The sequence below is a fragment of the Lotus japonicus genome, chromosome 2 (assembly GCF_012489685.1).
Source record: "Lotus japonicus ecotype B-129 chromosome 2, LjGifu_v1.2".
Taxonomy (NCBI): Eukaryota; Viridiplantae; Streptophyta; class Magnoliopsida; order Fabales; family Fabaceae; genus Lotus; species Lotus japonicus.
The window spans coordinates 16913106-16985194 of NC_080042.1; the positions used below are offsets into that span (position 1 = coordinate 16913106).

Below are 72089 nucleotides of genomic sequence, written 5' to 3' on the forward strand. Positions count from 1 at the left end.
CGATCACTGCAAAAAGTAGTTTTCGGGATAAACCGACTTACACCGACTTATGCCGATTTTGGATCTTTTGGTTTAACTCCAAGAATCCTTTTCTGAGTTCTGGAATTCTGTCGCCAGAACCTATCTTAGAATGCGCAGAGGAACGCGCAGGAAAAATCCGAATCGCAAAAAAATCATTTTTCCGCATTTTCCAAAATCTATAAATAGCTCAAAAATTAGATTTTTGCCAAAAAATCACCCATTCCCTCCCCCAAAAACCGTGAGCAGCTAGAGAGAAAGAGAGGATCCGGATTTTCGCGAATCTTTGCCCGTTTTCTTCACCGATCGTTGCTAATCGAAGACCTTGAGGTAGGTAAACTATATCTCACTTCTGATCGTCAGATCTGTCGACTTTTTCCATGTTTTTCTGAGCTCAAAGTTTGGAGCTTTTTGTAAAATTGTCCAAATAGCTTGATTTCAGTGTCTAAACTTCTTCCCTGCATGCTCCTGAGCGTGTTCTGCGGATTAGATTTTGTCAAATGTCGACGAAATGCCGCCGGGATCAATTTCTACCTTAAATACCCATTTTTCGGTAAAGTCGCAACCTTTAAGCTCTAATCTATCGACTTGGCTTAGTGCTAGTAGGATTTGTCGTCATAAACGTCGTTGTGGACGTCTCCATCCAATCTGTTTTTCAAAAATCCAATTTTGAAATTTTGAGCTAAAAATAATGACCAAACTACCCCTATATCAGTTTTCGATCCGAAAATTTTTCCGAGCTTAGAACCGTCTTAGTTACGGCGTATGTTAACCTAGGAACCAAGTTTGATCGAAGAAAAATCGACCCTCCCAATTAAGGAAAGTGGCCGAGAGCTATACCAAGGGGGGAGGAAATCCGACTTTTTCGAAAACTTGTCTTAACGCGTTAGATTGTCGTACCACAGAGTTTGTAATGTACCGTGTAACCCTAGGACTTATTGCTTGCTGAGTTTCTGACTCAATGTGTTGATTTCTGTGATTTTATCTTAAGGTTCTTTTGAAGAGTTTCCTGGAGATCAAGGCGAGGAACGTGAAGGAGGTTGTGAGGAAAACGCTGGAGGAGTTACAGGTGAGGGCTACTCTCTGAATTACTAGATAATGCTTTAGGTGTCGATGAAATTCGACTTGATTTATGTGTTATGCACCTAATTGCTAAATGTCTGAAATGATTTCTGAGGCTTCGGCCGCACTTGTTGAGTACTTGATGCCATGATATTGTGTGCTAAATGATTCACATGCTATGTGCTACATGGTTAACTTAGGATGTGTTGGAATATGCTGTTTATGCTTTTGACTGAGCTGTTTTATTTATGCTATTCCATTTGTACCTGAGATTCTGAAGAGTGAGGTTTACGGGCAGGTCATGCCAAATTTTTATGAGATTTTGAGAGAGTTTTAAAAGGACGAACGGAGTTCGGACCTTGTTATGTTTTAATGGATCGAGACCTTCTCAGGGAATTATTTGAGATTATGGGATCTCTGAAAACTCTTAGGAAGTGTTATAAGATTAAAATGAAAACTATTTTATCACGGAAAACTCATAAGACATTAATCAATTTCTAAATCCTTTGTACAATAATAATACCCTTAGATAAGAGCTTAGAGCCTGAATATTAGTTTGGGAAATATGAGAAGTGTCGTCGAGTCCACGTTATGAGGAAATATACAAGTCTTCGAGAATGTTGAAACTCTTTTGCTCGATGAGCAGTTTAATGTTTGGCTATCTAAAGTTTAGCCGGAGACTATAAGTTTCCAAGTACTTCGGTACCTTTTCGCTCGATGAGCAGTTTATTGATTGGCTATCTAAAGTTTAGCCGGGAACCATGAGTTCCCAAGTACATTCTTCTTCTTTTGGTTAATTCATTTTGTCGCAGAATCGACATTTGCCTTAGGGTAGGCTTTTTAGAGACAATAAGTTAGCTAGAACACGTGACGACGTGTCGAGTGAGGTCGGAGACGTTGTTTGGCTAATCACTTGCATTCATGCACTCATTTTGAGGTTAATACACGGCGGATTACCGGACCTCGGTGGATTCCAAAATGGTCATAAGACCCGGATTTCCATATTTAGGACACTACGGTGGTCCTTAGTAGCAGACGGAATGGCAGACCTACGGGTTCACTGCTGATCTGACTACTTTTGTGTGGTGTAAGAGGCGCCCGAGCGGAATGGTCCCACTTTGGCCGGTGTTAGGGCTGACTCGATGGTGTCCATCCTTCTTCCGGAATGCATTTTGTTACCCAGCATTGCATTTCATGCAACATACATGCTGACTTAGTTGCTGAGTGTGATTGGTACCTGTTTATCCTACTTGAGGCATGCTAATTGTTATTATGATCTTTATATTCATTGTGATATATGCAACCCTAGGATGTTATCCCTAAACTCTAAGCTTGAGAGGCTAATAATTATTACCCTATATATCTGGTTTTATTATTTATATAATTCTTTGGAGTTGACCCTCGCGTCTTCTGTGTGTGTTTGGGCGGACTACGCCATTGTCAGTTGAGTATGGCGGACCGGTTCACGATGGTTCACCCTTCAGGGGAAACTAGGTTGAAGAAGCTTGATCAGGAGGACTACGGTTCAGGGGTGGTCGACCCCGCTGGCCACCGAGCGACTTACTCGAGATGGGATTAGTGTAGGAGTAGTGTCGATGCTCTGACCGTCATGCTTCAGTTTTGGGGGCAGGGTGGTTTCCTACCGGTAGCTTTTTGTGTGGTTTCCTTTGGAGATCACAGAGAGCTGGTTGGATTTAGGGGGTCTTTTCTTAGGCCGCTGGGCCAACTTGTTCTCAGATTTTGAGGTTTAGTGTTGCGGACACAGTATTTTTACCTTGGTTTGTACTTTTGCCTACGGGCGTTACTCTCTTTTACTTTCCGTCACTGGAGGTTTACTCGTGACGTGGTTTACAACTTACAGTGGGGGCTGTAATCATATTGTATATTAGTTGTGTTATCTTCGTTTTAGAGTTTCATCTCTTTCTGTCTTTACTTACATTATCGAAAAAATAATTCACGTTTTTCCGCTTAAGTTATTTCTTTGGTTACTAAAGTGACGCCACCGAAATCGGGGTGTTACATTGTGGTATCAGAGCTTGTCGAGTCTTTCGGGAGTCTTTGGGGAATAGGTCTTCTGTGCTAGGTTGTGTGACTCTGCAAAGAGTAAAAATTGATTGTCTGCCAAGCGATTTGTCGCTTAGAATTGATTGAAGTTATTGCTTAATCATATTGTATAGTATGTTAGATGCTATCCGATGATGAGTACTAACTGTTTGTTTGACTAAGCATAGGATGGTAAGCCCTGACCGTATGGCGAAGGCAATAGCTACCATGATTGAGGCAATGATGAATCAGGCTACTGAGGATTCTTACAGACGCGCTGAGGAGGCGGCACGTGAGCAACCTCAACCGCTAATCGAGGCGTCCCAGTACCAGCAAAGTAGGTTGGACCGAGCTGGAACTGGAGGACCAGTGAGGTCTGGTTCTCAGGAGTACCGTCAGTTGGGGCCGTATCAGCATCCGAAGGAGAGGGGTTTTACCCCAAGCTCTTTTAAGCCTTCGACTACTGCCACTCCAGGGGCAGGAAGCCAATCGGCACATCCTGAGGTGACATGTTTCAGGTGTGGAAAGAATGGACACTATGCTAATGCATGTCTGGACCAAGGGCCTCGATGTTTTAATTGCAACCAGATAGGGCACTTGGCCGTGAACTGTAGAACGTTCCAAGCGGGACCGTCTGACAACAAGATGAAGGGTAAACTTCCTGCCAAATCTAAAGGGGCGAGGAAGCAAGTAACGTGTTACAGGTGCAAGAAGGTGGGGCACCACTCTAACAAGTGTCCAGACGGGAGACCTCTATGTTTTAACTGCAATCGCCCGGGGCATCAAGCCAAGGATTGCAATGTAACCAGGGTTGAGCCATCTGTGCCTACGGTAAGAGGAAGACATCCTGCTGCACGGGGAGGAGTCTATGTCTCGTGCGGCGAGGGAGCTGACGGATTAGTCAGAGGAGAGCGCACAAACGATGGTAACCTTCTAACTATTCCTTCTCATTCTAGTATAATACGCTCCATTACTCTCGTAGCACATGCCACGCACCAATTTTACTTAAATTGTTTAAGCATTGACTTTATAGTTATTACGCCTAATAATACTTTATTTGACCGTTGCTCGTGTTTAAACTATAGAAGTTACACGAGGTTCAGAATAACACGTTAAGCCTAGAAAGTAGTCTTGCACCGATGCGTTTAACAAGAAGCTAGAAGCTGAAGGATGAATCTCAGGGAGATTCCGTATGGATAGTATATGTATGGTGTCGAGAGTGTGTAGTTCCGTAGCGGCATCATTGAGGATTTAATATCAAGATCTTTGTGGCTACTGGATGTTAGGAACTCATCGACTGTTCCAGTGGGTTTTTCTAAATCTTCACCTTCGATGTATTAGGCCTGATCAACTTAATATTGAGGGGGTGATATTCGGAATCAGAACTGGCAATGGACTTTGATAGATGGATTGGTAAGATTAATTTGATTGGATCGAGGATTAGTGGAGTCGGGAAGTAAAGTTTTTGTTAAGTAATTGATTTCCTTTGGGGAGGAGTTATAGTTTAAGAAATGGATATTCATTTAAGAAGTATTGAAGAATTAAAGGACATTTGAGGTCCAAACGTGGTGAAAGTTTAGGTTTTAAGTCTATGAATTCTTGTCTTAAGTGCGTAGGACTCAAGGTTTGTCAGGTTTTGATCGAGAGACTAAGTATCGGATTGATGGGAGGACGATCTAGTTACGGAAATAAAGAGTTAGTATTAAGATTAATACTTGAGGTTGTTATATGTGGACAAATTTCTTAGAGTCTAAGAGTGAATGGAACTTTGTTATGGATTCCGATATTGCATGCTGGGGTTAGCAAGTGAATTTCACTAAGTTAAGTGAGGATTTAAGGGTTAAGATTGACCTTGGGAGGTGAAAATCATGTTCGAATCAGAGATTTAGTGGTGTTGGCATTAATGATTGTAGTTAAACCTCCGAATGTTGAGGGATCGGATGATAAAATGACTAGTTAAGTTTCCTGAGGTACAGCTATGGTTTGATCTTCTAGGGAATAAGTTCGGATTTGGGGGAAGTGTTAAGGATTTTAGGTAATTGTAAAGTGGGTTGTGAATAAGTGAAGGTTGGTTTTATGGTTCAAGTAAGGGAAGTCTCGAAAAAGGGGAGATGACAATAATGGATTGTAAGAGATTAAGATGGTGATTAGCTTATAAGTTGCTGATGAATGGATGTTAAAAGGGATTGGGTCTAGCGATGCACAAGGTATTAAGACTCACGTCGAGTTTTACTTTGAGTGATGACTAAGTAGAAGATTGATTTCATGGTGCGAATGAGGATAGTTACGAAGTTGGAATCGACGTTAATGGACTAGTAGATTCCAAGGGAATAGTTCGTCTATGAGTTATAGAGCGATTGAGTTAAGTTTTGAATCATGAGTGGAGATCACGAGGACAGGTTGAACATTCACTCTGGAATGCCAGAGGTGTACTGAGTTTAAGCAGAATTTTTGGACGAACAAAAGTAAAGGATCAAGTGGTTAAGGTTGTGCAATTGCACGTAGCGTCAACCAATGTTATTTCCAACATAGAACCGACACGAGTGGTCGAGCAGGACGACATAGAGCTTAAAGTACTTGTTTGACCAGAAGGAGTTGAACATGAGACAACGACGCTGGATGGAATTTCTCAAGGATTACGATTTTACCTTACAATACCATCCTGGAAAGGCTAATGTCGTTACTGATGCATTGAGCAGGAAGATGCATATCTCATCAATGATGGTTAAGGAGCTGCAACTGCTGGAACAATTTTGAGATTTGAGCTTAGATGTGAGAGCATCTGAGGGAGAACTGAAGTTTGGGAGGATCAAGATCACCAATGGATTGATGGAAGAAATCCGAGACCAACAGTTACAAGATGAATTTTTACTCGGAAAATAAGAATTTAGTAATTCAGGGTAAGGACCCGGAATTCAAGGTAGGGAGTGACAATATCCTGCGATGCAAGGATAGAGTGTGCGTACCTAACAACCCTGACTTAAGGAGGTTGATTATGGACGAAGGTCACAAAAGCAAGTTGAGCATTCACCCTGGAAGGAAAAAGATGTATCAGGACTTGAAGGTGAATTTTTGGTGGCCAGGGATGAAGAGACAAGTGGCAGGATATGTAGCTGCATGTTTAATCTGTCAGAAGGCGAAGGTGGAACATCAGAAATCTTCAGGTATGCTACAGAGCTTGGATGTACCTCAATGGAAATGGGATAGCATATCGATGGATTTTGTCGTAGCGTTGCCAAGAACTCAAAAAGGATATGATTCGATTTGGGTAGTCGTGGATCGATTGACTAAGTTGGCTCATTTCATACTTGTGAGAACTACGTACAACGTGGATAAGCTATCAGAGATTTATATAGCTGAGATTGTGCGACTTCATGGAGTGCCAACAAGTATCGTTTCCGATAGAGACCCGAAGTTTACTTCACATTTGTGGGGAGCTATTCATAATGCTTTGGGAACGAGGCTGAGATTAAGTTCTGCTTATCATCCACAGACTGATGGGCAAACTGAGAGAGAACTATCCAATCATTGGAGGGTTTGCTACGAGCTTGCGTGTTAGACAACAAGGGCAGTTGGGATACCCTATTGCCACTGATTGAATTCACATATAACAACAGTTTTCATACGACCATAGGTATGGCACCGTATGAGGCTTTGTATGGCCGCAAGTGTAGAACACCTTTATGTTGGTATCAAGATGGAGAGAATTTGTTAGTAGGACCGGAACTTCTGCAACAGATGACTGAGAAGATTAAACAGATCAGAGAGAAGATGAAGGCTTCTCAGAGTAGACAGAAGAGCTATGCAGATCAAAGGCGCAGAACCCTGGAATTTGAAGAGGGAGATCATGTGTTTCTGCGAGTTACTCAGACTACAGGAGTTGGTCGAGCAATCAAATCAAGAAAGCTTACGCCAAAGTTCATTGGACCTTATCAGATTACTCGTCGTGTAGGACCGGTAGCTTATCAGATCGCACTACCGCCTTTTCTATCAAACATTCACGATGTATTCCATGTGTCACAACTGAGGAAGTATATTGCTGATCCGACACATGTTATCGAGCTGGATGACATTGAGTTGAAGGATAACTTGTCTTTCGAGACACCGCCAATCAGCATTGGTGACACAAGGATAAAGCAGTTGAGGGGAAAAGAGATCGAGTTAGTGAAGGTTATTTGGAACAAGGACACCGGCGATGCGACGTGGGAGCTGAAGGAAAAGATCAAGGAACAGTACCCAGAACTTTTTACTGAACCATAAGTTTCGAGGTCGAAACTTTCTTTTTGGAGGGTAGTAATGTAAGGCCCAAGTTTTAACGCTTTGGATAAGTGAATAAAATAAAAGAGTTTATTTGATTAAGATAAATTTGTGAAGGAAAAAGGTTCAGGAAAAGTCCAAGAATTTATCGAAAAACCGAAAGAGTTATAGCACGACTAACATACGCTTAATCCTAGGTCAAAGGTATTATTGAATAGTTAATTTACGCTTTAGGACATGATGGAAACTAATTCCAAAAATCCTCAGAGAAATGTTAGAACTTCTCTTTTCCGTCCTTAAACAATTATTTCGATGCGAAATCCTGGAAAGTACGAACGTCAAATTCCAATTCTCAGAAGTTTGCCGAAACGGAATCCCTGATAGTTCGAGAAACCTAAGATCGACAGACGATGAAGATTTTTTCTATTCGGAGCTGCAAATGAAGATTCCACCCGCGTTCTCCTATTTCTCTCGTCATTCCCAATCTTTCTTCAGAAGGAAGTTTTCTCATCCGACGATCACTGCAAAAAGTAGTTTTCGGGATAAACCGACTTACACCGACTTATGCCGATTTTGGATCTTTTGGTTTAACTCCAAGAATCCTTTTCTGAGTTCTGGAATTCTGTCGCCAGAACCTATCTTAGAATGCGCAGAGGAACGCGCAGGAAAAATCCGAATCGCAAAAAAATCATTTTTCCGCATTTTCCAAAATCTATAAATAGCTCAAAAATTAGATTTTTGCCAAAAAATCACCCATTCCCTCCCCCAAAAACCGTGAGCAGCTAGAGAGAAAGAGAGGATCCGGATTTTCGCGAATCTTTGCCCGTTTTCTTCACCGATCGTTGCTAATCGAAGACCTTGAGGTAGGTAAACTATATCTCACTTCTGATCGTCAGATCTGTCGACTTTTTCCATGTTTTTCTGAGCTCAAAGTTTGGAGCTTTTTGTAAAATTGTCCAAATAGCTTGATTTCAGTGTCTAAACTTCTTCCCTGCATGCTCCTGAGCGTGTTCTGCGGATTAGATTTTGTCAAATGTCGACGAAATGCCGCCGGGATCAATTTCTACCTTAAATACCCATTTTTCGGTAAAGTCGCAACCTTTAAGCTCTAATCTATCGACTTGGCTTAGTGCTAGTAGGATTTGTCGTCATAAACGTCGTTGTGGACGTCTCCATCCAATCTGTTTTTCAAAAATCCAATTTTGAAATTTTGAGCTAAAAATAATGACCAAACTACCCCTATATCAGTTTTCGATCCGAAAATTTTTCCGAGCTTAGAACCGTCTTAGTTACGGCGTATGTTAACCTAGGAACCAAGTTTGATCGAAGAAAAATCGACCCTCCCAATTAAGGAAAGTGGCCGAGAGCTATACCAAGGGGGGAGGAAATCCGACTTTTTCGAAAACTTGTCTTAACGCGTTAGATTGTCGTACCACAGAGTTTGTAATGTACCGTGTAACCCTAGGACTTATTGCTTGCTGAGTTTCTGACTCAATGTGTTGATTTCTGTGATTTTGGCTTAAGGTTCTTTTGAAGAGTTTCTTGGAGATCAAGGCGAGGAACGTGAAGGAGGTTGTGAGGAAAACGCTGGAGGAGTTACAGGTGAGGGCTACTCTCTGAATTACTAGATAATGCTTTAGGTGTCGATGAAATTCGACTTGATTTATGTGTTATGCACCTAATTGCTAAATGTCTGAAATGATTTCTGAGGCTTCGGCCGCACTTGTTGAGTACTTGATGCCATGATATTGTGTGCTAAATGATTCACATGCTATGTGCTACATGGTTAACTTAGGATGTGTTGGAATATGTTGTTTATGCTTTTGACTGAGCTGTTTTATTTATGCTATTCCATTTGTACCTGAGATTCTGAAGAGTGAGGTTTACGGGCAGGTCATGCCAAATTTTTATGAGATTTTGAGAGAGTTTTAAAAGGACGAACGGAGTTCGGACCTTGTTATGTTTTAATGGATCGAGACCTTCTCAGGGAATTATTTGAGATTATGGGATCTCTGAAAACTCTTAGGAAGTGTTATAAGATTAAAATGAAAACTATTTTATCACGGAAAACTCATAAGACATTAATCAATTTCTAAATCCTTTGTACAATAATAATACCCTTAGATAAGAGCTTAGAGCCTGAATATTAGTTTGGGAAATATGAGAAGTGTCGTCGAGTCCACGTTATGAGGAAATATACAAGTCTTCGAGTATGTTGAAACTCTTTTGCTCGATGAGCAGTTTAATGTTTGGCTATCTAAAGTTTAGCCGGAGACTATAAGTTTCCAAGTACTTCGGTACCTTTTCGCTCGATGAGCAGTTTATTGATTGGCTATCTAAAGTTTAGCCGGGAACCATGAGTTCCCAAGTACATTCTTCTTCTTTTGGTTAATTCATTTTGTCGCAGAATCGACATTTGCCTTAGGGTAGGCTTTTTAGAGACAATAAGTTAGCTAGAACACGTGACGACGTGTCGAGTGAGGTCGGAGACGTTGTTTGGCTAATCACTTGCATTCATGCACTCATTTTGAGGTTAATACACGGCGGATTACCGGACCTCGGTGGATTCCAAAATGGTCATAAGACCCGGATTTCCATATTTAGGACACTACGGTGGTCCTTAGTAGCAGACGGAATGGCAGACCTACGGGTTCACTGCTGATCTGACTACTTTTGTGTGGTGTAAGAGGCGCCCGAGCGGAATGGTCCCACTTTGGCCGGTGTTAGGGCTGACTCGATGGTGTCCATCCTTCTTCCGGAATGCATTTTGTTACCCAGCATTGCATTTCATGCAACATACATGCTGACTTAGTTGCTGAGTGTGATTGGTACCTGTTTATCCTACTTGAGGCATGCTAATTGTTATTATGATCTTTATATTCATTGTGATATATGCAACCCTAGGATGTTATCCCTAAACTCTAAGCTTGAGAGGCTAATAATTATTACCCTATATATCTGGTTTTATTATTTATATAATTCTTTGGAGTTGACCCTCGCGTCTTCTGTGTGTGTTTGGGCGGACTACGCCATTGTCAGTTGAGTATGGCGGACCGGTTCACGATGGTTCACCCTTCAGGGGAAACTAGGTTGAAGAAGCTTGATCAGGAGGACTACGGTTCAGGGGTGGTCGACCCCGCTGGCCACCGAGCGACTTACTCGAGATGGGATTAGTGTAGGAGTAGTGTCGATGCTCTGACCGTCATGCTTCAGTTTTGGGGACAAGGTGGTTTCCTACCGGTAGCTTTTTGTGTGGTTTCCTATGGAGATCACAGAGAGCTGGTTGGATTTAGGGGGTCTTTTCTTAGGCCGCTGGGCCAACTTGTTCTCAGATTTTGAGGTTTAGTGTTGCGGACACAGTATTTTTACCTTGGTTTGTACTTTTGCCTACGGGCGTTACTCTCTTTTACTTTCCGTCACTGGAGGTTTACTCGTGACGTGGTTTACAACTTACAGTGGGGGCTGTAATCATATTGTATATTAGTTCTGTTATCTTCGTTTTAGAGTTTCATCTCTTTCTGTCTTTACTTACATTATCGAAAAAATAATTCACGTTTTTCCGCTTAAGTTATTTCTTTGGTTACTAAAGTGACGCCACCGAAATCGGGGTGTTACAATTACTATTTGAATATGTTCTACCTTTGGTTAATGCATTATGAATTTCATTTATGAAGTCAAGTTTCGTTTCTCTTTTGTTCCAAAACTCTAAAAGTAAAAGGATCCCACTAAACCCAAGTAATTCCCCGGGAAGGTCTCGATCCTAAAATAACTATGGCTTAGACCTCCGGTCAAAGCCTGCCTAACATTTCCCAAACCTCGTCATTAGCATGGCATAACATCACGTTTTCGCCACACTCCGAAATCATATAATCAAGTACTATCTAAAATCAGTACAATTCAATAGAGCATATGCAAAACATCATAAACTCAGCAGAAATAATGGCATCTAGCTCAGTTCAATAACAATATCAATATAACAATAATTCAGTGCGGAAATCATAAGACGGTAACCAGTAAACGGCCGAAGCCTCTCAGAAAACGGAGACACACGTCTCATATAAGTTCACTCGGCCGAAGCCTCCAGAAAACATTTTCCAGTTCAAAACGATAAACAACATTCAATGCAATCTTCAATATCAAGCAGTATTCAAGTCGAAGTTATCGACGCCTACAATACAAATAGCTAGTAAGTAAGTTGCCCTAACCTCGAGTTGTTCCAGTCTCGCGGTGCAGGTCTCGCTCACAAGCTTGTTCAGTCAACCCCAAAGTTTCCACAATTGAACCTTTGAGCAAACAAAGACATAATGAATCAAAACAAGTCGATACAGTCGAAACAATCCTAACTAATGTTCGACAAAGCTCAAGAAGCTTCAGAGTACAACATTTATGCACGAATGGAAGGCTTTCCCCGAATGGATGAGTTTTGACTCGATTCAAGTTTTGTACAAAAACACTTCATTCGCTAAAACGTGCATAACTCGAGCTACCGAACTCAGAATGACACGAAACCAAAGCCAAAAATTCGGCGACTCGAAGGGCTACAGTAAGCATAAGGCCAACCTTGCCCAGATTTGAGTTTCCTCACTGTCCTAACACATATAGGTCTCGGCCACTCTCCAATTTAGCATTTCGGCGCTTTTTCTTCGATCTAATTTAATTCCTAGGTAGTTTTAGGGTAAAACTAGGGTAAAGAAACTGTCGGAAAAATTTTAGAACGAGCGGGTCGATATACGACTAGTTAGGGGCACTTTGGTCCAAAATTAAAGCTCAAAAACTCAAAGTTGAAACTTTGGAAAACAAATTTGATGGGGTCGTTCACAACGACATTTGTAGCAACTAATCCTAAAGGCACTAAGTCGGATTGTGGCTTTTCGAAGATAAAGTTTCAATATGTGCGTAAATGGGTTTTTTACACAGTTTTTCAGATCTTTGGCGACTCAATCGAAATCGGCGCGTAACGGCGAGAGATTCAGCTTGTTGGGTAATTATAGAAGGTAGTACAAAAGAAAAATCGGGAAAATCGAACAATTTTACGAAAAGCTCGAAACTTTGAGCTCAGAAAGAGATAAAGAAACGCCATAAAAAGAATGATCAGAGGTAAGAATAAGCAAGAGTACCTCGATGTCGCGAAGTAGCAACGAACAGCACGAAGATCGGTCAAGAAACGACGAAGTTCTCTCCTCTCCTTCCTCTCCTCAAGCTCGCGGCCTCAAATGGTGGGAATGGGAGATATTTTGTGTTTTTCTTCTATTTATAGGAGAGTGAAATCGCGGGAAAATGAATATTTCGCGATTCCGATTTTTGAAGTACGTTCATCTGTGAATTCTAAGCGAGATTCAGGCGACAAAATTCCAGAACTCAAAACAAGTCTCTTGAATTTGAAGAAAACGATCCAAAAGTATTGTAAGTTAAATTGCCCCGAAAAACTACTTTTTGCTGTGAAAGTCGGAAGACAAAACTTCCTTCTGAAGAAAGGTTGGAAACGTCGAAAGAAATCTGGCAGGGCGGATGGAAACTTCGTTAGAAGCTCCGAATAGAAAAAGTCTTCATTTAGTGTTGGAATTTAAAGTCTTGAGAGAATAGAATTTAGCGTCGGCGGACTTCCGAGAAGTGAAACCTATCGTGCGTGCAGTCCAGAGTTCTGAAATGAAACGCTGGTCGAGGGTAAAATAAAGAGAACTTCTTATTTTTCCAAGGATTTTGAATTTCGATTAAACAGTGCTTTAAGAGCGGAAATAGCCTTTTCGGACACTCTTGACCTTAGTCGGGTGTGGAAATGGCTCGTTCTAACTCTTATACTGAACACAGTACTATCCTCAAGCAATTTCCTGAATGATATTCTTCATCAAGTCGTCCAAAACAACATTATCCTTTACAAGGTCATTTTGCGGTTAAACCGGTTCTAGTCTTGGGTTGGAAAATAATTAAAATAATTATTTAAATCCAAGTCTGAAATTTGGGTCTTACACAGAGCTTCAAGTGAACTGAATCCATATCAGAGCTTTACTATCTTCAGATCTTCTGAAGCTTAATCTACTGTTCAGATTGAACATAGTAAGTGCGAAAGCGTTGCGGAGGTTACTCTTTGAGCATAGTGCTTCTGAATTATGTGAAATAAGACCAGAGTCATAGCCTGTCATTAGAACACTCAGAAAACGTTAGAGTACCATAATTGTTCATACACAATAGTTAACATGTAATTATCAAAACATAAAGTTGTACTACTAGATCAAAACTTGATCTTACATTATGAACATATGATGCATGATGAAGTATGCCTTGATATTTATCGAATAATATGCGACGTATGGTCGATGTGGATCAAACGAGATCGAAAGTGGAACCTAAGATGGTTGGGCTACCGTGGCAACGGATTGCTGGCGACACCTATGAGTTGGTGATCCCGACCACTCATGTCGAGGTGTGGTGAAGTCGTTATCGAACGATAAAAGACTATAACTACGTTGTATGACTAATCATGAAGCATAACATTGCATTGACCGAGGGTACCGCTTGAAAATGGGTACACCGAGGTGTTGACTAATGACTGCATGGGAAGGGTCATTAGATAAGTGGCAAGTGACTGCATGGGAAAGGTCTTTGTCCCGCCTACCTGGTATGGAGATGGCATTTATCCGGATCATGTTGACTGCATGGGAAGGGTCATTAGATATGTGGCAAGTGACTGCATGGGTCTTTGTCCCGCCAGCCTGGTATGGAGTTGGCGTTTATCCGGATCATTTGTGCATTGAGCATCAAGTATATTGCATACGCTAACAATATAGAGACACATAGGTTCCCTTGAACGTCGTTGACGTTAGAACATTGGTTGTTGCCTTGTGACTTGTGTTTGACGATTGAATGTCCTATAAGGGGCGATGTGTGGTTGTGGGCCTTGTGCTTTGCTTGTTGAAGTGTTTTTCCTTATCCTAAGTTACATCTAGAATTCCTTAGGGATGTATTAGTATGTCATTTGGTAAGAATCTTGCTAGGTGTTTATATAAGTGAATATGCATGCTTCTACCTACTTGTATGTGTGCACGTCCTAATTATGGCATTGTGGTTTAAGAAATTGACCCTTGCACATTTTCTCTCTTATGAATTTTTGACGATGCCACTCTAAAGGATGAGCAAGAGCTAGTTAGATGGAGGAGAGGAGACGTTGCCGAGAGATGGTGTGCGACGAGCTAATGATTCAGAGATTAGTCGTGTGGAGACTACGGGGAGCTCGATGGGCATAGGAGGCTTTCATTTTATATTCCTTTTGAAGTCTATATTGTGATTATATTCGTTGATGTAAAGGTATTTATATTGTTGGGTATTATGTATGCATTTGATAGAGCATGATTTGGAAATTATTAAAAGGTATTATGTTTCAAAAGAAAAAAAATATACACCTGCACTTTTATGATTTCGAAAGTTCATTACCATGATTAATTTACTTTTGGATCACTAAGTAACCCTTGAAAATCGGGGCGTTACAGAGGGCGAGCTGTCGTTGAGTATAGTGGTGTGATGACCGGGATTTAGTATTGTTTTTATTGTACATCCCTCACTTTAACCTACTTAGAAAATATGCACGACAAGTGCGTACTTAGGTAATTGACGAGCGGACAAGCCAAACCAATAGTTATAGGACTCGGTATCAATGAAGTACCTTGTTCCTTGATCGCTTAAATTGATCTTAAGTGATCCAATATCCTCTCCAACTATCTCATCGACCTTAAAATAATCCCTACTACGATATGGTATCCTCATAGCAATTTTGGTGTCGATCGAGCGAGCGAAATTCTATATCGTCGAAACTAGCGTCTATAAAGACTTTTACCTTGACTTCTCACTTAGTGCAGCCCATGCACGAAATTCTCTCTCCATAATTCACTATTATAGACTCATTCTACCTTATAACCTAATGGAGAACACATAAGGCCAAAAATGTTACTACTTTAGTGATAACCCATCACTTTCACCATTTTTCAATAGCATAATTATTCAAACTTCCTCAATGCATGTTTCCAGCTATTTAATTACCATTTTGACATGCAAACAAGGTCAAAAGACCATGACATCACCATTCAACCTCATTTGTACACTCTTGGAACTTAGTATCACATGTGTATACTTTAATACCCCAAAATACTCATTCAAGCCTTTTCCAAATTCTTTATACACGTTCAGCCCCTCTTCACCATAAAAATCTGACCAAGCATTTAGTCCCCAACATCATTACTTTCACAAACAAACAAAAGACAATCATTTCCACAAAGTTCCATGCATGATGATGCATAGCACATGTGCATGACCATGCTCATGAAAACCATTGCATCATTCCTTCTGAAACTTGATGCCACGCATACCACCTCTCCACCATCTGAATTCATCATTCCAAGCATTTAATGCTAATCACCTTACATGAAACTCCATTGGTGAGACAACATGCTTAAGGAGATAATCTTGATTTCCTTGCTAATCACTTCCAGCTCTATAAATGCGTGAGTTCTGAAGCTACTGAGGTTCAAGGACCCTAGTATTAGGTTCAGAAACGAGAGAGACAGAGGGAGTAGCTCTCAGCCCTCTCTAGCTCAAGATTGAACCTCCAAACTTCAAATCTTCGAATCTACCTTTCCTCTCATCCAAATCACTTCAAATCTGTTCCATTCTGTTTCTGGAAGATCATAGAGTAATTATGGGCAAAATTAGAGAAGTTTTGGTCAACAAATCGTGAAGAAGAAGAAGTCTGAACTTCTCCGGCGAAGCTGCCCAGTTTCCGGCGAGGAAAACCGACCTGTAACGGCTCTTTTCTCCCTCCTGCAATCGACCCACTGCACGAAACCACAACCATTCTCTTCCTTATCACGAGAAGAACCTGCCCATGCTCCCAGATTCCTCAAAATCTGAGAAAGACGCAGCTCCGGTCATCTTCTCCGGCGAGCTCTCTCGCCGGAAAAATCGTGAAATTCATTTCTGGTTCGTTATAGCCTTTCTGAATGTATTATTAAGCTCTGTTTTAGCATTTAAGACATGAAAAGCATTGTTTTAGTCACTGGGTAAGCCAATTTCGAATCAGATTAAGTAAAATTCAAATCTGCAAATTTTGACAAATCAGAGGCATTAGGACGGCATAAGCTTAGTTATGAATTGTTATAATCCTTACTGGGAAACATTTAAAGCTTTCTGGGCACATAGATGAAGGAAAAGCTCACTGAAATGGAAAACTCAATTTTTCCTCTTCTTCACCTTCACGGTGGTGAACGTGGAGCTGATTATCATCATGGGTAGTTGGCTTAAACTCACCAGGAATCTGTTACACGTAGTTTAAGAGTGGTACAGGTCTGGATATAGGAACAAACAAGCTAGGTATAAGTGTTTTCATGAAACTTCCATTCTTAAGTCATAAGAAACACTAATTATGGTAGATTCATGAAGAAAATAGGTTAGTTAGTGAGTCAAAGTAATCTTGATAATGCTAAGGTCGTGATCAGATTGAGAATAAGAGAGAAAAGCACTAATTGTTTCTAATCATAACTTGTTAGGGTTGATATGGCTAATTAGTGACTAAATAGACTTAATTAAGTTAATGGTAGTGATTAGTGATAGAACATGATCAAGTGAGGCTAAACTAGATTAATGTAAGGTAATTAGATGATGATAACATTCAGTAGAAAAATAATTAAGTAGAGATTAGCAGTATGCTTAATTAGGATCATTTGATGATTAATTAAGGAAAATGACTAATGTTAAGTGTAGCTAATCTTGATTAATTAGGACTAATATAGCTAATTAGTGGTTGATTAGACTTAATTAGGTTAATGATGCTAATTAGTGGATGACCATAATCAAGTAAGGTTAAATCAGATTAGTATTAAATAATTAGATGATAGTAGAAAAAAAATTAAGAAAAGAATTAGATAAGGTGATTAAGTAAGGTGAATGACTAATGTTAGTGTGAGATTAATAAGCTAAGTGTTAATGAAGTTGGATAATGATGTAAGTAAGAAAGTAATTAGGAAAATTGTAACTTAAGTAGACCATAATCAGTAATGGAAATAAAATAGTTTAGTACAAGACAAAAGAACTAGGATATAATAACTAGTTTAATGATAATGTTAACCTAAGTGTAGTTAACTATGCTAATTGAAAGTTTACTACAGTCTCTAAGAACATAATTCAACCTAGATGACTTAGAATAATGGGAGAACTTGAATAAGGTGTCTATATGAAGTAGTAAAGGAGCCATAGGATAGTCAACTAAAGTAGATGATTAATGAGAAGTCACTTAATAAGTGCATATGCATGTAGAACAAGTAAGAGCAATAGTTAAGGACATTAAGATATGTGACACTCTAGGAGTAGCGCTATAACATCATAAATCGTTGCAGAATGAATGATTGTGCAAAGAGATCGTCACTAGGCATCATGAAGGAAATGACGCCAAGACGAGGAATCTCCGAACTTATGTTAAATTGCATTGGATATCCAGGTCAGCGGAGGACTGAGTTTACCTTCATTATAAGGGCTTGAGTGTGGTTTTAGTACTTGCTTTGGTTATGTGTTTGGTTGGATTATATGCTGATTGAATTGATTGTCTGATATACGCATTACTTGAATGAATGATTGTTATGATAACATGCTTATTGAATGATATGTCATATGATAGTTGCCTGAAAGTAATGCTGATTGTGATAAGCATGAATAAATGGATGTCTGACTTGTTTGAACTGGATGTGCATGACTGTAATGCTGCACTTATTAGAAGGGGATTATAAGTACACTGTGGGATATAGTGGTGTAAGATCAAGATTTGGTCATGTGGTACAACTCTATGTTTTGATGATAACAGGTATTTATTTGTGGATGAACAATTATGGTACTCTAACGTTTGTCTTAAGTGTTTTGACAAACAGGTTCTGATTCTGACACCAGAAGATATACTCATCAAAAGATCTGAGGATCAGAAGTTCTGAGGATCAGAAGATCTGAGGATCAGAAGATCTGAAGATCTGAGGATCAGAAGATCTGAAGATCAGAAGATCAGAGGATCAGAAGATCAGAGGATTAGAAGTTCTGAAGATCAGAAGATCTGAAGATCAGAAGATCAGAGGATCTGAGGATCAGAAGTTCTGAAGATCAGAAGATCTGACGATCAGAAGATCTGAAGACCAGAAGCTCTGAAGGTCCAGAAGCTCTAAAGGTCCAGAAGCAGAAGTTACGAAGGTTAGAGGATCCAAGCTTCCCTCTGACTCTGATCACCAAGCTTCACAAGTTCCAACATGAAGCGTAGTCAGATCAGAAGTCAATGGTTAAAGGCAAATGTTACTATCAAGAAATACAAGAGCAGTGTACTATTCTGACAAGCCTACCTACCAAAGTTCAGCCACAGCAGGTTCTGGAAGTTCTAGAAATGCCCTCCAACGGTCACATTCTCTCAACAGAAATATATCTTGCACCTTGGACTATTTAAGGCTGAAGAAGAGAAGAAAGACTAAGGATAGAGAAACCAAGAGCTGCAATACAAGAAAAGATTCAAGCCTCTACTCTCTTCATCTGTTCTTATTTAGTTTACACTCAGCTTATTCATCAGCAAACCTTTGTAAACACCAACCTCAAACAGTTGTTTGATTTTCCTTAAGGGACCGGGTAGGTCAGTATCCTTAAGAAGACTAGGATCTGTGTATCTTAGTGGTGATTCCTTTAGGAGATCAAGGTTGATCGGATCCTAGAGAAGACTAAGAGAGTGAATCTTAGTGTGAGCTAAGTCAGTGTATTGTTAGTCACTTGTAGGTTTCAAGTGCAGTTGTAACAATTATCTAATTAGTGGATTGCCTTCATTCTAAGAAGGAAGAAATCACCTTAACGGGTGGACTGGATTAGCTTGAGGGATTTATCAAGTGAACCAGGATAAAATACTTGTGTGCTTCTCTCTTCTCTCTATCTTTATCCGCTGCACCATCTATCTCAGATAAACCGAAAAGATTTACTTTAAATCTTAAGGGAAAGTTTTTATATTCAAAACTTTATTCAACCCCCCTTCTAGTCGTTTTTCACACCTTCAAGTGGTACTTTAGGTGATAAAGCCTTTGACTTTGACCTTGGAAGAGTGTGGCATAGTGATAACCTGAGCCGAGGGAATTATTATAGTTTGAGCTCACAAGGCTGGACGCCTATGCAATCCTAAAAGATTTCCTTTGAAATGATAGTTATAGTCTTCAGGAGATTCTCATTTGGAAATTTAGGTAGATTTAATAAAACCCTGAAGAATAGGTTTACTCCTTTTGGTTATCGTTTGGTTTGAAAAAGATTTCAATAAAGGTAAGAGTGGATGCATAGACGGGCCCCCGAGGATAGTGCTCAATTTATCGCGTACTAGGGACTAGTTGTCGGCGTGAGTGGGACATGATGTGGAATGGGACGCATCATGAGCCAAAATAAAGTCGGGGACTAGCACCAAAAGGTGTGCCTTGTGGAATTCATCTTAGTTATGAATATCCCTGAATGATAAAGAAGAAATAAGGGGACGAATGTATGGCATATGAAAACACAAGAAGCAATAAGGAGTAGGAAGGTGTTGTCACTACCACTAGAGAGAGTGGGAATACAGACGCCAATGGTGGCCTTGTTCAGAGATGAATAGGTCCGGGACTTACACGGCGGTACACCTCTGTTGTCGGCTACGACGTGGATCCCTGAGGTCGGGCTGGCAAGAAGTTTAAGGCAAAGAGTTGAGTCGTGTATTTCTGTCGGAAAAGCTACTGAGCGATCATTGTCCGATAAAGAGTAGACTGTAAGGAGTGTCCATGTTCCCGAGACGACCTTCTGAAGAGTGTGAAGCTAAAAGCTTCGGGCCCTAAAGACCACATATGCAACCTAAATAATTTAAAAAGGTCAGGCGAGGGACCCTCTTAACCCATGACGCAATGGGGGAGAAGTCTGACTGAAGGAAATGAGGGACAAGGTGGTAAACAATCACGCTGCATCATATTGTATGTGTTTGGTGATATGCTATCATGATATTATGATATAATATTATTGATATATCTAGAATATGAATTGTGTTTGGCCGACCGGCATGTGACTCGAGTCGGTGCTACTGACGCATTCATGTTCTTATATTGTTGGTAGCTCACTCCCTCCAGTGGTTAACATTTTAAGGTGAAAGATTGAGATGGGCTTAGATCGAGTTGGTTGCTATTTGCCGAAGCTATTAAGCCATGGTAGCTGTCGGTGGTTAGGAGAATAGGACTCAGTGAAAAATCATAGTTAAATGTAAGGATGTAGAATTAGGTTTCAGATCGTTTAGGGATAGACGTTTTCTACCTTAATTTGAAGTTTAAAAAAGGATTATGTTATTCCGCCTTAATCCCGAGAATAAGTTGAGTTGAGATTTGAAAGTTTGATGTCCCTAAGGAAGTTAGTCAAAAAGAGTTGAAAAAAAAAAAGACTTAGTAAAAAAAAACTGTGTCTTCTTCTTTCCACTCTCTGAGTTGACGTCACTCCGGAAGGGGGAAGGGGGTGTCACATTTATGGTCATTTCTTTGCTTCTTTTGAGTCTTTTTGTTGAGTCTCATGTAGTGTTTCATGCATTCTCATGGATTTTTACTTTTATTTGTGCATTTGCATTAGTTTAGTAATTTTGTACTTTTTTAGGGACTTTTCTTGCATCTAGGTGATTGAGAGAAGACTTCGAAGCTTGTAATCTAGGTTCTTAGCCTTGCCATGCTTGGCTAATCTCTTTTCTATTGCTTTGGTTTTCTTGTAAGACTTTTCATATTTGAATTATAATCTTAAGTTCTTTCCCACGTGTTCTTCTTCTTTCCTTGAATCCCATTTTTTGAATTTCAATCTAAGCTTGTATGCATGCTTGCTTTATGCTTTTCTATAATCAGAACGGAAGTTTGTTATAGATTAGAGAACCGATTTGGGATTACCCCTTCTATCTTGGCTACTAGGAATAGAGGAAGGGTTGGGGTTTGTTGGCCTGAACTTTGTAATCTTTATGCTTCAAACAAATGTTTAAGTACACAAGGAATTGGGCTTATCCTTTGTTTTGAAAGAATTACCTATGCGAGGGATCGATAGGTAGTTGCTTAGGCTATAGCATCAAGGAGAGATTCATGAGAACATGTGCATAAAATGATGTGCTTGAATTGACTAGTTTGGCAAGAACCCAAAGCATTTTCTTTTCTGAATTGTTTTCATTAATACTACTTCGACATATGTTTATTTCAATAAAACAAACCTTCAAACTCAAGCCTTAAGCAGAATTTATTCACTCACAATTCCTGTGGTGCGATATTCAAAACCGGGTGGATTCGTACACTTGCGGATTTCCCAATAGCGCGAATAATAATTCAAACATAACAATTACTGGCACAACAGTATACACTTCGTTTCCAAAATGAATTGAATTATTTCGCAGGTATTCCCGTTAATTTAATTCCACACGCTACATCATGAAATTTTACATTTCAATTGACGTCATAAGAATCGCGCGGCGCGTCGATTGTGTTAATGTTTGTCAACAGCGGAGAACAATATATAAAATAGTAATTTAATATTCACACCGATAAATACCCCTCAAATATATTTCACAAATGTTTCCCGCTAACGTGTGCGGAAAATTAATAAAAAAGAATAATGAAAGACAACTAACATGTAACGCCCCGATTTCTCGAGGGTCACTTTAGTAACCTTTTCCAAAAACATGGGTGAATTTTCATCGAAATAAGATTCTTTCTAAAACATTAAAGTGAATAATAGAAAGAATTACTAAATAACTTCATTTCATTATTTTATTAATAGTAGAAAATGTTTGAGTACATCAATTATTAAAACGAAAAGGAAACTAATGTTTTAGCCTTGCTCGAGCTCATCCACACATGATGGCTTCAAGCCTAAAAACTAAAACTCGGCCTCACCACCCCAAATACAGACTCAATTATCATAAAACCCGAGCCTGACTCAAAGTCCTCAAGCCGCGAGAACCTCCTTCGTGGCGTGGACTAGATAGTCCCCTACTAAGGAGGGAGAATCCTAGCTGGGAATCATATCGGTGTCAGTTATGGTGGGTAATGCGAATTGAGGTGGAGGATATAGCATCCTGAGAGTCCCACGATAACAAGCGAATATAAGGGATCTCCTCTGACGTGTGCGCTCCCATCTCCGTACACGACCGATGTAGATATAACTGTAAGATCAAGTTTTGATCTAGTAGTACAACTCTATGTTTTGATGATTACAAGTTAACCTTTTGATATGAACAATTATGGTACTCTAACGTGTTTTTCTGAGTGTGCTGTTTACAGGCTCTGACCTCTATTTTATCTCACACAAATCAGAAGCACTATGCTTAAAGAGTGACCCAAGCAACGCTTTCGCATTCTCCATGTTCACTCTGAACAGTGGAAAAGCTTCAGAAGATCTGAAGTAAATCAAGCTCTGATAAGGACTCAGCACACTTGAAGCTCTGATGATCTAGAAGATCTGACAACCAAGAGACTCTGAAGGCTCAGAAGCTCTGATGGTGAAGAAGACTCTGATGATCCAGACTCTGAAGAGTGAAGACTCTGAAGTCCAGAAGCAACAGGCTCTGAAGACCATGTACTGATCCTCTGAAGTGAAGATCAGAAGGTACAACGGTCAGAGGATCCAAGCTTCCCTCTGACTCTGATCAATCAACTTCACAAGTTCCAATACGAAGCACTCCTCTGATCAGAAGTCTACGAGGTTAAGGTCAAGTCACTATCCAAAGTACAAAAGCAAAGTGTACTATCCTGACGACCTACCTAACATCCTCAGCCACAGCAGAAGCTGGAATTTCCAGAACTGCCCTCCAACGGTAGCATTTCCATGCAACGTTCAACCCTAATCCTTGGAGTATAAATAGAGGCTGAAGGTTGAAAGAAGCGGCTAGAAGCATTCACATACGCGCAAGAAATATTCAAATCCTTCTAAGCTTTCTTTCATCTTGAATTTCATTGTGTTTACTATAAGCTTTTTAGAAGCACTTTCTTTGTAAACAAGAACTTCATATACAGTTGTATAGTTTTCTTTTAGGAGATCAAGGTTGATCGGATCCTAGAGAAGACTAAGAGAGTGAATCTTAGTGTGAGCTAAGTCAGTGTATTGTTAGTCACTTGTAGGTTTCAAGTGCAGTTGTAACACATACCTAATTAGTGGATTGCCTTCATTCTAAGAAGGAAGAAATCACCTTAACGGGTGGACTGGATTAGCTTGAGGGATTTATCATGTGAACCAGGATAAAATCCTTGTGTGCTTTTCTATCTCTTATCTTTAGCACATAGTTTGTTTCGAAAGATTTGCTAAAATCTTTAAGGTGGAAGTTTTATCTTGAAAACGTTATTCAAACCCCCCCTTTCTACCGTTTTTCATACCTTCAATTGTTATCAGAGCGCAAGTTCTGATTACCACACCTAACAGTGTTCAGTGATCCGGGCCGGTGTGAAAAACAATGGCTACCACCAGTGAAACACAGAAAGATGGATACAATGCAAAGCCTCCCATGTTCGACGGTCAAAGGTTCGAATACTGGAAAGACAGACTCGAAAGTTTCTTTCTGGGTTTTGATGCAGATCTCTAGGATATTATTGTGGATGGCTATGAGCGTCCCATTGATGCAGATGGCAAGAAGATCCCAAGGTCAGAGATGACTGCAGATCAAAAGAAGCTGTACTCACAACATCACAAAGCAAGAGCAATTCTTCTAAGTGTTATTTCTTATGAAGAGTACCAGAAGATTACAGATCGTGAGTTTACAAAAGGCATTTTTGAATCCTTGAAGATGTCTCATGAAGGAAACAAGAAAGTCAAAGAATCAAAGGCATTGTCTTTGATCCAAAAGTATGAATCCTTCATCATGGAGCCAAACGAGTCCATTGAAGAAATGTTCTCCAGATTTCAGTTGCTTGTAGCTGGAATACGACCTCTCAACAAGAGCTACACTACAAAAGATCACGTCATAAGGGTCATCAGGAGTCTTCCTGAAAGCTGGATGCCTTTAGTGACATCAATAGAGCTAACGAGAGATGTCGAGCATATGAGTTTAGAAGAACTCATCAGCATTTTGAAATGCCATGAGCTGAAGCACTCTGAGATGCAAGATCTGAGGAAAAAGTCTATAGCCTTGAAATCCAAATCTGAAAAGGCTAAGGCTGAAAAGTCAAAGGCTCTCCAAGCTGAAGCAGAAGAATCTGAAGAAGCATCAGAAGATTCTGATGAAGATGAGCTGACTCTGATCTCCAAGAGACTCAATCGCATCTGGAAGCACAAGCAAAGCAAGTACAGAAGCTCTGGAAAAGCCAAAGGAAAGTCTGAATCCTCAGGCCAGAAGAAGTCATCAATCAAGGAAGTCACATGTTTTGAGTGCAAAGAATCAGGGCACTACAAAAGTGATTGTCCAAAGTTGAAGAAGGACAAGAAGCCAAAGAAGCACTTCAAGACGAAGAAGAGTCTGATGGTGACTTTTGATGAATCAGAGTCAGAGGATGTTTACTCTGATGGTGAAGTCCAAGGACTCATGGCTATTGTCAAAGACAAGGAAGCAGAGTCAAAGGATGTTGTTGACTCTGATTCAGAATTAGAAGAAGATCCCAACTCAGACGATGAAAATGAGGTATTCGCTTCTTTCTCAACCTCTGAATTGAAACATGTTTTGTCTGATATCATGGATAAGTATAACTCTTTATTGACTAAGCATAAAAGGTTGAAAAAGGACTTATCTGCTGCTTCTAAGACAAAACATAGAGTTGTACTACTAGATCAAAACTTGATCTTACACATGCATGCAGACGCTTCGGATATCAATTCAACTGATCCTTCATGGAAAGGCAGGATGAACACGTCTCCAAGATCGGGGTTGGACCTCTCCAACTCACTGTCGCATCACATGCGTCCTTATTCAAGGCCTCCCCTGAACGTCACCACTAACTATCCAAATAGAGGTCACCGGTCGTGGCCACCAAGCCCAATCCATATCACTTGGCCACAGATGCATGCCATGAAAGCCTTTCATGTTCATCACATTTGAACATCATCTCATAACAACAACATAACTTGCATGCATATCAATAAATAAAGATAACACCCTAGTCATATAGGCATTTTCATAACCACAACTAACATTTATTGCAAAAATCATCATATAGCATTTCTAGCACATAGACATTGATAACCCTAGTATCGTTTTCATTCTAACATTGACAATCACAATCAAAATTCTAGGCCGAGGCCGAAGTAACCTTACTAGCATATTCATCTAGCATAAAGTCCTTAACATTGGATATGCATAAAATCTCAATCAAGAATTTTAGGCCGTAGCCGAAGTGACCTTACCCCAAAGGTAAGCTTTCCCTAAAGTCTAGGGTTGCTCGAAGCTAGGTCTATACTCAGAAATGTCCTACCAACGAATAGACAGAGCAACGTTACCAATCGGACAAACGGATCGATCATAAGCCCCTTCCCTTATTGGTCATGAAATCCTCCTCAAAACCTTGAAATTCAAAACCATTTTCCTTTCCAAAATCAAAGCTTATTTTCTCAAACATTTCGTTTGAAGATTCGAAGAACATTCGAAGAAAAACATAATTTTCCCACAGACTTAAATGTTTTCAAGATCAAAGGCTCTTTCTAATAATTTTTCTATGAATATGGAAGAACATCATAAGAACACTTTAAAGCAAACACTATTTCTACAACCTTTTTCCTTGATTATTACACCAAATGATCATTCTCTTCTGGATGTGGAAGATCTGTATTCACTGCGACCACAGAGCATAATGAGAATGACCAGAGTCTCCTCTAATCAAAGAAGAAATCTAGAACGAAAACAAAGAGAATAACAAGAGAGGGGGAGAGAGAGAGAGACTCACGACTATGCAAGAAAGAGGGCTTGTTGAGTGGTGTGAAGAAATGAGAAGGTAGAGCTATCTATTTATAGTGTTAGTCTAGGGGAAATGCATTAATGAAGAAAATGAAAGAGCAACTTTTACCCTCAAGCCCTAGAGAGTCCACGGCCAACCCAAGCTCAATGGGGGTCAATTTGCAAAAACTTCTTCTTTGATTAATTGCTCAAAACTCTCTTTTAAATTGTGCTTAAATCTCTTTTTTAATTGTCATTAAAAACCATGACTTTTAAAAGTTTAACACAAGTCCTCCAGACTTTAAATATGAAACATTTGTTTCCAAAAATCTTCTTAGAGGTTTTGAAAGTTCAAATCTAAGTCCCCCATTAAATGAGGTTAAAGGCGAAAACTTTATAAAATAACTTTCTTCTTAGCCAAGAAATGAAAGAATGAAAAAGTCTTCATTTATCACCCTCCATCTCTCTTGGCCGCCCATCACCCTCAATCTCACTAAGGTTCAGAAATTTTTTATTTTTTTTAAATAATTAATTAAAATAGATGATTGACGTATTATCAGTTGGGATTTTTTGTTTTATTTTAAATAATTAATTAAATGATGTACTCGTCATTATGGTCATTTTTTAGATTTTCATTTAATTAATTATTTTAAATAATTGCCAACTCATCGTCGTTGTCGGGTTGATTTTGCCCAAAAAGTCGTCGGAAAATCACCTTAGGAATATTACAGTCAAAACGACCGTAATGACGAGTACATCATCATCTAGATATCATTAAGGCATAATAATTCCTCTACTAAAATAATTTTCCTTTCTAAGTGCACAATGTCACATATAACAGAAACAATTCACATAATTTAATTTTATTATTAAAATGATATGCCCAGGATTTTTTGACCGTCTGGCCGGTGTTTTTGGTGGGCTTGCCGAGTTTTTTGAGGGCTTTTTGGTTGGTTTTTCCTTTTTGGATCCCCTTTGAGGAGGGTGAATATCGGTGTATGTCTCCTCATATTTATATCATTACATTTTTTCTTTAAAAAAAATTGTCATAGAACCGGGTCTTACATAACGCGGTAAAATAGCGTATAACGCTAGATTATGGAGATTAATTTAATAAAGTTATTTATTTAATTCAGGGTCTTACATTGTCGGACCACTAAGAGTTCCAACCAACAACATCAACACATGCTATCATACCTTCATATATTCCAAGCATCATCACAACTAATCGCCAATCACATGATGATCCTAAACCAACATACAAACATGTCATTTCATTAACTAATACATGCATCGTAGTGTCCTCACCTTAGGAGCTTTCCTTCCTAAGTGGTGACTCTGATTCTGTCACTTCCTCGATTTCCTTCCATTCATAAGCTTCGATACGAACATGCTCTCATTCTTGACACTCTTCACAAGTACACTTAATTTAGTCACTATCTATGTTTACTTAATTACTAACTCATGGTCTATGGCATACGTTAAAAACTATAAATCACATAAAATAAAATCTTTTCTTTGAAATTATATTTTAGTCCCCCATATATCACAGTTTGCAAATAGGTCCTCAAACCTTCCAATAATACAGTTTTGATCCCAATAAAAACATATTTACAAACAGATTCTTAAACTTTTGGTAGACCCTTTTCTTACCCAATAGATAATGAAATCAGTAAATAGTCCCCAATTAATTTTTCTTTTCTATTTGGCCTTCATGTTCTTTTCCCTTTTCATTTTCAACCCCGAGTTTTTCCCAAATCAATTTTCCACCCATGAACTTAATCCCATGGTCTGGTCAACCAAAATAAGCTTCAAATCAATTTTTCAACCCCAAAAATCTATTCCTAGCCTCGACGCTACTAATATTTTTACTCAACAATATATTTTCTTACACAAACTCTTTTGCACAACTCAAATAATCTCATTCCCAAAGGCCAAGCATCATTTCAGCCAACAATCCAAAAGCCAAATCATTTTTCTTCCTTTAAAACCAACTAGCAGAACTTTTCAAAAAAAAAAAAAAAAAACTAGCACATAAGCAAGAGATAAGCAATACCACAAGCAAGATTTAACTCAACTTTTTAGAAAAGCACTTTTCCAAAATTTAACTTTTTAGAAAAACAATTACATTTGGGGAAACCTCAACTCATACAAAACAACTTTTGTGAAGAGCTTAACCCAACATGATCAAAGCTTCATAATTAAAAAGTCCAAAAACTTGAACTTTGCAAGAACCAAATCGATGGTTCCTGTAAGATCCGCGATTGGTTAAGAGAAGTAAACTCGGTTAATTTATCGGTTTAGTGCTTTAAGGCTTGTTTCATGTGATCTTATAGGTGTGACTTTGTATGATTGATTTAATCCAATGAAAATAATATTTTGATTAGTAATATCGAAGTTATTTTCGTTCCGTTTGTTGCACATCCCGATCGTTAGGAACTTCTTTACAATTCAATTGATCGGTCGAGAGAGGGGATTGCTACTTGCATAGAGTTGCGCAGTGCAGACCGTGATTCAGTAGGGGACGAGTTATCATACAGAGTGAATCTCCGGCTACATGCTTTAGTATGGTCGGGTATCATATTCGTTCATCATATCGGACTCTGTGCGTGCACAAATGGTGGAGTGGTAAGCTTAACCAAAAGTGGCTAACATCCAATTATGTTTTTGGCTTAATTGCACTTTTGGTCCTCCAACTTTGGCCTTCCTGTGAAAATCGTCCCCAAACTTCAAAATTAGCAACAAAAAAAAACGACCCTAAAGTTTACACCCGGTTGCAAAAATGGTTTTCCGTTAAATTCCGTCTAAAATCTAACTGAAAATGATGACATGGAATTTCTAAATTAATTTTAAATGAAAAAAATAATTTTTTAATTGAATCACATTTAGTCAGTTGCATTTTTAGTCCCCCACTCTATAACCACCACTCCTCCTCGCCTCCTCATTCCTCACTTTCTCCATCTTCATCAATACAAACCCAGAAAATCTGTAACTACTAAAATTAAAATCATCCCCATCTCCATTTTCATCAATTATTGTTCATCTTCATCAATACATGCATTTGATTCAATTTCTAGCTTACAGTTGGTATTTCACTAGACACTGAAAGAGAATTACAGCTGTAAGATCAAGTTTTGATCTAGTAGTACAACTCTATGTTTTGATGATTACAAGTTAACCTTTTGATATGAACAATTGTGGTACTCTAACGTGTTTTTCTGAGTGTGCTATTTACAGGCTCTGACCCTGACTCAATTTCACACAAATCAGAAGCACTGTGTATAAAGGGTAACCCAAGCAACGCTTTCGCATTCACCATGTTCAGTATGAACAGTGGAAAAGCTTCAGAAGATCTGAAGCTATACAAACTCTGATGAGGACTCAGTCGCTAGAAGCTCTGATGATCCAGAAGTTCTGACAACCAAGAAACACTGAAAGTTCAGATGTTCCGATGGTGTAGAAGACTCTGAAGATCCAGAAGCTGAATAGTGGAAACTCTGAAGTCCAGAAGCAAGAAACTCTGAAGGCCATGTTCTTCCCTCTGAGTTCAGAATCAGAAGATACAATGGTCAGAGGATCTGTGCTATCCCTCTGACTCTGATCAACCGGCTTCACAAGTTCCAATACGAAGCATTCCTCTGATCAGAAGTCTCCTAGGTTAAAAGGTCAAGTCGCTATCCAAGTACAAAAGCAAGTGTACCTTCCTGACGACCTACCTAACGTTCTCAGCCACAGCAGAAGCTGGATTTTCCAGAACTGCCCTCCAACGGTAGCATTTCCCATGCAACGCTCAACCCTAATCCTTGGAGTATATATAGAGGCTGAAGATTGAAAGAAGCGGCTAGAAGAAAAAAAAATATACAAGAAGCAATACACACGCGCAAGATATATTCTAAGCTTTCTTTCATCTTGTAATTTATTTTTAGTTTACACTCAGCTTATTCAGAAGCAAACCCTTGTAAACACCAACCTCAAACAGTTGTTTGATTTTCCTTTAGGAGATCAAGGTTGATCGGATCCTAGAGAAGACTAAGAGAGTGAATCTTAGTGTGAGCTAAGTCAGTGTAATTGTTAGTCACTTGTAGGTTTCAAGTGCAGTTGTAACTCTTACCTGATTAGTGGATTGCCTTCATTCTAAGAAGGAAGAAATCACCTTAACGGGTGGACTGGAGTAGCTTGAGTGATTTATCAAGTGAACCAGGATAAAATCCTTGTGTGCTTTTCTATCTCTATCTTTTGCACTTAGTTCTCGAAAAGATTTGTTAAAATCTTTAAGGTGGTAGTTTTGTACTGAAAACGTTATTCAAACCCCCCTTTCTACCGTTTTTCATACCTTCAATTGGTATCAGAGCGCAAGTTCTGATTACCACACCTAACAGTGTTCAGTGATCCGGGCCGGTGTGAAAAACAATGGCTGCCACCACCAGTGAAACTCAAAGAGATGGTTACAACGCAAAGCCTCCTATGTTCGATGGTCAAAGGTTCGAATATTGGAAAGATAGACTGGAAAGTTTCTTTCTGGGTTTCGATGCAGATCTCTGGGATATTATTGTGGATGGCTATGAGCGTCCAGTTGATGCAGATGGCAAAAAGATCCCAAGGTCAGAGATGTCTGCAGATCAAAAGAAGCTGTACTCACAACATCATAAAGCAAGAGCAATTCTTCTAAGTGCTATCTCCTATGAGGAGTACCAGAAGATTACAGATCGTGAGTTTGCTAAAGGCATTTTTGATTCTCTGAAGATGTCTCATGAAGGAAACAAGAAAGTCAAAGAATCAAAGGCATTGTCTTTGATCCAAAAGTATGAATCCTTCATCATGGAGCCAAATGAGTCCATTGAAGAAATGTTCTCCAGATTTCAACTGCTTGTAGCTGGCATACGTCCTCTCAACAAGAGCTACACAACAAAAGATCACGTCATAAGGGTCATCAGGTGTCTTCCTGAAAGTTGGATGCCTTTGGTGACTTCAATAGAGCTCACGAGAGATGTTGAGAATATGACTTTAGAAGAACTCATCAGCATTTTGAAATGCCATGAGCTGAAGCGCTCAGAGATGCAAGATCTGAGGAAAAAGTCCATAGCCTTGAAATCCAAATCTGAAAAGGCTAAGGTTGAGAAGTCAAAGGCTCTTCAAGCTGAAGAAGAAGAATCTGAAGAAGCATCAGAAGATTCTGATGAAGATGAGCTGACTCTGATCTCCAAGAGACTCAACCGCATCTGGAAGCACAGGCAGAGCAAGTTCAAAGGCTCTGGAAAGGCAAGAGGAAAGACTGAATCCTCAGGTCAGAAGAAGTCATCAATCAAGGAAGTCACTTGCTTTGAGTGCAAAGAATCAGGGCACTACAAAAGTGACTGTCCAAAATTGAAGAAGGACAAGAAGCCAAAGAAGCACTTCAAGACCAAGAAGAGTCTGATGGTGACATTCGATGAATCAGAGTCAGAGGATGTTGACTCTGATGGTGAAGTCCAAGGACTCATGGCTATTGTCAAAGACAAAGGAACAGAGTCAAAGGAAGCTGTTGACTCTGACTCAGAATCAGAAGGAGATCCAGACTCTGACGATGAAAATGAGGTATTTGCTTCCTTCTCTACCTCTGAACTGAAACATGCTTTGTCTGATATCATGGATAAGTATAACTCCTTGTTGTCTAAGCATAAGAAGCTGAAAAAGAACTTATCTGCTGGTTCTAAAACTCCTTCTGAACATGAGAAAATCATATCTGATTTGAAAAATGATAACCATGCTTTAGTTAATTCTAACTCTGTGCTTAAGAATCAAATTGCAAAGTTAGAAGAAGTTATTGCCTGCGATGCCTCTGATAGTAAGCATGAATCTAAGTATGAAAAATCTTTTCAAAGATTCCTGGCTAAAAGCGTAGATAGAAGCTTAATGGCTTCAATGATCTATGGTGTAAGCAGAAATGGAATGCATGGCATTGGCTATTCTAAACCAATTAGAAATGAGCCTTCTGTGTCTAAAGCTAAATCCTTGTATGAATGCTTTGTTCCCTCTGGTACCATATTGCCTGATCCTGTACCTGCTGAAGTTGCTAAAAACCCTCTTAAAAAGGGATCTTTCTCTATGACTAAATATCATGCAAATATTCCTTTAAAATATTATGTTGAGACACCCAAGGTGATCAGAACCTTTGGGGTAACTAACAAAAGAGGACCCAGAAAGTGGGTACCTAAGGACAAGATTATCTATGTTGCAGATATCCTTGATAGCTCCACTGAAACACCAATCATGGTATCTGGACAGTGGATGCTCGCGTCACATGACGGGAGAAAAGCGTATGTTCCGAGAGCTGAAACTTAAGCCTGGAGGCGAAGTTGGCTTTGGAGGAAATGAAAAGGGTAAAATTATTGGTACTGGTACTATTTGTGTAGATAGTAGTCCATGCATTGATAATGTTTTATTGGTAGACGGCTTAACACATAACTTATTGTCTATAAGTCAATTAGCTGACAAGGGTTATGATGTTATATTCAATCAAAAGTCCTGCCGGGCTGTAAGTCAGATCGATGGCTCTGTTCTGTTTAACAGCAAGAGGAAGAACAACATTTATAAGATCAGATTATCTGAGTTGGAGGCTCAGAATGTGAAGTGCCTTCTGTCTGTTAATGAAGAGCAGTGGGTATGGCATAGACGGTTAGGGCATGCCAGTATGAGAAAGATTTCTCAGCTGAGCAAGCTAAACCTTGTCAGGGGCTTACCCAATCTGAAGTTCGCTTCAGACGCTCTTTGTGAAGCATGTCAGAAAGGCAAATTCACAAAAGTCCCTTTCAAGGCAAAGAATGTTGTCTCAACCTCAAGGCCGTTAGAACTTCTGCATATCGACCTGTTTGGACCAGTGAAAACTGAGTCTATAGGTGGCAAGAGATATGGGATGGTTATCGTTGATGACTATAGCCGCTGGACATGGGTAAAGTTTCTAACCCGCAAGGATGAGTCTCATGCTGTGTTCTCTACCTTTATTGCTCAAGTGCAAAACGAGAAGGCTTGTAGAATTGTGCGTGTCAGAAGTGACCATGGTGGAGAGTTTGAGAATGACAAGTTTGAGAGTCTGTTTGATTCCTATGGAATTACACATGATTTCTCTTGTCCCAGAACTCCTCAACAAAATGGTGTTGTTGAGAGGAAGAACAGAACTCTTCAGGAGATGGCTAGAACCATGCTCCAAGAAACTGGCATGGCTAAGCACTTTTGGGCAGAGGCAGTAAATACAGCATGTTACATTCAGAACAGAATCTCTGTGAGACCAATTCTGAAAAAGACTCCTTATGAATTGTGGAAGAACATAAAACCCAACATTTCTTATTTTCATCCTTTTGGCTGTGTTTGTTATGTTCTCAATACTAAGGATAGATTGCATAAATTTGATGCTAAATCTTCTAAGTGTCTATTACTTGGTTATTCTGATAGATCTAAAGGTTTTAGATTTTATAATACTGATGCTAAGACTATTGAAGAATCTATTCATGTTAGATTTGATGATAAGCTTGACTCTGACCAGTCAAAGCTAGTTGAAAAGTTTGCAGATTTAAGCATTAATGTTTCTGACAAAGGCAAAGCTCCAGAGGAAGTTGAGCCAGAGGAAGATGAACCAGAGGAAGAAGCTGGTCCCTCTAACTCACAAACTCTGAAGAAGAGCAGAATCACTGCAGCTCATCCTAAGGAATTGATTCTGGGCAACAAAGATGAACCAGTCAGAACCAGATCTGCCTTCAGACCCTCTGAAGAGACCTTGCTGAGTCTGAAAGGATTGGTGTCCTTAATTGAACCCAAGTCCATAGATGAAGCTCTTCAGGACAAGGATTGGATTCTGGCCATGGAAGAAGAATTGAATCAATTCTCCAAGAACGATGTTTGGAGCTTAGTGAAGAAGCCTGAGAATGTCCATGTTATTGGAACGAAATGGGTATTCAGAAACAAGCTAAATGAGAAAGGAGATGTAGTCAGAAACAAGGCAAGGCTAGTTGCTCAAGGCTACAGCCAGCAGGAAGGAATAGACTACACTGAAACATTTGCTCCAGTAGCAAGACTGGAGGCAATCAGACTATTGATTTCTTTCTCAGTAAATCACAACATAGTTCTACATCAGATGGACGTAAAGAGTGCCTTCCTAAATGGTTATATCTCAGAGGAAGTCTATGTTCATCAACCCCCAGGTTTTGAAGATGAAAAGAAACCAGACCATGTGTTCAAATTGAAGAAATCACTCTACGGTCTGAAGCAAGCTCCCAGAGCATGGTATGAGAGACTTAGCTCATTCCTTCTGGAGAATGAGTTTGTAAGGGGTAAAGTAGATACAACTCTCTTTTGCAAGACTTATAAAGATGATATCTTAATTGTGCAAATTTATGTTGATGATATTATATTTGGTTCTGCTAATCAATCTCTATGTAAAGAATTTTCTGAGATGATGCAGGCTGAATTTGAGATGAGTATGATGGGAGAATTAAAGTACTTTCTGGGAATACAAGTTGATCAAACACCAGAAGGAACATATATCCATCAGAGCAAGTACACTAAAGAACTTCTGAAGAAGTTCAATATGCTGGAATCTACAGTGGCCAAGACTCCAATGCATCCAACATGCATTCTGGAAAAAGAAGATATAAGTGGTAAAAGGCAGAATATATCTCAGCAGCAATATGCAGCACTCAGATGCTCTGGATGAAACATCAGCTGGAGGATTATCAGATCCTTGAGAGCAATATCCCAATCTATTGTGATAACACTGCTGCAATTTCGTTGAGCAAGAATCCTATCTTGCATTCAAGGGCAAAGCACATTGAGGTAAAGTATCACTTCATTAGAGATTATGTGCAGAAGGGCGTACTTCTTCTGAAGTTTGTTGATACTGACCATCAATGGGCAGATATCTTTACAAAGCCCTTAGCTGAAGATAGATTTAATTTTATTCTGAAAAATCTAAACATGGACTTTTGTCCAGAGTGAAGATAGATCAGAACCTCTGACTATGATACTTCTTGATCAGAAGATGTCTAGTCCAGAAGGTAACTCAATCAGAGTGTGTGTGCCCACTGGTACTGACTCTGAAGCTGAGACAACAACACGTGCGTCAGAATTTCTGATGCATAGTTCCTTGTGCCCGTGTGACAGTCTGTTGTGATTGCGTGTAGATATGCTTATCTCCTGTGTGTGATTGTGTATTTTACAGTTACTGTCTATCTTTAATTTTCAACCGTTGATCTTAAAGTGCTCTTTGAATCAACAACGGTTATTTGATAAAACCCACTATACACACACGTTCTCTCTCACTTCCGGTTTTCACTCTCGCACTCCCTGCTTTTCAAAACCGCCTCCTTCGTGATTTCTCTCTCGATCTCTCTTCATCCTTCAAACTTCATCTTCTACCTCAAACCTTCAACCTCTTCAAAATGGTGAGACAAACCAGAAGATCTACTGCAGATGCACCTCAGTTCCCTCACATGGTAGTCGGGTTGGCAACGGGTCAACGGGGCTCTGAGAACCCAGCACAAGAACAAGCTCAAGCTCAAGAGGAGATTGTTCCTATTGCAGAACGGGGCTGTGCCGTTCACTGTGTATTTCCTCCTGAGGAACTCCAAGTCCTGGCAGAATGGAGATTCAACCTCGACAACTTGGCTGCAAATGGGTTTGATCTCCGTCCTGAAGTCCAAGCTCAAGGTTGGGGAAACTACTTCAATCGACTTCGAGGACCGGTGTATGAGAAGCTAGTAAAGGAATTCTGGAAGCACGCTGATTGTGATGACACTCAGGTGGTCTCTTACATACTGGGTAGGAAGATCATCATCACGGAGAAGTCATTCGTGAATCTGCTAGGTGCAGAAACTGCTCATGGGTATCGGTTCTCACTGACGGAATCGAAGCTGAAACCCAGAACCAAGGACATCGTCAACAAGGCCCTGTACACCACCTTCAAACCGGGCAAGACGAGCTACAAAGTGATGGACCTTCAACCCAAACTCAGGGTCTGGCACAAGATCCTGCTCAACTGCATCAATCAACGACCAAAGGGCAGTTCTCCAGACTACATCAACTTCAATCAGAAGGCGATGCTGTTCTTCATTCAAGACAAGGAGAAGATCTGCCTTCCCTACTTCCTGTTCTCCTATTTGAAGGAATGCATCCGGAAGTCTCGCACCACCTCCTCCATCAAGTCAGCCATCAAATATATCCCTTTTGGGAGGCTGATCTCAGACTTTCTCATTGAAAGCAACTTGGTGCAAGATTTGATCAATGCTGGTTGCACAGAGGACTTGAGCACAATTGTTAGCGATGTCTTCACTGCCAACTCTCTGAAGAAGATGGGTTTGGTCCAGAAGAAGATTGCTTCTGCTCATGAGGACACATCTTCTGAGATCAGAGGAAGAAGAATGCCTCTGAATGACTACCCTCTGTGGACTCAAGCAGACCATCCTGAAGCCATCAGATGCTATGTTGAAGACCTCAGGGCTCAAGGATTCGAGATTGACCTTGATGATTTCGTCAGCAGACTTCCACCAGCTCCAGAGTTTCCTTCTCCTCCCAAGAAGAAAACCAAGAGGAAGATGGTTCTGGACGAATCCTCAGAGGAATCTGATGTCCCTCTGGTCAAGAAGGCGAAGAGCAAGCCTGATGATGATGATGGTGATGATAGTGAGGATGGTCCTCCAAAGAAGAAGCAGAAGAAAGTCAGAATTGTGGTGAAGCCTACTCGGGTGGAACCAGCTGCTGCAGAGGTCAGAAGGACTGAACCTCCTGCCAGAGTGACTCGATCATCAGCACATACAAGTAAGCCTGCACTTACCTCTGATGATGATTTGAATTTATTTGATGCACTCCCAATTTCTGCCTTACTCCAACACTCTTCAAATCCCCTCACTCCTATTCATGAATCCCAGCCAGCCGCACAAACCACCTCTCCACCACATTCCCCAAGATCTTCATTCTTTCAACCTTCTCCTACTGAAGCACCACTCTGGAATTTGCTTCAGAACCAACCCTCTAGGTCAGAAGATCCAACCTCTCTCCTTACCATTCCATACGACCCATTAACTTCTGAACCCATCATCCCCAACCAACCAGAACCCAAACCAACAGAACCACAACCCAGAACGTCTGATCACTCTGCTCCCAGAGCATCAGCACGTCCTGCTGTCAGAACCACGGATACAGACTCTTCATCAGCCTTCACACCTGTATCCTTCCCCATTAATGTCATTGACTCTCCTCCCTCCAATACCTCTGAATCACTTAGAAAATTCATGGAGGTTAGGAAAGAGAAGGTATCTGCCTTGGAAGAATATTACCTTACCTGTCCAAGCCCTAGGCAATATCCTGGCCCTAGACCTGAACGTCTAGTTGACCCAGATGAACCTATCTTGGCCAATCCTATCCAAGAGGCAGACCCCTTTGTCCAACAGGCTCACCCTGTCCCTGACCAACAAGAGCCAATTCAACCAGACCCTGAACCTGAACAATCAGTATCTAACCAATCCTCGGTTAGATCACCTCACCCTCTGGTTGAAACTTCAGACCCTCACCGTGGAACCTCTGAACCCAATGCTCCCATCATTAACATTGGTTCTCCACAAGGTGCCTCTGAAGCTCATAGCAGCAATCACCCAGCCTCTCCTGCACCCAACCTCTCCATCATTCCCTATACTCACCTTCAACCCACATCTCTCTCTGAGTGCATCAATATTTTCAATCATGAAGCCTCCTTGAGGCTCCGCAATGTGCACGGTCAGACTGACCTCAGTGAGATTGCTGAAAATGTGGCTGATGAGTGGAACAATTTGAGCACTTGGCTGGTGGCTCAGTTTCCCGTTATGCTGCAGCTCCTGCATGCAGAGGGAAGTCAGAGCATTGAGGCTGCAAAGCAAAGGTTTGCTAGGAGGGTGGCTCTTCATGAACTCGAACAGAGAACCAAGCTTCTTGAAGCCATTGAAGAAGCCAAGAGACAGAAAGAACAAGAAGAAGAAGCTGCCCGTCAAGCAGCAGCTCAGGCTGAACAAGCCAGACTTGAGGCAGAACGTCTTGAAGCTGAGGCTGAGGCAGAGCGACTTGCACCAGTTCTGTTTACTCCTGCTGCTTCTGCTTCTATTCCAGAACCTCAAGCTGCTCAGAACGTTCCTTCCAGCTCTACTCCGACAAGCTCATCCAGACTCGACATCATGGAACAACGTCTTGACACTCATGAATCCATGCTGATTGAGATGAAGCACATGATGATGGAACTTCTGCGCCGTACTGACAAATCTTAGTTTTTTAGGATCTCTTCTTTTTCTTCCTTTTCCTTTTTATTTAACGTTGTTTTATTTAAACTCTGCTTATTTACTTACTTTAATTTGTTCATTTGTGATTCTATATGCATATATCTATATATATTTGTGTCACATATGTTTGCAAAACCTGTTTTATTCATAATTGTTCTATGTTTACATCATAATTCTTTCCATCATACATTATTCCCTATCTCTAGAATGGAGGATCCTTCCTCATTCTTCTGCATTCTTGGCGCTGCTCCACTCTTTCCTTCTCCAGACGATCCAATGCATACTCTATGTTGCCAAGTTTGATGCTCAGATCATCTTTTTCTAGACTATCTTCTGTCGTCTTGAGTCTCTTTTCCACAGTCTCCTTCTCTTCCAGCAGATTCAGCTCCCGCTGGCAAAGCTCCTGAATCTCTTCCACGAAGCAGAGGAACTTCTTCAGATCTTTCTCCATCTCTGGACCAAGATCTTCTTCAAGCAGTGTCTTCGTCAGCTCTTGTATGGTCTTTGTACCATCGGGATGCCTAATATTGAGGAACATATCTTCCTCAAACGCCTTCCTTCTGAGCTCTTCTAATGCCATTCTGTATGATGCCATTTTTTTTTCTGAATATTATTCGAGGTGTGAAGCTTACCTTTCTCTCCAACGTTTTTATAGGCTTCACTTTCTCTCTGAAAGTTAATGCTCTTACAGTTTCTCGAGGTTAAGTACTTGGTAACTGACCCTTCTATTTCCTCACTTGACCGGTGGTAAACGTTCATCCCTTGCATTAACTCTTCTATTTATTATCGCCTCACTCTGATTCTTACATCGTCTTCATTTTCTTTCAACTTAGACCTTCTCTAAGGGGGAAGTACCTTGTACTTCAAGCTAAGTTTTTCACACCCCAAGCTTTTTGCTTATGACAAAAAGGGGGAGTAAACCCAGTTTTTGATGTGTAAGATGTGTTAGTGTAACTTATTTTTCTTTTGGAGATTTTAAGAGTTCCACCTTCATGACCATAGATGTGTCACTGGGCAAATACAAGGAATACATTTCACTTCTTCTGAAGTGATTCTAAGTTGACTCTGATACCCAAGACTCTGATACCTTGTCCATGACTCTGATCACTTATGCGCTCTGATTATTCGTTTTTCATCTATGTCATAAGCTTTTCACTCTAAACTCTTATATGATTTAGCTCAGAATCTAGACTTTACTAACGTTTTCATCAAGTATTAGATTCAGGGGGAGCTAAGCTCAGAATCAAGCAGTGACTTGAATTCAGAATGAGCAAGATAAACTATTCACATCAGGATAAGTCTTATTCTATATCTCTAAACTCTGAGTGAATTCAGTTTAATGTTTAAGAATTGTTCATCAAAAATCTTAGTTTTGTCATCATCAAAAAGGGGGAGATTGTAAGATCAAGTTTTGATCTAGTAGTACAACTCTATGTTTTGATGATTACAAGTTAACCTTTTGATATGAACAATTGTGGTACTCTAACGTGTTTTTCTGAGTGTGCTATTTACAGGCTCTGACCCTGACTCAATTTCACACAAATCAGAAGCACTGTGTATAAAGGGTAACCCAAGCAACGCTTTCGCATTCACCATGTTCAGTATGAACAGTGGAAAAGCTTCAGAAGATCTGAAGCTATACAAACTCTGATGAGGACTCAGTCGCTAGAAGCTCTGATGATCCAGAAGTTCTGACAACCAAGAAACACTGAAAGTTCAGATGTTCCGATGGTGTAGAAGACTCTGAAGATCCAGAAGCTGAATAGTGGAAACTCTGAAGTCCAGAAGCAAGAAACTCTGAAGGCCATGTTCTTCCCTCTGAGTTCAGAATCAGAAGATACAATGGTCAGAGGATCTGTGCTATCCCTCTGACTCTGATCAACCGGCTTCACAAGTTCCAATACGAAGCATTCCTCTGATCAGAAGTCTCCTAGGTTAAAAGGTCAAGTCGCTATCCAAGTACAAAAGCAAGTGTACCTTCCTGACGACCTACCTAACGTTCTCAGCCACAGCAGAAGCTGGATTTTCCAGAACTGCCCTCCAACGGTAGCATTTCCCATGCAACGCTCAACCCTAATCCTTGGAGTATATATAGAGGCTGAAGATTGAAAGAAGCGGCTAGAAGAAAAAAAAATATACAAGAAGCAATACACACGCGCAAGATATATTCTAAGCTTTCTTTCATCTTGTAATTTATTTTTAGTTTACACTCAGCTTATTCAGAAGCAAACCCTTGTAAACACCAACCTCAAACAGTTGTTTGATTTTCCTTTAGGAGATCAAGGTTGATCGGATCCTAGAGAAGACTAAGAGAGTGAATCTTAGTGTGAGCTAAGTCAGTGTAATTGTTAGTCACTTGTAGGTTTCAAGTGCAGTTGTAACTCTTACCTGATTAGTGGATTGCCTTCATTCTAAGAAGGAAGAAATCACCTTAACGGGTGGACTGGAGTAGCTTGAGTGATTTATCAAGTGAACCAGGATAAAATCCTTGTGTGCTTTTCTATCTCTATCTTTTGCACTTAGTTCTCGAAAAGATTTGTTAAAATCTTTAAGGTGGTAGTTTTGTACTGAAAACGTTATTCAAACCCCCCTTTCTACCGTTTTTCATACCTTCAACAGCTAGCTATACACCGCTCAACATAATAAACCCTAAAGGAATTAGATCTGAGATACACACAAAAAGCCCTATGACAAGCTTTCAGAGTAAAAAAAATGCAATCTTGCTCAGTTCATCTACAATACACAAACCCAGAACATAAAAGTTTCAAGAAAGAAGACAGAACCCCACAATCACAAACAAAAATCCAAACTTTAACAAAGAATTGGTGACAAAAAGCAAAGGCAGGCGGAGCTCTCGACTCTAACATCATCCCACCACCGCCACCACCTTCTTCTTTCCTTCATTTTCTCTCAACCCAAAACTACTTCACAGACACAGAAAGCTATGAACCCATCGCCCCAACCCTCAATCACAGACACAGAATGCTATGAACCTCTTCAGATCAGAAACCCCCACCCTCAATCGCAACCCACCCCCAACCCCAAAAACCCAGAAACCGATGACAACCAAAAGAAGAAGAAGAAGAAGCATATAGAGCAATGTTGAAGAAGGAAACAAAAAATGAGTTTCCATATCTGGAAGTCAAAATCCCGCTCAATCTCTTCCTTTTCCTCTTCTCTCTGATCTAGGTTGGGATTTTTGGTTTGGGGTTTTGCATGTTTATGGGTGCAACGGAGGATCTGGTTGAAGGTGGAGAGGGCGTCCAGAGCGTGTGTGTGGCGCCTAGGTGGACCTACAAGGAGATATGGGAAGATCGGTGGTGGTTTGTGCTGCCACCAAGGAGTGCCGACGTCGGCGCCACTTTCGGTGTTGGGATCATTCAGGGAAGGGAGAAGCGACACGTCGCTAGACGTAGCGGAGCGAAGTGGTGGGTTTCACAGCGGAGGTGATGACTCTTGGTTTCCAGATCTAGGAAAAATCTGGGTTTACAGATCTGGATCGTATTTCTTGGTTGGAAGAAGAAAAAGAAACAGAAGAAGAAGAAGTCGTGTAACAGAGGAAGAAGAGAAAGAACAAGGCTGAAAAGATTTTCTCAATTTTATTTTTTCTTTATTTTTTAATTCATTTTTAACGGAATATTCTGTTAGTTTTCAGACAGAATTTAACGGAAGACCAATTTTGCAATCGGGTGTAAACTTCAGGGTCTTTTTTTTTTGCTAATTTTGAAGTTTGGAGACGATTTTTGCAGGAAGGCCAAAGTTGGGGGACCAAAAGTGCAATTAAGTCTATGTTTTTTTATTTCGTATTTCACTAACATCCAAATTGTGGCCTTTTTAGGATGTCATGCGCCGGATGGAGAACTACCTCATAGAGGCGCTGAGTGCAGATGGCAGGCCTCCAATTGCAGGTCATTATCGGGTGATCATGCAGAGGGCCTTGGACTATGTCATGCAGTGGAGCACCTCCACATTCGTGTACCGTATGAGGCTTAAGGGAAATGGATCCACTTCATCCACGAGACCTAGTTCATGATTGTTGATCTGCATGTCTGTTTTCTTTAATTGTATTTATAGGTTTATGTAGTGACATTTGGTGACTTTGAGTTGGTTTTGTAGACATTTCGTGACATTTGTGAGTGTTGATTTTCTTGACAATCGTTGACTTTGTTCACGATTTTCTAAACATTTGGTGACTTTTTTCATGTTTCAAGTGTTGTTTAACAAGTTTCATATTTTAACATTCTTTGTTTTTAATCACGTGGTGCAATTTTTATGTGTTTTCGATGTTTTCGGGTTTTAAAACCCAGAAGACTAAGTTTATTTTTCGAGATTCATATTCTCGGAAATCATACTCATGGGTTTCCGAGAAATATATTCTCAGAACTTGCGGAATTTAAATTTCAAAAGCTTTAATGGATAGTTCGAGATTTCAAATTTTCAAAATGATGCTCATAACAAGGTCCGGGAATACAAATCCTAATCAATATATATTAGAAAAGAAGAACTTCCATAGTGAAGTGTCAGCACCAGATTAATTCTTAGTGACGTGTCAGCACCAGAGTAATTCTCATAAAAATTATTCCACGTGTCAATTTGTTAGAGGGTAGAATTTTCAATTGATATATGTTTTAATTTATATATTCTAAACTAATTGATTGATATTATTTTAGAAGATATAATTTTCAATTGATATATCTTTTAATTTTATATATTCTAAAATAATTGACTGATATTATTTTAAAAGATAAGATTTGGTCTTTTAATTTATTTTAAATTTATTTTTAGAATATATTAATTAATTTTTATTTAATTTTCGAATTTTTTATTAATTCGGAATTTTATGAGTTTTTATTGTGAGTTTCTAGATTTTGTTAGTTTTTATCTATCTTTATTTAGTACCTTTTTTAATATTAGACTTGATTGGGATTTAGGTTGTTTATTTCTTAATTTATCTTATTATTTATTTAATTTTAATTCCATAAAATATTTTATTTTATTTTAGATTTATTTTTAGTTATATTAATTAATTTTTCTTGAATTTTCGGCTTTTTAATTAATTCAGGATTTTATGAGTTTTTATTGTGATTTGCTAGATTTGGTAGTTTTTATCTATCTTTATTTAGTACCTTTTTAAATTTTAGATTTGATTAGGATTTAGGTTTTTTATTTCTTAATTTTATCTTATTATTTATTTAATTTTACTTCCGGGAAATATTTTATTTTATTTTACATTTATTTATAGAGCATAATAATTAATTTTTATTGAATTTTCGGATTTTTAATTAATGTAGGATTTTATGAGTTTTTATTGTGATTTGCTAGATTTTCGTAGATTTTATCTATCTTTATTTATTATTTATTTAATTTTAATTTCATGAAATATTTTATTTTATTTTTGAGTTTTTTTTAGAGTATAAATGAATTTTTATGGTATTTTTATTGAATTTTCATATTTTTATTTAATTCAGGATTTTATGAGTTTTTATTGTGATTTGCTAGATTTTGGTAGTTTTTATGTATCTTTATTTAGTACCTTTTTAAAGTTTAGATTTGATTAGGATTTAGGTTGTTTATTTCTTGATTTTATCTTAATTTATCTTATTATTAATTTAATGCTAATTCTAAGAAAAGGGAGTTGATTTGGTGCTGAGGGTCCACAAAGCTACCATGGACACGTAGATATTTGATAGCTGCTATTTCTACCCCCGCCACATGTCGCGATCAGGACAAAGGTATGCCATAAGATGATGTTACGTGAAGTAGAGTTTATCATGTTGTGATTGATGGTTTGTGCCATTTCAGTTTATCTTTTGTTCGTAATTTAATCCTGGATTCTTAAATTTCACATATTTTGTGTGTTTCGATCCAAAAGTTTACAAATTTTTTGCATATGCAAGGGACCCTTTAACGAATTATTATTGAAGACGTAATGTTTTGATTCTGATGTAATGTTTTTTCTATTGTTCTCCTTTCGCTTTCGTATTTTTTTAAACCAGATTTTGGTATAGTTTGTAGAAATTCATGCGTGTGAAGTCATTCTAAACCAGATTTTGGTATAATTTGTAGAAATTCACCAAACTTATGATAGTCTGAATTTATATTCATTTCTCAAATTTTGCTCCTTTTTATTCATCATGTTTGAGCTGTGTGTATAAGCATACTATTTGCACTGTATGTGAATGATGGACAACTTACTAATTTTATTTTTTTTATGATGCACAGGTCAGTCAAATTGATGAAAGCATATGAAGAGCTCATATTTAATCTTCATGAGTATGTTTAGCCCATTCTTAAGGTTGGTTCATGTTTTCCTCAAACTCATCAGTTTTGCATATAATCATGTTTTAGTATGTCAATTGGGTGACTTATCTTACTTTGCTCTATATATTTTCTTAAGTTCAATTTAAATTGATTGTTAGTATAAGTTCATTGGTGAAGTAACCACAATTATTTTGGGTGGGAGAATTATTTTGTTTTTTTCTCACATATATAGATAATTTGTTGGGGTGTGCACATGTGGGGCATTGCACCATTTTTTGTTTCTCTTGACTGAAATGTGCCATTGATTTTTTGTTTCACAAGGGTTCCACCCCAAGATTAACAAATACACTAGATACAATTCTTTCACCACAGTCCTTTCAAATTGGTGAAGGAGGGTTTTTTTGTTCTTCAAGACTTCATTTTGGGTTTCTGTTTCAATCTTCTTCATGAATTAATTTTGTTCTTCAACTAATTGTAAGACGTCATATGCTTCAAGGATTCCTGTTTTTCTCTTCTTAATCAAAAGCAAAAGGATTGAGGAAAAGAAAATCTTCTGGGGTGCAGAATATTCACTTATTGGATCTGTTTTCAATTTTTTGAGGATTATTTATTTGGACCATGATATCAGGTCGTTGTGCAGCTTGCAAGAACAAGGGAAGGATGTGCCTTTCAGATTGCATTTCTCTCCTTACTTCACTCCCAATGATCCTCAAAGATATTTGACAGTTCACAGAATCTATGGTGGCAGTAACGTTGGAAGAATGCTTCAGGTAATCAATTCATAAAATTCTATGTAAATATACATATAATGACCATATTATTTCATTTGTTATAAATAAATTTTGTGTCCTTCTAACAAACCCCTTGACGACATATAGTAGTGTTACAACCAAAGATTTTGGATGTAACACTACTATATTACGATGATTTTGGTGCATTTCCTCTTCTATCTCATTCTTATGTCTTTTTCTGCTTCATGTGGATTAATCTCTGTAGTAAGCTTCTTTTACTATGTTAATTAATCAAGTCAGATTATTTAAGCATAAGTAGAACTGTTTGAAATGTTTTTATTGTACTTTTCCCCTTGACAAGGTCCATCTTTTTTTAAAACAAAATTGGTGTTGTGGATTGAAGTGAAAGATTCATGTTTTGATTGTTTGGGTTACTTTTGGTTTCAGAGACATGGTGAGCATATTTAAGGTATCCCAATGATATGTTTTGTTTCAGAATCCTTCTCCCCACCATCAACCTCTTCGTCCCGCAACATAATAAATTCAAACGAACACACATAATCACATTCATGATTAATCGATGTATCAAATACCATAGACATATTCTCCGTGCAACGCACGGGAAAAAAAACACTAGTATGTACTTGATTTTACTTGAGACAATTACTACATTAAAATAAAGTGTTAAGTGCCTGTTTGGTTTTCAAATAGGAAGTCCGTTTGAAGCATTGAAATTCGATATCACAATTTCCCATGCACGTTTAACATATGGCAGACTGAATTTCTTGCATATCTTGCCTCTCTCATTACTTATGGAAGAGTTATTCAGAAAATCCTCGTTAACCGCCGCGTCGCGCGGCATCACTGCGAACACCAGCATACGCGTACGCGTCATTGGAGTTGGAGTTGCTGTCCTTCCCTTCTTCACACGTGATGCAAATGTTGCATTTCGTAAGCACCGCATATATGCTGGATGCCTCAGTGCAGCGCTTGCTCCCTCAAATCAAATATGAAATACACCTTCTTCAGCCAAAATCTATATCATCAAATCAAAGGTAACCTTCTAACCTTTCAATCTCTCCTTCAGTTTTGTGGATTGAAATCGTTTGTTGAGAAGCTAAACCCTTGCCAACTGAAATAATGGATAACGTGCTTCAATGCTGAATAGATAGCTCTTCCTAGGGAAATAGTTTGAGGAATTAACCAATTCTATTCTCATGTCGTTTTTTTCAATTTTTTTGTTACAAGTTTTCGATCAAATTCATATATAAATTCAAAATCTCCCGCTCCAGTTTGCAATTTTACAAATTGTACTGTAAAATTTGTACCCCCTTAGCAAGTTCATGTATGTGTACAAGTGTAGATGAATCGCGGTATCGTGACTTGAGACTAATATAAAAAGCAGTCCAGTTAGTTTTTTTTTTATTTGTTTTCTGTGTATTTTGAACTGTAATTATGTAATCATAAATTAATACTCTTTCTTTCCATTTAATAGTCACATGTGGGGTGCATGAAGATATTCTCCCACTCCCACATGTGGATTGTGGACAACTCTTAAACTCATTGTCTCCAGACATTAATAAATTATAAAGATAACATTGACTTTTAATGAGCACTCTCACCTGGATCTGTGCAAGTTCCATCTTGCATATGAACATAACTTTTGGAGTAATTTGGCCTCATCGGTTTTGTTTTCAGGTCTTGAACAAAGCTCTACTGTTGAAATACAGAGATTGAATCCCAAAGCTTTTTAATGGCAGATTATTCCCAAAACTCAAAATGGAAGTATCATGTTTTCTTGAGTTTTAGGGGAGTTGACACCCGCTTAGCGTTCACCGATCACTTATATGCAGCTTTGGTACGCAAAAGCATAATAACTTTCAGAGATGATGAAGAATTACCCAGGGGTGAAGTCATCTCAGAAAAACTTGGGCACGCAATTGAGCAGTCTCTTTCAGCAATTGTCATAATCTCCAAAAACTATGCTTCTTCAGCTTGGTGTTTGGATGAGTTACTCAAGATTCTTCAGTCCAAACATTTGTTGGGACAACAAGTATTTCCAATCTTCTATGGTGTGCATCCCTCTGATGTACGGAACCAGAGAGGAAGTATTGCAGAAGCTTTTTGGAAACATGAAGAAAAATATAATGAAAACAAAGAGAAGGTGCAAAACTGGAGAGATGCATTAAGAGAAGTTGCCAACTTGTCAGGGTGGGAATCTAAGGATCAGTAAGTACTAGGTGCATGCCTTTGATTATCATTTTAGTTGCAAACATCACAGCGTCTATTTGTCGCAACATTGATGTGTAAAAACTGGTCTTATTCCATTATATATGATTTTAATCCACGAGTTGATTTTTTTCTTTTTTTTTTGTGCAGACATGAAACAGAACTCATTGAAGAAGTTGTTTCACAGGTGTGGAAAAAACTAGAACTCAAATTCCCAGCATATAATGATGGACTGGTTGCAATTGACACAAGATTACAAGATTTATTTTCAACGCTGAAGCTAGGATTGGAGGATGTGCGTTTCATAGGGATATGGGGCATGGGTGGTATAGGTAAAACAACTCTTGCCACAGCTCTCTTCAAGAAAATTAGAAGCCATTTTGATGTTAGTTGCTTTATTGCCAATGTTAGAGAGGCCTCTGGGGAAAGAAACCAAGGTCTGCTACAGTTACAAAATAAAATTCTTTCTAAACTAGACATAAAAGGAATGGTAATCGATACTTTAAGCGAAGGAAAGGACAGCTTGAGAAACCTCTTATCCAACAAAAAAGTTCTACTTGTTCTTGATGATGTAAGTTCTAAAATCCACCTTGAGAATTTGGCTGGAAACCAAGAATGGTTTGGTCAAGGGAGTAGAATTATCGTCACAACTAGGGATAAGCACCTGCTAATATCACATGTAGTGTTGTTTGAAATGTATGAGAGTAAAATCTTAAATAGAAGTGAATCCCTTCAACTTTTTTGTGAGAAGGCATTTAAAGAAAACAAACCTAAAGAGGATTATTTGAAGTTGTCTCAAAGTGTAGTTGAATATGCTGGAGGCCTTCCCTTGGCTCTTGAAGTGTTGGGTTCTTTTCTTTGTGGAAGAAGTTTATGTGATTGGAAAGATGCATTGATCAAGATTAAGAAAGTTCCACATGATGATATCCTGGACAAACTAAGAATAAGTTATGACATGTTAGAAGATGAGCACAAGACCATATTCCTTGATATTGCCTGTTTTTTTAAGGGATGGTACAAACATAAAGTGATACAAATATTGGAAAGTTGTGGCCTTCATCCAACAGTTGGAATAAATGTTCTTATTGAAAAATCACTATTAACTTTCGATGGAAGAGTTATTGGAATGCATGACATGCTTGAAGAAATGGGTAAAACCATAGTTTTTCAAGAATCTCCTAATGATCCTGGTAGGCGGACTAGATTATGGTCACTAGATGATATTGATCAAGTGCTGAGAAAAAATAAGGTATGTTCTGTTTTTAATGTTAAATCACTTCTGCTGCATTTCTTGTATCTTATGTTCCCTGTTTGGCAATTATTGTTTGTTAGGGAACTGAAATTGTCCAAGGTATAGTTTTGAACTCATCACCATCTAAGCCATACAAAGCACATTGGGACCCTGAGGCCTTCTCAAGGATGTGCAATATGAGATTTCTCATTGTATTATGTGACATGCATCTTCCTCTTGGTCTGAAATGTCTTCCTAGCTCACTGAAAGTTCTTGTATGGTGGGCATATCCGTTGAATGCTCTACCACTTGAAGTTCAGCTAGATGAGCTTGTGCACATGCAAATGATCAATAGTAAAATTAGACAACTATGGAATGGAACTCAGGTATAAGAATTCTCAGTTAAGAACTTTCATATAAATTGATATTAGGCATGGTTTTCAAATATTAATTAGTTTCTTATCTGTTTTGTTCAGTGTTTTGGAAAGCTGAAAGTAATTGATTTGAGTAATTCCAAGTATCTACGTCAAACTCCGAATATCTCAGGAGTTCCGTGTCTTGAAGAGTTGTATCTTAATGATTGTACAACACTTGTTGAAGTTCACCAATCTATTGGACAACACAAAAAGCTCATGATATTGCATATGATGGGATGTATAAATCTCAAAACCTTTCCAAACAAATTGGAAATGTGTTCACTGAAAACTTTCTATCTTTCTAATTGCCTAACAGTTCAAAGACTTCCTGATTTTGGGGAAAACATGACATCAGTTTCAGTGCTTAATTTAATGAATTGCAAAAATCTTTTAGGCCTTCCGAACAGCATTAGTAACCTGAAGTCTCTCAGAGTTCTCAATATATCTGGATGCTCAAAGGTTTTACACCTGCCAGATAATTTAAATCAGAACAAGGCTCTGGAGGATCTTGACTTGAGTAGAACTGCTATTACAAAATTAGATCCATTCCTACTTCAGTTAGGGAATCTCAAAAGGTTATCTTGCAGTGAGTGTTGTTGGTCATTAGCCAACCCCATCAGGTCCACAGCCTTAACACTGCCTCCTTCTATGTCAGGTTTTTCTGCATTAGCTACTTTGGATTTAAGTTATTGCAATCTCACTGATTATTCAATTCCTCCTGATATCGATTGCCTATCATCATTGGAGAGACTAATCCTAAGTGGGAACAATTTTACACGCCTGCCTCACAACATTGCTAATCTTCCAAAGCTTTGTCTTCTTGAATTGGAAAATTGCCCACAGCTTCAGTCCTTACCGGTGCTTCCACCAAATAAACGCTTATATGTAGATTCAGATACAGTGGAGGTTAATTTGTTGGATCAAGAAAAGATATGGAAGTTGTTTAAATTAAGTGACCAAGTGCTCTCGCAGTCACCTGTATCTCAAGTATGTGCTTCTACATACTATTAGTTAGTCATGTTCATACATCACACAAACCATTTGGCTAAAATATAGGGCACATATCTTTCTAAGTCAATGATTTATAATAGGATATTACAATATCATTTAATTCATGTAGCCAACTTCATTTAGTGGGAAATGGCTTTAGTCATTTTATTTGATTTTGTTATATCTTCCTAACTTGATCACAGCATCAAAATAGCCACTTGTTATCCATCATATGTGCACGAATTTCTCCTAATTTTATTAATTATTTACAAGAAATTTTTTTGTTACAGATGCTTTATTGTCACCCCCGCACTCCTGTGTACATTAAAATCCCACCGCGATCTGATGCTGAGAATTTTTTTCCCGTGGACTCATCATTTGTGTCAAAACTTGATTCATTTGCATCAGTGACAGTTGGCATCCCAGAAGATTGTTATTCAAGTGATTGGTGGGGAGTTGCTGTTTTGGTGGCGTTAGATGCTGAAACTCCAGATGAAGATTCTATGGCCAAATACATGCACTTGTATTGGAGCTTTGACACTATGGATCCTGAAGATGGACCCTCGCTATCTCTGGCCTCAAGTTCAGAAGCAAATAATGACCTGTACCTGTTCACAATGGTAGTGAGTGATCACTTTATATACATTAGAGAACACCTAAGGACAGATCCAAAGTGGGCTCGGAAGTTCTTCAGCAAGCATCGAAAGCCAGAGTTGAAGGAAAAGAGTTTGGTGCGTTTTGAAGTGGATGTCGGAGGGTGCAAGATAAGCAAGTGTGGGTGGCGCGTGTTGCGTAAGGAAGATTGTCTTGAAGACTTTGAAAAATTCTACAGCGGCCAACATGGTAGGACGGGTGAATTCAAGGGAAAGGATGTTACTTCTCTGGAGGAGCAAACCACTGAAAGATCCAATGATAACAACTCGATGGTACGTGCAACTGCATTCGACTGATAAATACTAAACAAGGATCTAATAATAGTCTCATAAGATATGATAATAATTGTCAAGAATTAGCTAGTTTATCACTCCACATGAAGTATGAGCGAAGATTATTTTACTGTTTGATTTGTCTTTTTGTCTTGAAAAAGGTAAGCAGCGGCCAATATGTTGAGACTTGTTCTGATTCTGAGCATTCCGGTGGTCTGAGCAAACCAACTACGGATGAATTCAAGGGAGAGGATGTTACTGCTTCCGATAAGCGTAACATTGAAAGATCCAATCTTACATTGAAAGTGAGCATATTCCTGACTGCACATTACATATATAATTTTATTTGACTGGTTCGACTGATGAATATAAACAAGAAATCAATTTCAACGTTGTAAAAAATGTTATAATATGAGGATAATCTAGTTGTTAGAGATAGAAAGATATCAAAGAAAAGTACAGACTAAATCATTAAGAATTAATTGGTTTATCATGATTTATGATAGAAAATCATGATATTGTTTGATTGGTGTATCTGACATACCAAGAGGAAAAAAACTTTGCTTCTTGTTTTAGTTGAGTTAACAACTCAGAATGGAAACATATACACTATTCTAGTTATATTATAATTGATAGTGTTGGTTTGGAGTGAAAAATACGTATATATATTTGTCTCTGGGATTGAATTTAGGGTACCTGATCGGGAAAAACCGATCAAGACTACCCGGGAAGGGGTAGGGAGAGAGGAGAGCGGCGAAACTCCGGTGAGGGGGTGGTGAGATGATGATCTTGACAGTGCTCCATTGTTCGTCGTGCCTGGGAGGGGTCCCTGCGATGACACTTCGACGCTCAAGTTAGACGTGAGTTCAAGAGATTGAGAAATGAGGATAGATGAATGTGTACCTTATGTTCTCTAGTCCTTGGCTTTTATAGAGTTTAGGATTGCGCGGTTCGAGGAGGTCATGAGTGCATAGTACATCCTCGGGCTCTATGCCTTTGTCTTGGTTACAGGTCCATAATTACTTGGGTGGTCGGTCGGGGTTGATCGTCCCTATAATTGGTCGGGTGAGGAGACAACGTGATCGACCCGGGGGGTGATTGGCTGGAGCGTCTCCTAGACGAGGACGTGGTCGTCCTATCACGGTCGGGTAGGGAGTGGGTGATTTTGCTGACTCTCAGAACAGTAGTCCTCTAGTTCTGGTCCACTAGGATTGTGGAGCTTGAACTAGTGTAGTTGTCCTATCATGGTTGGGTGGAGAATAGGCGATTTTTCCGACTCCCAGAACAGTACCTACATTGGATAATATTCTATGAAGTATGTCTAGGAAGATACAAAAACAGACAGTGCTCATGTAACCCCAAAAGTTTAAAGGAGTTATATTTTTTGTCCCAAATGTTTCTGTATGTACACTTTTGTGACCTAAATGTTTTCCTAGAAAGAAGACACTCAATCTTTGCACCTCATTATTATCTAAATCAAGTTAAAGTTGCATTATGAATCACATTTTAATTTCACCACTAAGGGACTGTATTATGAGATATATGAATCTGAGTTATCTAATGTTGTATCTTGTTACAGGGGAAATTGTTTCAGAGTATTAGACAAGGACTTGGTTTAAGCATTTTAGCTTTGATGGCAACGATGGTAGGGACTACAGTATTCCTTTTGCCTAGGCAGGGTTTGGGATTTAAACAGCACATCGCAACAAATGAGGACACTGCTAAACTATCAAAATCACATTTGATTTCCCATGGAACTGCACTTCAGGTCAATACACCACAATTGCGGCAAAATCATAAAAAAAATTCAAGCACACGATTTTCTCTTTCAGTACTGCATCCACCAAGAACACTAGGTTTTTCTCAGAATCACTATCCTTACTTTACTAGACGAGGGGCATTATGCCCTTTATAGTTTTATTCTTTTTCAATAGTTACTTTTAGATGAAATTCTTTTTCAATTGTTAATAGAATTTTATTGTAATAGAATTTTATACCGAAGCTCATGTCAATTTAAAAAAAAAATCTAATTATCTGTTTTATATATAGGGATTCAATTTAGCACCCACCCACTCAATTTCCCCCTCTGCCCAAAATTTAAAAACCCCAAAATATCCCTTCATTAGTCACCTTACCAACCACACCACAGGCACCACTACATTTCTTCGATTGTAATACCGGATTTTCAAAGTCCGATATTATGTTTTTTAATATACCAAGTATTAGAAAACCTGATGGTGCATATATCGGGATTAAAAAGTTGGTATTGTGGTTTTTTAAACCTACTGAGATTTAGGCCCCCCTTCATTAGAGGTCCTGCCTCGGATGAGGGGGACTTAGAGGTGTCCCGCACATTGGAAGATTTTGCTTAAAATGGGTGCCTCATCCTGTCTGTGAGTGGAACAAAGGTGTCACGCCCATTAGAGGTTCTGCCTCGCATGATAGGGACTTATAGGTGTCACAAGTATCACAAGATTTTGCTTTGGATGAGGGCATTATCATGCATGTGCGTTGAACAATCGCGCCTATAAGATATTTTGCCTTGGATAGGTGTCGTGCGCATCAGAAGCTTCCGCAACGAAAAGGGGGCCTTAACTTGCCTTCACGCTGAACATAGGAAGACGATTAAAACCGGGCCTTCTGACTCATTTAGTGTTGGGTCGGCCATTTGGTAGATAGGTAGGTATCGAACGTATTCAGTGAAGGTGGGCCCATAATTTCTTTATAACTGGTGGGGAAATAGGCTATGAGGAACTTGCAATTGATTGTGTTAGGGTTACATGAGTCTTGTAGCACCAATCGAGTCTCAAAATACCCAAGGGGAGTAATGTATACTCTCGTTGAACCCTGCCAAATCTTGGTCAAATGGGATCAGATCTTTCTTAGTCAAACTCATTCTTCGGTAACAACTGCTATAGAGGACGTCGGTAAAACTACCTTAGTCTACAAAGATGTTGCAAATTTCAACATTGGCTACCCGAGCTTCGTCGTCTATAGGGTCGTCATGATCCCTCTAAATGTTGCCAAAGTCTTTATTGTTGAGTTCAATTGTCAAGCCCTAGGAGTCTTTGCACATGGGTCGAATAGACCTATTCGAGAAAACTGACTACTTATTTTAACTGATCGCATTTTGGTTTTAGCCCATGTTTCTCCCCATGCAAATCCTCCAACAAATATCATACTCACTACTCCATGGAAGACTTGTTGATCTTCCCCCTCTTTTCTTCTTGAGCTTAGTTTTTCTACTGTTACTCTCCCTCTTGGTTATTTTGGTAGCCCTGACCTCGGGGTGATATGGACATGTGCCACCTCCTTTAGCTCGGTCCTTTAGGACGAGGTGAGCTTCGTCATCGAAAATTATGGGTTTTCTTCACCCTTCTGTTACGATCTTTCAGATGTATCGGTCGAGCTGTCCCATCCTACTAAGAGTCTCGATGGAATCTTGAAGGTTCACACATCCGCCGATAGTGTGGTTGCCCCTTAATGGAAAGCACATTATTTTGTCATGTTTGTATTGAGTGCAATATGGGGCACAACCAACCTTGGGATATGATTAAAAACAAAGAATTCCTTATGAGCTTGTCCCTAGCCCTGAACCCTATGGCACTTCGTTGCTTGCTCCAATGAGCTACCTATTTTTATTTTTTGAAAGATGCGCGTTTAATACACATGATTATTCTTTGTTTCTACCATGATTTCATGCCTGATTGTTGCACTTTATGTTCAACAAGTATTCATCTTCTCAAACATCAATTCAAAAAAGCAATCCATGGCTCATCATGTTCATAATCAATTCTCATGTTAATCGTGAATTCTTAACTCATATATTTCATGCATATCATAAATAGTATTCAAGGTCACAACCCATAGCCAAAGGTACCCAGCACTAGCCCCAAACATGTCCCACAATAACCCATTAAATCCAAAAAATGTGATGCATGGAGCTCAAGCGCCACCACCTTGGCGCTCAAGCGCTGGGCTCCGTCCCAACCCCAAAAACCCATTTTTCAAAATTTGAACTTCATTTCTCAAACCCCAAATCATACACCCATGTTCCAAATCAACAATTTGACAACTTCCAACATTCTTCAATCATCAAATCATTCAATTTTCATACAATCCTAACAAACAAGTTTGCAAGTTAAGGTCCAAGACTCGAAGTGCCCTTACCTTGATCGCTTGCCTTCCAAGCTTTAGCTCCGCGTAACTAAATCAACAAGGTGTTCTTCACCTTCACAACAATCACATATTCAATCAATAGTCTCACACATACATATACATATTCTTAGTCACACTTAACTACACAAGGTTTCTAACACTTACAAGGTTCTAGGTCAAAGATAAGTCTCAAGGTCTCAACTCTAAGGATAACAAGCTTAAAGATCAGAGAGTCGAAACTCAAGACAACAACTTAAAATCTCTTTCATTTCCCTTAAGTTCTTGTAGTGGAAATAGCTTTTCACAAAACTCTTCTAGCATCTCTTATTCTCTTTAAACCTCATTTCAAAACTTAGTTTTTTCCCAACAGCAAACACATTTTAAGAGAGCTCATGTGTCCTTCAACCACATTATCAAAGGTTAAACACCAAAAACCCAACTTTGTGAACTTCTTAAACATCAAGACTCAACCTTTATGAGAACAATTTACATGGTTTGTAAGCTCTTTTCATAGGCTAAAACTTGTACAAAAACGCTCTCTTCAAAGCTCAAGTTCTAAATGTGCTAACACCAAAATCTCAAACTTTTCTAAAACCATTTTCATTTCCACAACAATAACAAAACCAACACAAGCTTTTGAACAACTTAGGAAGGAAATGTGACTCCTTTTTGAAAAAAGAAACCATAACTATGAAGCTTACCTCAAATGCTAACTCTTTTGTGAAAGGATAGAAGACAAAATATGAGTTCTTGATAGTGTTAAGAGGTGATAAAGATCAAGGTTCAGTTTTGGAACAAGAAGAAAGTGAAAAAAGATGAAAACGAGTGATGACCCTATTTTATTAGTGTTTTTAGGGTCATTTTTTTGTGAGTTTTGAGTCTTTTCTCTTTGTCACATGTAGTGTTTCATGCATTTTCATCTTTATTTGAGTTTTTGTTTAGTTTTGGTAATTATGTAGTTTTATAAGGGTCTTTCTTGCATTTTTATAAAGTTTAGGTCTTGCATGTGTTTTCCATTGAATTGTGAGGACTATTATGCTTTTAACTCTTTGAATTTCTTGATATTTTTCCTTATCTTGGTCCTTAAGTGTTTTAGCTGATAACTCATGAAGAGAGAAGGCAAAAAAGCATGAAGAATTGATGGAAGCATTCAAATGGGGGTTACAAGAAGATTTGGAGTCATTTTCAGCGAGCAGCTGGCGCTCAAGGGTCAGCACTCCAGAAGCTTGGGAGCTGGTGTTTTTGCCAGGGCGCTTGAGCGCCCCAGGGCAGCGCTTGAGCGCCCTGGCTCGACCATTTTGCCTATAAATAAGGCTTTTGTCATTTTATTCAGGACTTTTGATCATTTCCTTAGAATTTTACCAAGTTTAGAAGCTGAGGAAGAGCTTTGGGGCTTGTGGGAAGCTTCCACTGATAAGCCAATCTGCAAGTATACAAATTTGCCCGTAGTAATATAAAAGATATCGTACCCAAGGGATTGTGTTCAATTATCGATTCAGACTAATTCTATGATTTAGTAAGCAAAAGTAAAATAAGATTGGGGGATTTGATTTAATTGTTCAATTGCAGGGAAAAATGAGAAAGCTAATATAATTTGTGAAACTTAATTTGGAAAAATAGCACCTGGATTAGCTTCACCAATTATCACTTATGCCTAATCAAACTTGTTTGTGTGAAATAAAAATTACTCTCTATGGTGATCTAGCCTAAGTTCTTAACTTGCTAATTCCTTAAACAAGAAAGACTTTTAATCTAAATATTAAGTCTGTGTTACGAGCACCTAAACCAACAGATTAAAGATAAAATTATAATTCCGGCCACCACTATTAACTCCTACCCTCATTCCTAAGGTCGTAGAGAAAAGGTAATAAACTCCGTTCCCTTAAATCCCTAATTTCTAATCACTCTTCCAAGTCTCACGGAAATTAGTAAGGTATTTGCTTGCAATCAAATAGAATTAAAACTGAAACGGAATTCATAGATTGTAATAGAAATTCATCACACAACCAAAGTACAAATTAAAGCATAAGATCAAAAAAACTAGGCATCCCAAGTGCTAAAGAAGAATTAGTTCCTCATAGACATGAGAAACAATTCAAAATCTAAGAAGAAAAACATAAAAGATCCAAGAAAACCTGGAAAAGTACTTTCAAGAACCAAAATTATGTCTTTGGGTTGCTCCAATTCGTCTCCAGGGGCTCAGAACATGAAAAATTAGGTTTAAAACGCTATTTATAGTGTTTTTAACGTTCTGGTGGGGCTGAGATCCAGTGTGGCGGGGTGCAGCGTAAGAACATGCATCCTCGCAATTCCTGACGTTTGATGCGGATCTGGTGGTGCACATGGGTGCTGGTGCACCTTAACAGCATGTGCGCGCAGCAGGGAATCAGAGCCACGTTTTTGTCCTTTTCTCCTGAGGAATGATCTGGTGCGGTGGCGCGCGCTCTAAGCTTAAATCGCACGAAATCTGGCGCCATTAATTCCAGCAAGCTGACAAGTGGCGCGATCGCACCAGAAGTACACGGTAACTTCGCGCGGTCGCGCGGCACATAATTCCAGCCTCCAGAATTCTTTTTTAATTCCGAATTTTCTCAATCTTTACCAAATCTTACCCTAAAACAACAATAAAAATAAAATAAAATCATTAGAAGATCATAACAGAAAATAAATAAAAGATAAAAATAATTATAATACTAATAAATCCATAAAAATAATATATAAACTATAAAAATAACTAAAACATATTTAAAATATTAAAATGCATGAATTACTTCTAATGTGTCATAAAATGACCAAAATATCCTAAAAAAATATTTAAACTAAATGAAAATAAACTAGGAAAATAGCTCTAAATCCCGGGTCATCACACCACTATACCCAACGACAGCTTGTCCTCAAGCGTAAACTTAAGGTTGCTTGTCCTCAAGCTCAAGAACACAATTCCAAGTAAGATGCTAGTAATAGTATACATATTTTCACAAGAGATACATGAGATGAGCTCCTTAAAAGTTCATGCAGAGAATGAAGCTTTAAAAATCGAGTGACCTTTAGTAAGTGCAAACAAAAAATATAGAAAATGCCAAGATGTGGGGTTTTACATTTTATTCCTAATTCCCCAACCCCATATTGAGAATCCACTAATGATGGCCAACAGTTTTATTTTATTCAGAGCACGCACATTTTCTTTTCAATTTTTTTCTTGCTCTACCCGTCACAGTTATTACCAACTCAGGGTGTAATTCTTTTCTCTTCTTTTTTTTTTTGGCAAGGTCAGGATATGATTGGGGGTATGCTTAGTGGTGCAAATACTTTTCATTCCCTTACTCACATCCTTTCCCACTTTTAGCACTTCAGCTTTACTCTCACATGTGTGCCCCCTTTTTTTTTTAACCTCACAGCCAAAAAGAGTGTAGACTCAATATAAAGATTAAAAGGAAAACTACATCTTATGCATTATTCCCACTAACCTGACATCTTAATAACCTCACTGCACTTTTCCAAAACTCACTTAAGTCTTTATCACCTAACTCTCCACATGTTCTCAAGTTTCACTCACACTCATGCATCAAACACTTTTCATTAAAACAACTAGCATTAAACCAAGAATAAATATTAAAAATACCAACAAGCATTATTCAAGCATAAAAGTGTGAGTACCAGGAATTCAAGGCATGTGCATACTAGTGTGTGCAACTAAATAATTAAATTCTAAATGCATGTTCATAAAATTAAATGAGATATGAGTGGTTTAGTAAAACTCCCTGTACTCAGGTTAGGTGCAAAATGTGATAGCACCAGGACACTGTCAGCTAGGCCCTCCAGCTCAATTAATTCCTGTAAAGTCACTTAGTCCTTGCAACAATGAGCACACAAATCAAAATACCACAACATAACTCAATTAATTCAATGAGACACTATGACTCAACATAAAACAAAGACTCAAACTAAAAGGAAAATCTTTTTGGTTTTTTTTTTATTTTTTTTTTTAATACTTGGGTTGTCTCCCAAAAAGCACAATTTTATAGTCTTTGTTAGACTCTCCTCCCTATTCAGTTGGGAGGGTCAGGCTGCAGAATTTCCTTCCCTTTGAATATCTCTCCCCCATGGTAGAGTTTCAACCTCTTTCCATTGACAGTGAAATTATACTTTGAGGTTGGGTTCTTAATCTCAACAACACCATGGAGAGAGATCTTAGTAACCACATACGGTCCTGACCAGCGGGGCTTGAACTTACCAGGGAACCATCTTAACCTGGAGCTATACAATAACACTTGTTCCCCAGGCTCAAACTCTCGCTCGGTCCAACATAAGGCAAATTTAAACTTTCTCAAAATTCCTAATGATTTCTCTTTCTGTAGAGGAGAAAGAGAACTACTTAAGATCACTGGTTGTACCTCTCCCTCCTCAAGATAAGCATATTTGAGGGTAGGAGGAAGAGGTTTCAGTTCCAATTTTTCAGATTTAATCGGAGTTTCCTCATCTCTTTTTAATTCTCCTCTGCAAACATTCTTAAGCGAGATAGATGAGACTAACTCTAGTTGATTCACAGTTTCAATTATCGTTCCAGTATCACATTTAGGGAGGACAACATGCTCAAGCCCTTCCATGATCACAACTTCCAAAGAGTCTTTCATAGAAATCCTCTTAAATTCCTCACAACCAAACTCATCCACTACCTCAACACTAAAGACACTCTCATCATTCTTATGTTTCAATGACTCAAAGACATTAAACCTCACTTTCTCTTCTCCTACTTTCAAAGAGAGAATTCCCTTCCTTACATTGATTTTTGCATTACCTGTTGCTAGAAAGGGTCTTCCTAGGATGAGAGGTATTCTAGCATCTTCTTCCATATCTAATATGACAAAATCCACAGGAAAAATAAATTTATCTACCTTAACTAGAACATCCTCTACAATCCCGTAAGGAGTTTTGAGTGACCTATCAGCTAGTTGTAGGTTGATCATGGTGGGAGTGACCTCTCCTAAACCCAACCTCTTAAACATTGTGAGAGGCATCAAATTAATGCTTGCTCCTAAATCACATAGAGCCTTAGCAGTAGGAAGACCTTCAATTTCCACAGGAAGTGTGAAGCTTCCAGAATCTTTCATTTTTTGTGGAAGTTTCCTCTGCAAGATATCACTACACTCCTCACTCATCATTATGGTCTCATTTACCTCACTCAGCTTTATTTTCCTAGAGAGCATTTCTTTCATGAATTTAGAATATGCAGACATCTGTTCCAAAGCTTCAGAAAATGGAATGTTTATTTGTAACTTTTTGAAAACCTCAAGAAATTTAGAAAATTGCTTTTCTAAATTCTTTTTCACTAAAGCTTTTGGAAAAGGTACCTTGCAACAACTCTTGTCATTGGGGAAAGTGGTGCTCTCTTTATCTTTCTTTTCTTTGAATTTATCATTATTTTTTTTCTTCGCACTCACTTCCCTACTCTCTTCCTTAGATTTTTCTACTTCCTCACCCCTCTTTTCTACTATCTTTCTTTCAGCATCTTTTAAAATTTTACCACTCCTAGTAGTTATAGCAGAAATATTAGCTTGATTCTCAATAGTGTCAGAGGGTAACTTACCTGGACTCCTTTCTGAAAGCTGTTTTGCAATCTGACCCATTTGATTCTCCAAACTCCTGAGGGAAGCCTCATGATTTTTGTTGGTATTTCTGGTCTCATTCATGAAGGACTCAGTGGTCTGAGCTAGTTTCCCCACAATGTCTTCCAAGCTCCTTTTCCCAGAGTTCTGATCCTGTTGAGGTTGTTGCCTCTGATCTTGATATTGACCCCTTTGTGGATTGGAGTACTGCTTAGAATTTCCTTGCTGTGCATATCCATCTTGATTTCTGTAAGACAAACTAGGATGATTGGCCCAACTGGGGTTGTATGTACCAGTAGGTGGATCATGCCTAGAGCTTCTCATATACTTGATCTCTTCATCCATTGCCTCATTCTCAGTGTTCATCTTGCGATCATCCATCCTCTTGAACATGACATCCATCTTCTCTGACAGTGCCTTGTTAGACGCCATTACATTGTCATATGCCTGAATTTCATTGACGCTGCTCTTGTTGCATCTATCATAGCTAGAGTGGGCTTCCCTTTCAGCCAGATTGTTGATGATTTCGAGAGAATCCTTAGTTGACAGATGATCAAAAGCTCCATTCTTGCTCGCAAGGTCCAACTTGACTCTTGTATCTCTGTTGAGAGCTGCATAGAACCTGTCTACCTGTGCTGATTCTTTCAAATTGTGGCCTGGACACTTTCTAAGAAGTCCCTTGAACCTTTCCCATACATCATGAAGATTCTCAGATTCCTTTTGATAGAAAGTATTGATGTCATGCTTCAGTTACCTCATGCGAGAGCTAGGGAAAAACTTTTCTGAGAACTTTTTGGCTAGATCATCCCAAGAAATTATACTCTGTTGAGGTTGAGCCCTCAACCACTCTTCAGCAGCATCCCTCAGAGAGTGGGGGAAGAGTGTTAGTCTGACATCATCCAGACTTACTTGTTCAGATACCACGGGGGACACCTGCATAGTAAATCGATCCATGTGAGCATATGGATCCTCCAGCACGCTTCCTCCGAATTGATTCTGTGCTATCGAGTGCATTATGTGTGGTGGAATTTTGAAACCTCTTGGTAGGCCTGTTGGTTTGACAATGCTTCCCTCAAATCTGAAACTGATTTGAGGTGCATTAAGGTCTTTCAGTGATCTCCCGACCTCCAATGCAGCCTCATTCTCTTGATTCTGAATCAAACGAGTCTGTAGTTCAACTTCCATACGCTCATTAAATTCTGCATTTAATTGAGCACGGAGTCGTGCCTCCATCTCAGCTTGGTGACTCTGTAGCCATGGTACTTGCAACCTTTTCTCTTGCTTTTTCTCTTCTTCGTTGGGATCTGTTCTTGCGAGCAGTCTTCTCGATCTCAAGATCGAAAAGTAGAGAATTTGGATCTACAGTACCTCGCATACAACTGAGCAAACAAATTAAGAGCACCAATATAAAAGCAAACAAATATATTTTTTTTATGAGTAAAATAAATTAAAAGCAAAGGTCTAAACAATAAAAACTAGCTTAAATCAATAAAATAAAGACAATCCCCGGCAACGGCGCCAAAAACTTGATAAGCCAATCTGCAAGTATACAAATTTGCCCGTAGTAATATAAAAGATATCGTACCCAAGGGATTGTGTTCAATTATCGATTCAGACTAATTCTATGATTTAGTAAGCAAAAGTAAAATAAGATTGGGGGATTTGATTTAATTGTTCAATTGCAGGGAAAAATGAGAAAGCTAATATAATTTGTGAAACTTAATTTGGAAAAATAGCACCTGGATTAGCTTCGCCAATTATCACTTATGCCTAATCAAACTTGTTTGTGTGAAATAAAAATTACTCTCTATGGTGATCTAGCCTAAGTTCTTAACTTGCTAATTCCTTAAACAAGAAAGACTTTTAATCTGAATATTAAGTATGTGTTACGAGCACCTAAACCAACAGATTAAAGATAAAATTATAATTCCGGCCACCACTATTAACTCCTACCCTCATTCCTAAGGTCGTAGAGAAAAGTTAATAAACTCCGTTCCCTTAAATCCCTAATTTCTAATCACTCTTCCAAGTCTCACGGAAATTAGTAAGGTATTTGCTTGCAATCAAATAGAATTAAAACTGAAACGGAATTCATAGATTGTAATAGAAATTCATCACACAACCAAAGTACAAATTAAAGCATAAGATCAAATAAACTAGGCATCACAAGTGCTAAAGAAGAATTAGTTCCTCATAGATATGAGAAACAATTCAAAATCTAAGAAGAAAAACATAAAAGATCCAAGAAAACCTGGAAAAGTACTTTCAAGAACCAAAATTATGTCTTTGGGTTGCTCCAATTCATCTCCAGGGGCTCAGAACATGAAAAATTAGGTTTAAAACGCTATTTATAGTGTTTTTAACGTTCTGGTGGGGCTGAGATCCAGTGTGGCGGGGTGCAGCGTAAGAACATGCATCCTCGCAATTCCTGACGTTTGATGCGGATCCGGTGGTGCACATGGGTGCTGGTGCACCTTAACAGCATGTGCGCGCAGCAGGGAATCAGAGCCACGTTTTTGTCCTTTTCTCCTGAGGAATGATCTGGTGCGGTGGCGCGCGCTCTAAGCTTAAATCGCACGAAATCTGGCGCCATTAATTCCAGCAAGCTGACAAGTGGCGCGATCGCACCAGAAGTACACGGTAACTTCGCGCGGTCGCGCGGCACATAATTCCAGCCTCTAGAATTCTTTTTTAATTCCGAATTTTCTCTATCTTTTCCAAATCTTCCCCTAAAACAACAATAAAAATAAAATAAAATCATTAGAAGATCATAACGGAAAATAAATAAAAGATAAAAATAATTATAATACTAATAAATCCATAAAAATAATATATAAACTATAAAAATAACTAAAACATATTTAAAATATTAAAATGCATGAATTACTTCTAATGTGTCATAAAATGACCAAAATATCCTAAAAAAATATTTAAACTAAATAAAAATAAACTAGGAAAATAGCTCTAAATCCCGGGTCATCATCCACCTTGTAATTTCTCAGGTTTCTTTACATTTCATTGTATGGATTTCCTAGCCATGAGTGGCTAGTTTACTTTTTGCTTTGGGTTTAATTGATTTCATGAATCTCTAGTTGTTAATTCCTATCCCTATGCTTTTGTTCTTGATTCTACCTTGAATTTCAATTCTATATTGCATGATTAGCTTGTGTGCACACTTGCTAAAGGCTAGACTATAATCATATAGGAAGATTGTTGTGGTTTAGGGACTTGACTTGAAATTGATCATTCTATGCTTGCTACTTGGAATAGAGTAAGGGTTGGGTTTTATTGGCCTGAATTTGCATGTTCTAAACCTCATATAAATGACTAATTACACAAGAAATTGAGCTTAGATTTAGTGTGGGAGAATTGCTTATGTGAGGAATCAATAAGTGAGTATCTAGGCTAGAACAACAAGGATTGAATCAAGGTTTCATATGCATAGGGTAGGTGGACTAGAGTGGATTGAATGATCGGTAACCCAAGGCATTTCAATCAATTGATATTTTTAACTCATTTACTTTTGCTTATTTTGCAAACCCTTTTGTCACAATCAACCAAACTAAATTCTGGAATTTTCTTGCTTTCAAAACTCACAAACTTCAAGCTTAAACCATAATTCTCACTCACGGTTCTTGTGGATTCGATATTAAAACCCGGTGATATCTGTACAGTTGCATATTCTCCAACAACAAGTTCTCTCCCAACTCTCTCTTACTCTTCTCTCTTGACTTCTCTCTTTTCCTTCACAAAATTAGCAAATACTTCAGATCATGTACCTTAAGGAAGAGGGGGGACAACAGAAAGGGAAAAGAGTGCGAGCTTGGTCTTGGTTCACTCTTCCATGTATACCATTTATGGTAAAAGATTGATGGTGAAGATTTTGTCTTCTAGTGTTGGCCCACTTAATTCAAATCATATGCTTGTCTTATTCCACTAACAAAGGTTCCTCACTAAGTTTCTGAAGGTATGAAAAAACGGTAGAAAGGGGGGTTTGAATAACGTTTTCAGAGTAAAACTTCCACCTTAAGATTTTATCAAATCTTTCGAGAACAAATAAAGTGCTTAAGATAAGAGATAGAAAAACACACAAGGATTTTATAATGGTTCACTTGATGAATAACTCAAGCTAGTCCAGTCCACCCGTTAAGGTGATTTCTTCCTTCTTAGAATGAAGGCAATCCACTAATCAGGTAATTGTTACAACTGCACTTGAAACCTACAAGTGACTAACAATACACTGACTTAGCTCACACTAAGATTCACTCTCTTAGTCTTCTCTAGGATCCGATCAACCTTGATCTCCTAAAGGTAAACTAAACAACTGTTTAAGAAAGATTGTTTACAAAGAAATTGCTTCTAAAAAGCTTGTAGTAAACACAATGAATTCAAAGATGAAAGAATGCTTAGAAGGTTTGAATATAGCTTGCGCGTATGAGATTCTTCCAACCGCATCTTTCAATCTTCAGCCTCTATTTATACTCCAAGGATTAGGGTTTGAACATTGCATGGGAATGCTACCGTTGGAGGGCAGTCCTGGAATTTCCAGCTTCTGCTGTGGCTGAGAATGTTAGGTTAGGTCGTCAGGATAGTACATTTGCTTTTGTACTTTGGATAGTGACTTGACCTTTAACCTAGTAGACTTCTGATCAGAGGAATGCTTCGTGTTGGAACTTGTGAAGCTTGTTGATCAGAGTCAGAGGGAAGCATGGATCCTCTAACCGTTGTACCTTCTGATTCTGAACTCAGAGGAGAAGTACTTGGTCTTTAGAGCCATTATGCTTCTGGACTTCAGAGTCTCCACTTTTCAGCTTCTGGATCTTCAGAGTCTTCTAACCATCAAAACATCTGAACCTTCAGAGTGTCTGAGTTGTCAGAACGTCTGGATCTTCAGAACTTCAAGTTACTGAGTCCATATCAGAGCTTGTTTGACTTCAGATCTTCTGAAGCTTTTCTACTGTTCAGATTGAACATAGAGTTTGCGAAAGCGTTGCTTGGGTCACTCTTTAAGCATAGTGCTTCTGATTTGTGTGAGATTGGATTAAGGTCAGAGCCTGTAAAAGCACACTCAGAAAAACACGTTAGAGTACCATAATTGTTCATACTAAAATGTTAACTTGTAATCATCAAAACATAGAGTTGTACTACTCGATCAAAACTTGATCTTACAATCTCCCCCTTTTTGATGATGACAAAACCAAGTATTTTGATGAACAATTCTTAAACAATAAACTGAATTCACTTAAAGTTTAGGGAAATAGAATTAGACTTATCCTGATGTGAATGCTTTATTTTACTCATTCTGAATCCAAGTCACAGCTTGATTCTGAGCTTAGCTCCCCCTGAATCTAAGACTTAATGAAAACGTTAGTAATGTCTAGATTCTGAGCTAAATAATACTCCCTCCGTTCCTAAATAACTGGTATAATTTTGGCTAAAATTTTGTTCCTAAATAACTGACACTTTACAAAGTTCAAGAGTGCATTTATTTATTTTTACCTATTTTACCCTTCAATTAAAACTCTTCTGTAACACCCCGATTTCGGTGGCGTCACTTTAATAACCAAAATAAACTTAATGCGGAAAAACGTGAATATATATATTTTTTTTGATAATAACTAAGACAAGACTGAATTAAATAAAACCCAACAATAACAATAATCAGAACTAATATACAATGTATAAACAACCCCCGCTGTAGTAGTAACCTCGTCACGAGTAAACCTCCAGTGACGGAAAGAAAAGTGTAACGCCCAAAGGCAAAAGGTACAATCCACAAGAAAGGTCAAGTGTCCGCAACACCATCCCTCAAAACTGAGAATAAGCTGGCCCATCGGCCTGAAGCAAGACCTCCTAAGTCCAACCAACTCTCTGTGATTCTCGTAAAGAACCACACAAAAAGCTATAGGTGGGAAACTACCCTGTCCCCAAAGAAAACAAATGATGTTCAGAGCTAAGACTCTACTCCTACACTAACCCCATCTCGAGGAGCTCACACCAGCACTAAAACCTACATGCTAGCATGATCGTCGCCCGAATCTGAATCCAGAACGACCTAGTCTATGTACCCCATCCGTCCTCCTCTCGCTACCGCGATACGTTCCAGTTCCCGCATCTCAACCCTAGTTCCTCCCGAAGGATGAACCATCATGAATCAGCCCGCCAAAGACATCTGACAAAGGGCGTTTGTTCGCCAAAGCACACACAGAAGACGCGAGGGTCAACTCCAAAGAATTATGTAAATAATAGCACCAATAAATATAAATAAGATAATAGCCACTTAGGCTTATAACTAGGGATAAATCCTAGGGTCGCATATTTCCACAAAGAATATAACGACTGTAAATCACAGTTAACATGCATCAAGTAGAACTAACAAGTATCAAACACACTCATCAACTATGTCAGTATGCATGTTGCATGAAATGATATGCAGGTTAACCCAGTCAACCAATATGCAATCCGGAAAACGGATGGACATCAACGGATCAGCCCTTCACCAGCCACGGTGGTGCCATTTCGGCCCGCGTGCCTCTTACACCACACAAAGGTAGTCAGATCAGCCGTAACCCGTAGGTCTGCCATTTCGGTCTGCTACAAGAGACGTTTACAAACGCTCTTTCACGGAAATCCGGGTCTTATGACCATTTTGGAATCCGACGAGGTCTAGAGTACGTCCTGTGTTAATACCCCATTAATGTTGCATGAATGCAGGATGATTAGTCAACCAACGTCTCCGATCTCACTCGACACGTCGCCACGTGTTCTAGGTAAATTAAAGTTTCTAAAAGCTTACCCTAAGGTAAAGTCGATTCTGCGACAAAATACAATAATCATAAAATGAGTGCAACCACTCACGATGACTCTTCGGGTCATCAATGCTCTCACGAAGTCTCACGCTTCAGTGAAGTTTCATGCTCTCACAAGGTCTCACGCCTCAGTGGAGTTCCATGCTTTCCACAAGGTCTCACGCCTCAGTGGAGTATCCCGCATTCACAAGGTCTCACGCCTCAGTGAAGCTTCATGCTGTTCACGAGGTCTCACGCCTCAGTGAAGGTCCATGCTTTCCACAAGGTCTCACGCCTCAGTGGAGTATCACGCATTCACAAGGTCTCACGCCTCAGTGAAGCTTCTCGGCTCATCCCTTGGATGGCTAACAAACTGCTCAACGAGCGAAGGAGTACCAACATACTCAGAACTTACCAAACTCTTCAACACTTGGATCCGACGACACTCCTCGCTTTTCCAAAACTATGATTTGACTTCCAATGCCTTCCTTCGAGGTTGTTATCATTACTTAAAGATTTTGAGGTTATTTAAGGTCTTATGAATTTTCTTTATAAAATAGATTCCATTTTGTCTTATCGCAAGTCTTATACATTTGCAGGATCTCCCAATCCCAAGTCGCTTCCAGAGGATGTCTCGATCCACTAAACAAAATTAAGGCCCGAACCTCGTTCGTCCTATCAAACTTTCTCAAAACTCTCAAAATAAAATCGGCATGACCTGCCCGCTATTCTCACCATTCAGAATCTCAGATTCCAGTACAGAGCATATTTAAATCATCACAATCAACAACATGTCATATATCAATAAATCGCATCATAAACACTTAGCACTTAGCATATAAAGCATGCACCACACATCCTAGATTACCCACATAGCACATAGCATGTAAGACAATCTCAAAAACATTCAGTAGATGAATCATCTACATTGTCAGCCGAAGCCTCAGAAAACATTTTCCAATCACACACAATTCCAGTGCATAAACAGTAAACAATGTCGAAACATCGACCCTAAGCATTAACTAGAGATTCAGTGAGAAGCCCTCACCTGCAGATTCTCCAGGATTATCTTCTAACTCTTCCTCACAAGCAAAGCGTTGCTCCTCAGGAAATTCCTCAAAAGTTCCTTTAAAGCAAAGTCACAGAAATACTATCAGAATCTATCGAGAACTAAGCTATCGATACTTACTAAGGTTACACGAAGTAATCTATACTCTAAGGTACGATAATCTAGCGCGAAAGATAAGTTTTCAGAAAAGGAAATTTTCCTCCTCCTCCTTAATAGGGCTCGGCCACTTTAGGTAATTAGGGGACTCGATTTTTCTTCGATCAAACTTGGTTCCTATGCTATCATTAGCCGTAACTAAGGGTATTCTGAACTCGGAAAAATTATCGGATCAAAAACTGTCACAGGGGTATTTTGGTCATGATTTTTAACTTAGGATTTTCAAAACTGAAATCCCAAAAACCAAATTTTGCAGGGACGTTACTAACGACGTTTATGACAACTAATCCTACTAACACTAAGCTAAGGCGATAGTTTTTAGCCTAAAGGTTGAAGCTTTACCTCAAAAACTCCAAAAATGGGTATTTAAGGCTAAAATTGATTCCGGCGGAATTCCGGCGACATAACGGAAAATCTAATCCGGCAGAAGTGATCTTGGGCGCATAAGGAAGAGGTTTAGAATCAGAAATGAAAGATTCAGGATAGTTTTGCAAAAACCCATCAACTATCCGCTCAGAAAACTCTACAGAAAAGCTATGGAAAAAGCGATCAGAGGTAAGGATTAGCGACTATACCTCGAAACCTTGAAGTAGCAACTGATTGATCGACGATCAAGCAAGAAATGAAGAAAATCTCTCCTCCTCCTCTCCTATGCAAACTCGCGGCCTTGAATGGGTTTTTGGGTGAGTTTTGTGATTTTTTTTCTCATTTCTTGGCTATATATAGAGGTTGGCAAAACGCGGTAAAATGAAAGTTTCGCGAATCTGATTTTTCCGGTGTCATTCTCCGTGAATTAATAGATATGTTTTGGCAAAAGAATTCCAAAACCATAAAGAGGTCTCCTTGTATTTTTGGCAACTAATGCATAGTCGGTATAAAACTATTTTACCCGATAAGTTGCTTTTTGCATCGAATGTCGGAATAGAAAACTTCCTTCGGAAGAAAGATTGAAATCATCAAGAGAAATGGGTGTACGCGTGTAGAATATTCATTTGAAGCTCTGAATAGATAAAGTCTTCATTGTCGAGAAATTCTAGGATTTTGAAATACCAGGGATTCGGTTTCGGCAAACTTCCGATGATTGGAATCGAACGTTCGTAGATCCTAGAGTTTCTCCTCGAAACGATTGTGATATATGGAAAAAGAGAAGTTCTAATATTTCTCTGAAGATTTTTGGAATTAACTTCCGTCGTGCCTAAAAGTGAAAATTAGCTATATACTAGGGTTTCTGACCTAGGTTTAAGCGTATAACGATCGTGCTATAACTTTTATCGACTTCGATACGATCCTTTGACTTTTCCTGAACTTTCTCCTTCCTAAATATATTTCATTTATTAAACTTTCGTTCAGGTTTCCCTTCACATTACCTCAACCCTAATCGTGAATAGGAAGTTTATTCACTTAGCATAAGCTTAAAAACTTGGGCCTCACATCTTCTTAATTACCCACACAATTATCCAAGAATGAATTGTTGATGGTTCCCATAATAGTAGAGTAAATTACTTGAACCAATTCCAATGTCAACAATTACTACTTCAGATGGCAAACGAAAGGGCAAAAAGACTCGTGTGTATCCATTCCAATATTTAAACCAATAAAAGTAGAATATCTCAACACTATTCCAATTCATATGAAATAGAAATTACAATGGGTGCAGTGAAGAATGATTTTGGTACACAAGGTGAAGTGGTTGAAGACTCTTTCAACAGTACACAAGGTGAAGTGGTTGAAGACTCTTTCAACAGTACACAAGATGAAGGGGTTGTGGACTCTCTTAATAGTACACAAATTGAAGTTGTTGAAGATACAAAAGAAGTCATACTGGAAAACGTTGAAAATCCTATAGAAGAACCTCAAGATTTTGATTTTAATATTGCACCTGCAAATTATGAGTTTGATCTGAATGAACTTCCTGTGGAAGGAAATGCAGAAGGAGAAGCAGCTCAAGATTTTGACTTAAATGTTGCACCTGCAAATTATCAATTTGATCTGAATGAGTTTCCTGAAGAAGAAAAAGAAGAAGAGGCATCTCCACAAGAAGAGATTCAAGAAGTGGTTGTAATGATGTTAAAGAATTATCTTCCTAAATTTTATTAAATCTATGTAGTGATATTGCTGAAGTGGTTTTATTAATTTTATTCAAGAAGTGGTTGTAATGATGTTGCACCTGTTCAGAATGCTTGGCTATAAGTGATATTTGTGAATGTATTAACTCTATTCAGGACCGTCTACACAGTGAAAAATAGTTTTGAAACCAAGTTAGTCTTTACGGAGTTGAGCATTGCAGAACATCACAAACAAGGTTAAGTTCCAGAATCCTTAAGATTGCTCTGCCCCTTTTATAACGAGTTACTAGTTCATAAAATAGTTAAATATATGAACATATGAAAGAGTTTCGGCAAGTAATCTAAGCACTACTTTCCCTCTTCAGGTTTTGAATGTATGGTTTATTTATTAGCTTAGATTTTAGTTAAAAAAAAAAACAATATTGAAAAATCAAAACCATTACAAATACTGCATGAATGTGACTACAACCCAATCACAATAGGTAATGCAAAACTTTAGTCCATTGTTACAATCTAGTCCCACAACTTCAAGATGAATAAGTGTTTAAATAACTGAGAACTTCTTGTACTAATTCTGGATCACACTTCAATTGACTAAGAAATCCTTGTTCCCTTTGCAGCATTTGTTTGTTCAAATTCGGGATTTTATAATTCATAGAACCACTGATTTTCATGATCTCAATCATGCAGGATTGTAGTGTTACAAATATGAAATTAGACTTTATAATAGAAAAGTCTTCAAATGATTTCAAAACTGCACTCACAAGTTGATCAATATTTTTAGGTGCCTCCTTATGCTGCAAAGACTGTATGGCAATGAAAAACCCAAGATCTAACACATTTAAATCGGGAGAATTTGCAGGTTGGCACATCAAACGAATATCAAACCCATCTTGTGTAGCAGCTTTAACGAACTCATCATCATCGTGACTAATA

At 38.7% G+C, this 72089-nt stretch overlaps 3 protein-coding genes across 6 annotated transcripts in view; 2 read left to right on the top strand and 1 right to left on the bottom strand.

Moving 5' to 3' along the window:
- Nucleotides 1-3029: 3029 nt before the first annotated feature.
- LOC130737697 (uncharacterized) lies at nucleotides 3030-19352 on the top strand. 2 transcript variants are annotated; one of them, XM_057589522.1, is made up of 2 exons: nucleotides 3030-8982; nucleotides 14506-19352. In XM_057589522.1, the coding sequence occupies exon 1, from the start codon at nucleotides 3313-3315 to the stop codon at nucleotides 4237-4239; it is 927 nt and encodes a 308-aa protein (XP_057445505.1). In that variant the 5' UTR covers nucleotides 3030-3312; the 3' UTR covers nucleotides 4240-8982; nucleotides 14506-19352. The 2 variants fall into 2 exon arrangements, with proteins under 2 accessions (XP_057445505.1, XP_057445504.1); XM_057589521.1 differs by lacking the exon at nucleotides 14506-19352 and adding an exon at nucleotides 10420-10883.
- A 27142-nt stretch (nucleotides 19353-46494) lies between these two features.
- On the top strand, nucleotides 46495-53371 carry LOC130737699 (TMV resistance protein N-like). 3 transcript variants are annotated; one of them, XM_057589525.1, is made up of 8 exons: nucleotides 46495-46573; nucleotides 47217-47747; nucleotides 47898-48996; nucleotides 49080-49364; nucleotides 49455-50381; nucleotides 50675-51310; nucleotides 51472-51615; nucleotides 52890-53371. In XM_057589525.1, exons 2-8 carry the CDS (start codon nucleotides 47272-47274, stop codon nucleotides 53223-53225), a joined length of 3903 nt encoding a protein of 1300 aa, XP_057445508.1. In that variant the 5' UTR covers nucleotides 46495-46573; nucleotides 47217-47271; the 3' UTR covers nucleotides 53226-53371. The 3 variants fall into 3 exon arrangements, with proteins under 3 accessions (XP_057445508.1, XP_057445507.1, XP_057445509.1); XM_057589524.1 differs by lacking the exon at nucleotides 46495-46573 and having other exon boundaries at nucleotides 47065-47747; XM_057589526.1 differs by lacking the exon at nucleotides 46495-46573 and having other exon boundaries at nucleotides 47632-47758.
- Nucleotides 53372-71680: 18309 nt separating this feature from the next.
- Nucleotides 71681-72089, bottom strand: part of LOC130736137 (uncharacterized) — a 2315-nt gene continuing 1906 nt past the window's right edge. Inside the window, exon 3 of the mRNA XM_057587983.1 lies at nucleotides 71681-72089. This exon is cut by the window's right edge and continues 961 nt beyond it. Coding sequence (XP_057443966.1) covers nucleotides 71681-72089 — 409 coding nt within the window.

What these genes read in the sequence shown, in the direction of transcription:
- LOC130737697 (XM_057589522.1), top strand. Translation starts at nt 3,313, where the DNA reads ATGGTAAGCCCTGACCGTATGGCGAAGGCAATAGCTACCATGATTGAG.
- LOC130737699 (XM_057589525.1), top strand. Translation starts at nt 47,272, where the DNA reads ATGGCAGATTATTCCCAAAACTCAAAATGGAAGTATCATGTTTTCTTG. An exon ending in AAGTGCTGAGAAAAAATAAG is followed by an intron (nt 48,997 to 49,079) that starts GTATGTTCTGTT and finishes ATTGTTTGTTAG; the next exon opens with GGAACTGAAATTGTCCAAGG. An exon ending in CCAATGATAACAACTCGATG is followed by an intron (nt 51,311 to 51,471) that starts GTACGTGCAACT and finishes GTCTTGAAAAAG; the next exon opens with GTAAGCAGCGGCCAATATGT.